At 36.5% G+C, this 72,089-nt stretch overlaps 5 protein-coding genes and 1 pseudogene across 5 annotated transcripts; 3 read left to right on the forward strand and 3 right to left on the reverse strand.

The window, feature by feature from the left end:
• The first annotated feature begins 7,787 nt into the window (after positions 1-7,787).
• Positions 7,788-10,732, forward strand: LOC130715311 (uncharacterized). Its single transcript, XM_057565392.1, has 2 exons — positions 7,788-8,072; positions 10,247-10,732. Exons 1-2 carry the CDS (start codon positions 8,064-8,066, stop codon positions 10,712-10,714), a joined length of 477 nt encoding a protein of 158 aa, XP_057421375.1. The 5' UTR covers positions 7,788-8,063; the 3' UTR covers positions 10,715-10,732.
• A 5,869-nt stretch (positions 10,733-16,601) lies between these two features.
• LOC130712387 (inactive poly [ADP-ribose] polymerase RCD1-like) lies at positions 16,602-19,440 on the forward strand. Its single transcript, XM_057562223.1, has 6 exons — positions 16,602-17,629; positions 17,709-17,962; positions 18,305-18,420; positions 18,853-18,996; positions 19,075-19,170; positions 19,405-19,440. The coding sequence occupies exons 1-6, from the start codon at positions 16,602-16,604 to the stop codon at positions 19,438-19,440; spliced, it is 1,674 nt and encodes a 557-aa protein (XP_057418206.1).
• A 5,095-nt stretch (positions 19,441-24,535) lies between these two features.
• On the forward strand, positions 24,536-28,087 carry LOC130714548 (zinc-finger homeodomain protein 6-like). Its single transcript, XM_057564455.1, has 2 exons — positions 24,536-26,510; positions 27,191-28,087. The coding sequence occupies exons 1-2, from the start codon at positions 25,660-25,662 to the stop codon at positions 27,402-27,404; spliced, it is 1,065 nt and encodes a 354-aa protein (XP_057420438.1). The 5' UTR covers positions 24,536-25,659; the 3' UTR covers positions 27,405-28,087.
• Positions 28,088-30,730: 2,643 nt separating this feature from the next.
• On the reverse strand, positions 30,731-31,474 carry LOC130712388 (uncharacterized). The gene has a single exon (XM_057562224.1). It carries the CDS (start codon positions 31,472-31,474, stop codon positions 30,731-30,733), a length of 744 nt encoding a protein of 247 aa, XP_057418207.1.
• A 2,700-nt stretch (positions 31,475-34,174) lies between these two features.
• LOC130713634 (uncharacterized) lies at positions 34,175-35,540 on the reverse strand. The gene is made up of 3 exons (XM_057563415.1): positions 35,268-35,540; positions 34,901-35,010; positions 34,175-34,652 (listed from the first exon to the last, which is right to left on the reverse strand). The coding sequence occupies exons 1-3, from the start codon at positions 35,417-35,419 to the stop codon at positions 34,486-34,488; spliced, it is 429 nt and encodes a 142-aa protein (XP_057419398.1). The 5' UTR covers positions 35,420-35,540; the 3' UTR covers positions 34,175-34,485.
• Positions 35,541-61,575: 26,035 nt separating this feature from the next.
• LOC130714323 (transcription factor RADIALIS-like) lies at positions 61,576-62,373 on the reverse strand (annotated as a pseudogene).
• Positions 62,374-72,089: the final 9,716 nt, after the last annotated feature.

Genomic DNA, 72,089 nt, shown 5'->3' on the forward strand with positions numbered 1-72,089 from the left:
TACAAGGATTTAGCTTTAGACACAGAAGGCTCATTTCTAATTGGTTTAGAATAGCCAATGCCATGCATTCCATTTCTGCTTACGCCATAGATCATTGAAGCCATTAAGCTTCTATCTACGCTTTTAGCCAGGAATCTTTGAAAAGATTTTTCATACTTAGATTCATGCTTACTATCAGAGGCATCGCAGGCAATAACTTCTTCTAACTTAGCAATTTGATTCTTAAGCACAGAGTTAGAATTAACTAAAGCATGGTTATCATTTTTCAAATCAGATATGATTTTCTCATGTTCAGAAGGAGTTTTAGAAACAGCAGATAAGTTCTTTTTCAGCTTCTTATGCTTAGACAACAAGGAGTTATACTTATCCATGATATCAGACAAAGCATGTTTCAGTTCAGAGGTAGAGAAGGAAGCGAATACCTCATTTTCATCGTCAGAGTCTGGATCTCCTTCTGATTCTGAGTCAGAGTCAACAGCTTCCTTTGACTCTGCTCCTTTGTCTTTGACAATGGCCATGAGTCCTTGGACTTCACCATCAGAGTCAACATTCTCTGACTCTGATTCATCGAATGTCACCATCAGACTCTTCTTGGTCTTGAAGTGCTTCTTTGGCTTCTTGTCTTTCTTCAACTTTGGACAATCACTTTTGTAGTGCCCAGATTCTTTGCACTCAAAGCATGTGACTTCCCTGATTGAAGACTTCTTCTGGCCTGAGGACTCATACTTGCCTTTTGCCTTTCCAGAGCCTTTGAGCTTGCTCTGCCTGTGCTTCCAGATGCGGCTGAGTCTCTTGGAGATCAGAGTCAGCTCATCTTCACCAGAATCTTCTGATGCTTCTTCAGATTCTTCTTCCTCAGCTTGAAGAGCCTTTGACTTCTCAACCTTAGCCTTTTCAGATTTGGATTTCAAGGCTATGGACTTTTTCCTCAGATCTTGCATCTCTGAGCGTTTCAGCTCATGGCATTTCAAAATGCTGATGAGTTCTTCTAAACTCATATTCTCAACGTCTCTTGTGAGCTCTATTGAAGTCACCAAAGGCATCCAACTTTCAGGAAGACACCTGATGACCCTTATGACATGATCTTTTGTTGTGTAGCTCTTGTTGAGAGGACGTATGCCAGCTACAAGCAGTTGAAATCTGGAGAACATTTCTTCAATGGACTCATTTGGCTCCATGATGAAGGATTCATACTTTTGGATCAAAGACAATGCCTTTGATTCTTTGACTTTCTTGTTTCCTTCATGAGACATCTTCAGAGAATCAAAAATGCCTTTAGCAAACTCACGATCTGTAATCTTCTGGTAGTCCTCATAGGAAATAGCACTTAGAAGAATTGCTCTTGCTTTGTGATGTTGTGAATACAGCTTCTTTTGATCTGCAGTCATCTCTGACCTTGGGATCTTCTTGCCATCTGCATCAACTGGACGCTCATAGCCATCCACAATAATATCCCAGAGATCTGCATCGAAACCCAGAAAGAAACTTTCCAGTCTATCTTTCCAATATTCGAACCTTTGACCATCGAACATAGGAGGCTTTGCGTTGTAACCATCTCTTTGAGTTTCACTGGTGGTGGCAGCCATTGTTTTTCACACCGGCCCGGATCACTGAACACTGTTAGGTGTGGTAATCAGAACTTGCGCTCTGATACCAATTGAAGGTATGAAAAACGGTAGAAAGGGGGGGTTTGAATAACGTTTTCAGTACAAAACTACCACCTTAAAGATTTTGACAAATCTTTCGAGAACTTAAGTGCTAAAGATAAGAGATAGAAAAGCACACAAGGATTTTATCCTGGTTCACTTGATAAATCACTCAAGCTACTCCAGTCCACCCGTTAAGGTGATTTCTTCCTTCTTAGAATGAAGGCAATCCACTAATCAGATAAGAGTTACAACTGCACTTGAAACCTACAAGTGACTAACAATTACACTGACTTAGCTCACACTAAGATTCACTCTCTTAGTCTTCTCTAGGATCCGATCAACCTTGATCTCCTAAAGGAACTACCACTAAGATTCACTCTCTTAGTCTTCTTAAGGATACTGACCTACCCGGTCCCTTAAGGAAAATCAAACAACTGTTTGAGGTTGGTGTTTACAAAGGTTTGCTTCTAAATAAGCTGAGTGTAAACTAAATAAATTACAAGATGAAAGAAAGCTTAGAATATTTTTGAATATGTCTTGCGCGTGTGTATTGCTTCTTGCTAGTTTGTTCTCTAGCCGCTTCTTTCAATCTTCAGCCTCTATATATACTCCAAGGATTAGGGTTGAGCGTTGCATGGGAAATGCTACCGTTGGAGGGCAGTTCTGGAAAATCCAGCTTCTGCTGTGGCTGAGAACGTTAGGTAGGTCGTCAGGAAGGTACACTTGCTTTTGTACTTGGATAGCGACTTGACCTTTTAACCTAGGAGACTTCTGATCAGAGGAATACTTCATATTGGAACTTGTGAAGCCGGTTGATCAGAGTCAGAGGGAAAGCACAGATCCTCTGACCATTGTATCTTCTGATTCTGAACTCAGAGGGAAGAACATGGCCTTCAGAGTTTCTTGCTTCTGGACTTCAGAGTTTCCACTATTCAGCTTCTGGATCTTCAGAGTCTTCTACACCATCAGAACATCTGAACCTTCAGTGTTTCTTGGCTATCAGAACTTCTGGATCTTCAGAGCTTCTAGCGACTGAGTCCACATCAGAGTTTGTATAGCTTCAGAACTTCTGAAGCTTTTCCACTGTTCATACTGAACATGGTGAATGCGAAAGCGTTGCTTGGGTCACTCTTTATACACAGTGCTTCTGATTTGAGTGAGATTGAGTTGAGGTCAGAGCCTGTAAATAGCACACTCAGAAAAACACGTTAGAGTACCACAATTGTTCATATCAAAAGGTTAACTTGTAATCATCAAAACATAGAGTTGTACTACTAGATCAAAACTTGATCTTACAATATATTGGGTTATATTGATTGATTATATTGTTGAGGTTGTTGATATTTGATTTGATGTCATATTGTTGAGGTTATTGTTATCTGATTTCAATCTTTGTTATTATTTTACTGATACCTGATTAAATCTATGATGTTGATAGTTGATTTAAATCCATATTGTTGGCGTTGTTGATATATGATTTATTTTCATGTTGTTAGATATATGTTGTCATCTATATTGAGATTAAGTTGCTAGCTTATGTTCCATGTTATGCACTTAAATTTGAATAGCATGCTTTTCTCTTTTATACGTGGTAATTGCATAGAGTTAACCCTTTCTATTTGCTATTTGTTGTTTGGGCGCTTAACGCTATTAGGCGATGGAGGACTGTCGATGAAACTTGACCCTTGTACGAGTCAGAGATGAGGACTTGAAGAATTTTGGAAGACTTGAAGAGTAGAGTCGGGTTTAAGGATAGAGCCCTGGGTTAGAAAGTTTACCGTTATTGATTTAAGCTTGCCTACTGATTTTATAGGAATTTATATTTGAGTTTTCGGGTAGTTTCCGGTGCTTTGCTTTCCTGCAGTTCTACGATGAGGAAATCGTAGGGAGTATGTCGGACTTAGGGCGTCATTGCATAACAGGTTCCTGTTGAATCTGGTACCGCTTGCTAGGTGTCGTAGGTGGTGTTTCTTCTGTTCTTACCTTCGGGTACTTGCCTTGTTTAAGGCTCGATGTAGTTAGATTTACAGTTGGGAGTATGCATGACATGTTTTGGAAATACATTTGAAAAGGAAAAAAATAATACTCGTGTTTATATATCTTTTTGGAAAACATTGCATATTTATTTTATCAGGTTACTATGGTGACCCCCGAAATTCGGGGCGTTACATTGTGGTATCAAAGCTTTGGTTGAGAAACCAGAGCTTGTTGGGAAATAAGTCTTCTATGCTAGGTTGTTTGAACTCTATAATTGATCGGCTGGGTGTTGATCGATTGACAGAGTGTTACATTATAAATCTATATGAATAATTGTTTATTTTGTCTACTAGATGTTTCTTTCTTGTTGTTGCTGCCATGAACACTAACCACTAACTTTTGACTTGGTGGTTATTACCCCCACCAAAATATTAACTGTAATTGTTGCTTGCCTGCTTTGTTAGATGATATCCCAGGTATAGACTTTATTTATTGATAGGGAAAGGGGTATGCATTAGGCACATTCCTTCGACTTTTGTTCGTGTCTGAAGGTTGTTCGTGAATGAATAACCTTATGCTAGTTAGTATTGGTTATATAGTTGACATATGTATATATATAGATATAGGTATCTATTATAGAACCTCGTGTCGGTCTGACGGAGTATCTGGTGTGGTCTTTGACTGTTCATGGGAACAGGAGACGTCCACAATTGAGCAAGATGCGAGGTCATAACAACATGAACCGGTTGGAAAACGTCGTTGCTAACTTGACTACCCTTATGGCACAGCAAGTTACCAACACTGCTGCACGGGAGGAAGCTGAAGCTCAACGTGCTGCTGCTACTGCTATTGTGACTGCTCAAAACCAAGCTGAAAAGGATGCTCGTCGTGTGCAGCGGGAGGAACGCGAGTTGGTTGCTGCTCAGATAAGATGTCTGAATGATTTCAAGCGTCAGGATCCACCGAAGTTCTCCGGAGGCTTTGATCTGGAGGAAGCGGACTTATGGCTCCAAGAGTTGGAGAAGATCTTTACCTTCTTGCATACGACTGCGGAGATGAGAGTGGATTATGCGACCTACCTGTTGACTGGTGAAGCTGAGTATTGGTGGCGTGGGGCTAGAGCTATGATGGAGGCTGACCATCAAGCTATCACTTGGGAGTGTTTCTGTGGAGCTTTTCTGGACAAGTACTTTCCTGCTAGTGCAAGAGCCGCCAGGGAGGCACAGTTTCTGAGACTTCGTCAAGGAGGCATGACCGTGGCGGAGTATGCTGCTATGTTGGAATCATTGGCGAAACACTTTCGCTACTTTCGAGGACAAGTGGAGGAAGGCTACATGTGTGAACGTTTTGTTCATGGGCTAAGCTATGAGCTACAGAGGGCGGTGCAACCGCTAGGGATCAACCACTACCAAGTACTGGTGGAAAAGACCAAGGGAATTGAGGCTATTGATAACCAAAGGGAAAAGTACCAAGGTCTGAATAAGTCTAAACAAGGAAGCGGAGGTCCAACCGGGGCTAACCAAGGCAGAAATGACAAAGACAAAAATTATCTGAAGAAGCCGTATGTTCGTCCTCAGGGTAAGGGGACAGTTTCTGGGTCCTTTTATCCTTTGGACAGGGATGCTGTCGCACCGAGACCTCTATCAGTGAGTTTGGAGGGTGTGACTTGTTTCAAGTGCAACAAAAAAGGGCATTCTGCTAATCACTGTCCTAAGGTTTCTGTGATGTGCTGGAATTGCAACGAGCCAGGCCATCTTGCAAGGGATTGCAGGATTCCTGAAGTTGAGGCTGCTGTGAATGTTACAAGGGGACAAGGAGGCCAAACTCAAAACCAGAATGTAGTGTGCTTCAAGTGTGGACGAGCTGGACACTGCGCCAAGACATGCGTAAGACATTGCTACAACTGCAGGAAGCCAGGGCATACAGCTAAAGACTGTGAGGAACAAAATATTGAGCCGACTGTGAGAAGACCGGGGAATCTCGTGTAACTGCTTCAGGGAGAGTGATGTGAATGATGGAGGAGGAGTTGTGAGTGCAGGGGAGCCAGGCCGAGGAGAGCATGATGTCGTCGGGATTCTAATTTTTTGGTTGACTTACGAACTGATGCGATAATCTTTTGGAGTTTCTATGTTTTGTTGTATGCTAACTACTTGGGTTGTTAAAGTCTCAGACTACAATCTTATCTTACTTAACTACTTGAAGTATCAAGCTATATTATAAGTTTCTGCAAATTTTCCTTTAGTGTTCATTATCGCGATATACTGTACTTATTCCGTAATTATTATTTCGATGTAGCAATAGCTTCACTGAAGGGGAAATGGAACTGTTTAGATCTAGAAGCTCGTCGTAGTGGGATAGGTTGGATTTAACCTCAGGTTATACGTTTGGTGATAGAAAGTTGGGAAGGTTTGACTCTGACTTAAAGGTTGTTAGCCTAGTTTGGGAGATAAGTTATGATTAAGTATTTGGCTTCTTGGTGGGTGTCTAGAATTTGGGCTTATGAGTTCTTGTTTGGTATGTGTAAGACTTGAAGTCTTATCAGGTTTAGATTAAGAGACTAAGATTTGGTTTGTTGTGAGGGTGACTCATTGGTCTTACCAGCTATGTTCTAAGTTTCCTTCTTCTAGATATTAAGTCTGATCAACTTAATATTGGGGAGTGGTATTCAGAATCTTAGCCTGTGGGGGACGATGAGCGTTGAGTGGAGCCTGTGTGGCATACTGTGCGGGCTTTGTGCTGTTGAGTGGAGCCTGTGTGGCATACTGTGTGGGCTTTGTGTCGTTGAGTGGAGCCTGTGTGGCATACTGTGTGGGCTTTGTGCCGTTAAGTGGAGCCTGTGTGGCATACTGTGTGGGCTTTGTGCCTTTGTGTGGAGCCTGTGTGGGCCTTGTGACGTTGTGTGGAGCCTGTGTGGCATACTATGTGGGCTTTGTGCCGTTGTGTGGAGCTTGTGTGGCATACTGTGTGGGCCTTGTGCCGTTGTGTGGAGCATGTGTGGCATACTGTGTGGGCTTCGTGCCGTGATGTTGTGGCATGTGTGGCATAGTGTGTGAGTTGAGAACTGATATTTAGGGTGAATAAGAAGACTAATGGGCGGTGTCCAGAGCTTCTCGTGGCCCAAACCAGCCATCACCTTTGCAATACCAACTAAGGTTTGGGAAGCCTTAGAATAACAGTAAGAAGAATCGTGCATCATGAAGCAACAACCAAAAGAATAGGGAAGGTGCAGTGGAGACCCTATCAAAGGGTTTCACAAAGATACAGGGCTCCGGATCGTACAGAGCTTCTTCATCAAGCGTACATTGATGTCTTCGACCATGGGAACCATATATCTACTTGGTGAGAGGTGAGTCTTTAGAGGAGCATCGTGCATCGTCGTGTCGGTAAGTGAGCGATCTTCGCTCCGTCTTTGCGAACCAGAAAGGGAAGAAGTCGGTTCAACGTCGTTTACGATGTTAATCTGAGTGGAGGAACGACGATGTCATCGTTACACCTGAAATGAAGAAGATTTGAGACTAGAGGTAGCAAGTCCATCACTACATCCCCACGCTTTAAAATGAATATTCAATAGTTTAGTAATATATAAACATCCAACTTGAGTAATATGTGATTGTCATTACTATTTCGCATGTTATGATTTCTTTAACCTTAATGTTTGGCATATTATGAATGTAAACAGAAAAATGGGTGGCCGGAAGAAAGGATTCAATCACTCCCAACCAATATACGAACATAAGTTATAGTTCAGTCAAAGTTTTAGCTGACACCAACTAACTATTATCTGATTTTGTACTTTGATAGATTCGTACACAGTGGTATTTGTAGGGATCCTGCAGTAAAAAAATATGAACATACACATAATTAGGGTTCTTGTAGAGTATATCTAGATTTACCAAGAAAACTTTAGCAGATGATGGAAAATCCATAAACAACAAAATCTCAACCTCAAAAGTTACGGCAAAAATGAAACGCAGATAGCGCTGTCGAAGAAGGCGAGTACAAATGGAGGATGCGCTAGGGAAAATGGAATAAATAACAACATATCGAGGCACATATATCACCACATTGCTTAAATAACATAATTAAGGCAAAGAAAAGGGACTTAGTTGCAAATGTCGAAAAATAATGAAAAATATACAACCTACTACGACCAGTAAATATTTTAGTGTTTCTCAGCGCCCTTTCAACAGTACCAGCTATTGAACATGTTAAATCCATGTTTGAGTATTTCAACAAGGAGCATTTGAGATGGAAGGTAGAGAGCTTCAGCCATCTTTTTCCTCCTCACGTTGCAGCAGAAATCCTGTCTATGCCACCTCCTGCTCATAACGTTGGGGTTGACTTGCCTATTTGGGATTTAACCAGTGATGGCGCCTTCTCCTCCAAGTCTGCATATGAAGCGATGAACTCAGCGATTATTGTGGGTTCGAACTTGGCATGAGATCTGTAAGGCCCAAATTCATTTTGTATCGTTTTTGAGAAAAATTGAATAAAAATGAGGTTTTTGGCCAAGTTTGAAAATTGACAGATTATGGCTGTCAACTTGTGTGAATTTTTAGAGGGTCTTAACGACCTCATTTGGGAAAACTTCCTTCATAAGAGTTGTAGCCCTTTAAGTTAAGAAAATTATAAAAGGGGAATCAGGTCATTCCGACCTCTGTAGCTCGAGATATTCGCATTTTAGTAAAGATGGTTCTGGCTGTACAGTACCAGCGAATTGTTTTATGTTAATTCCGAGTTTAATTGTGAAATTGCTAAGAGGGGCCTAGGTTTTAAGTGTGATCAGGCCTGATTAGTTGAGGGATTAGAGAAAAACAAACCCTAGCCCAAATTAGTGTTGGCCGTGGGTGATAGGGGGGGAGTAAAGGGAGGAGAAAACCCTTGTTTTCTTTTGCAATCAGAAATAGAAGTGCACCCCTACTCTATATTTCACGTAACAGCAGAGAGGGAAAGGAGAGAGCCGCCGCCCCTAGCCCTAGCCACCGCCGCACGCACGCAAGGGAAAGGAGAGGAGATCGCGAGAGCGAGAGAGGGACCGAGAGCAAGGAGGGAGAGAAAGTGAATTTGTACAGCAAGAAACCATCTCCATTCTCTTCTATTTTCAAGCCCTAAGATCAAGGTAAGGGCTGATCTCTAGGATATGGGTAGAGTTTAGGGAATTTCTATGTGAAAAGCTAAGATTTCATGTGTAAAGAGGTGGTTTTTGATGGGGTTTTCTATGGGGATTTATTTGTATGATGGGAGGGCCTTGTTCATGCACGTATATGATGCAATACCTCTGTTTTTTTTTTTAGTAGCTAAGTGATGCCATGATCCTTGATGTTTTCATGCTTAAAGTTGCTAAATGTGCCTTTTGTTGCCTAGGTTTTGTGTCGGTTATAAATTGTATGATAAGACTTGGACTTTTTATGGTATTTGTATGATGATATGTGTACTGGATCATGATAGATCAAAATTTTTTGGAAAACCCTAGAGCCTAAAAGCTCACGGCCGAACCCACCTTATATGGTTTCGGTGAATTTTTCTTGCCTTCTTTTGTCCATGAGATGGCTGGATAATTTTGCTACTGTTTTAGGTACTAAGTTTATGATAACATGAGTATGATATTGATGATGTTATGGATGCTATCCATGTACAAAATTTTATGATAAGAATTACTCTTAAAGTTGCTATTTTATCGCTATCTTTGCAAGTCTTTCGAACATGAAGTATGTAACATGATTAGATCTGAAATTGGTGTTGATTTGTCATGATGAATGCCTGCTGGACTTTGGCTTGGTTAATTGAAATGAAGAGAACAAATTGTTTTGGAAAACTTGGGCCGTCTTTGGCTCATGGCCGAACCCATGTTTGAGGGTTTCAGCGAAATTTTCTTGTGCTCCTCTTTGGGTTAGGTTATGTGTTTAGTTGCTGAAAATTTTACTGTAAGATTAAGGGTATGTGAACATGATGGGTGTGGATATCTTATATGGATTGTGATAGTATGTTTGGCTCTTATGTCTTGGCGAATTGTTGGCCGAAATTTAATTACGAAGGTCGCTCACCCAGCTGTAATTCCTTCTGCTGTTTATTTTATCTGTATCATTGAGTTTTGTTCAATGCATGAAATAAGACTCTAGGTTGACTATTAGAGCCCTAATAAAGAGAATTGTGACCTAATCGCTTGCAAGTAAAATGTGATGTAATTGGAACATAGGTCTAGTGATGACTATGGACCATGAGAACGATGGTACCGTTAGAGACAAACGGTTACTTGCACGCGAGGGTGTTTGTGGGTTGTACGGTGTGTCCCCACGTGATTTGGTTGACTGCGGTCACCTTGTGATCTTGTGGGTGTACGGTGTGTCCCCCACATGATCGAGGATTGTACGGTGTGTCCCCTCCAAGAATTGTTCATCTGCGGTTGATCGTGATTATGGCCATTGGTGTTGAGGTGGTTGTGTGAATGGTGAGGTCGTTAGCCTAACTGAACTTAGGTGATTGACTGAGATATAACCTAAAGATTATGCTTATTATACCTTGTTATTTATGAGAGTACATGTATATGTGAATGTTTTTATGAGAATATGAGATCTGACCCTGTTATTTGTTTATGTGTTTATTTGGGGGGGGGGGGGTAGATGGTGACCACCAAGGTATTAGAAACTATCGTGAGATGGGAGATCGTTCTGAGTAGGCCAGCGGAAGACCAGCTCTGGAAGACCGACGGTTCCGGAGTCCGGAGAGTCTACGTCGGCGATGTGGAGCTCTTAGGGAGGAACAGATCTGGAACGGTTGTGGAGAGGCAGACCCTTAGGGGTGGGGCAGTTGTGCTGCCACATTCCCCCGCTAGGTTTCATCAGACTGTAGTGGACGAGGAGGAAGAAGATCCTTCGGAGGACACTATAGTGGAGTCACGGTTGGTCGAGGAGGAGGAGGCAGTGGAGCCTTCACCACCAGAAGCCAAGTCGGGAGTCTGTGCGCAGCGTATACCTGGGCGTCCAAAGTGCTTTAGAGTGGGACCTCGGAAGACCGTGATAAAGCTGGAGCAGTCTAAGAAGAGAGCGCGTGGAGCGGGAGCTGATGTTCTGGAGCGGGATCTGGATTAGAGTATTCCTTTCTATGGGGCTGAGCATTCGTGTCGAACTATTTATCTATCTTATTTCATTTTCCTTCGATGTACTTTGATGTAGGGCTTTAGCCTAAGGTTTATTTATGTACTTTGAGATTATGATTTCTTTGATTACGAGTATTGTATTCAGAAATGCACGTCTTTTATTCCGCAAATTCGTTCATAAGTTTCAAGAGTTTTCGATAAAATGAATCTTTGTCATTAATGTTGGTTAATAATTGAACGACGAAAATTCCTAGTGAAAATACACGCGTTTGGTTTACTGTGTGACACTCGAGAAATCGGGGCGTTACAAGATCAGATATGGAAGGGGGATGGTCCTTTCAAAATCAATAATTTCACCTGGAGTTGCTTGAATGATGGTGTTTGGGTGAATGAGAGGCGATGGCGTTCGAACTTAACCTCTGACCCACGGTGCCCTCTCGTCTCGATGAAGCTGAGTCGCTCCTCTACCTCTTTCGTGACTGTGCAGCGGTGAAGCCTCTCTGGTTAAGGCTTGTTCTCCCCCAACATCACATCAGTTCTTCGATGATGCAGAATATAGATGATATGGCGTTGTAGAGATTAGGCAGTGGCGGTGCTCCAAACCTTTATTTTCTCTTATGGGCCATTTGGAAATCGAGGGCCAATAAGATTTTCCAGGGTGCGATATTTGATCTTCAATATATCTTAAATGCAGCTTTGAAGCTCCAATTGGACTATGAGCATAGTCGACGTGCCTTGCAAGCTTCTTCCATACCAGCAAACCGTGGCTACCAGATGATGGAGGTCCAATGGTGCCCTTCCTCTGATCTTTGGATAAAATGCAACACCGATGGGTTTGTTAGAATGCCAGGAAATGCAGCAGGCTGTGGCGGGGTTTGTCGTGATACTTTTGGTCAATGGCTAGTGGGTTTTAGAAGGAACATGGGTACGACGAGTGTGTTGTGGGCAGAGTTGTGGGCGATCCCCACCGTGCTCTCGTTGGCTTGGAACAGAGGTTATTCTAGGATTGTAATAAAGAGCGATTCAAGGGTGGTTGTGCTGCTAATTCATGAGGGGTGTGGTACTTCTCATCCCTACGCTTCCATGATAAATCAAATTTAGGATTGGATGGCTAAGGGTTGGGAGGTTCGTTGCGTTCAAACTTGGCGTAAGGCTAACCAGGTGGCAGATTGTTTGGCGAACCTTGCTCATGATCTAGATCTGGGTACTCATGTTTGAGAGACTCCACCCTCTAGGTGTTTGAATTTACTTGTTTGTGATGTAGCGGGTGTGTCTTTCCTGTGTGTTTCTGGCTTGTAGTTTCTTTTGGGCTAAGCCCTCCATTCAACAAAAAAAAAAAAGAAATTTTCCATTTATAATATCTTTTTAATTATAAATAAAATAATTTTCAGTTTAATAATGCACGTGTAATGCACAAAAAAGTGTCTTTTTAAATATTTGTTTTTATAATATGAGTTTTATATAAAGTATTACTTTTATATATAATTGAGATTATAAATTTAAAATAATAAATCAAATTTTAAAATAAGAATAAAATTGAAAAAATAAAAGTGTAAACATAATATAATAATTTTAAGTTATAATTTAAATAAAAGTATAAAACACATATTTAATTTACTAAATGCAGATCACATTACTTCCAATTCTGTAATTTAAATCCATACTCCATTCAAATTATTATATAGTTGTATTAGTTGGCTTCAAAAAATAGTTGTATTAGTTCAAATATATTTTATTTATTTATATTAATTTATATAAAATAGTTAAAATCATTATGAGTCATTTATAGGCTTGGAATCATAATGACAAAGACTTAGTTTTTACTAGATTAATTATTTCACTCCCCACCCCCTCAACTCTATTCTTATCCAAATCGTCTCCTACTTCTCAAACATATATTTCTTTTCCAAATTTAATATTTTTTCTTGAGAGATGTGTGCACCTTGAACGTAAGTTATTTTTTGAAATTCCAGAATTATGATGATTTTATAATAATAGTTTATTGCTACCATAAAAAAAAATAGTTTATTGCCACAGATATGAATTTTAAAATATTTTAGATTAATTTTTTTTTGGTAAAAATTAAGTTGATTCTTACATATTTAATGCTTGAAATTACGACAATTTTTTTTGTCTATAATCATAAGTCATGCTCAACCGCTTCCCCATTAGGAGGGCACTCCGCTCATAATACCATAAGGCTTTGAAAACTCTGGAGACAAATGCTGGGGCACGATTGGTTGATTTTTTGGAGGCCTCTTGTTAGTTGTGCTGACTCTCCTTTGTTGGTCTTTTGATAGTGATTGTCATGGGATATGGGGCTAGCTGTTTCTTTTTTCGTTTTAGGGATTTTTGTAAAAAGTTTGGTCTAGACATGTTTTGAGCGGTTTTGCTGCGTTGGCTTGTCTTAGCTGTTACATCCCTTTTTCTATTGGTCTATGTATTCTTGATTATCATATCATATATGCCATTTTGTTTTTGAGAAAAATTGTCTATAAATTTTTACTTTGAAATAAAAAAATTTACTCGAGCATCTCATAATGCATTTATTTTAAAAAATATTTATGACATAAAAAATGTTAACATAAATTTATAAATTTTAAATTATAATTATTAGACAAATATTTTTTTAAGTGTTAATTTCTTTTATATTAAATTTAGTAATTTAATTTGAATTTAAAATTTCTTAAATTTTAGTTTAACATATATTGTGTTATAATATATTTATTTTGGAATTTATTATATTTAAATTAAAATCAAGAATAAAATCAATAGAAACATTCATTTATGATCAAATAGCGAAAACACATTATAAAATTATTTATAAATTAACTTTAAATAAAAACCAAGTAATTTTTCATACATAAATATTATATTGGGAAAATTTAAAATGTTTTAAGTTTCTTATTTTATAAATTAATTAAATGCTCACAAGGAGGAAGGGTGTTTTGCCATACCAATTTGTTGTAGCATTATGGAGGAAAATGTGTGATGGTTAGTACCTTTTGGCAGAGTTTGTGTTATGGTACTGGTTCAAGCTTGGGGTGTTTGATTTATTTTCTTTGAGGATTTTTGGATTGTTTCAAAGGCACTTTACTTTAGAGATTGTTGTACTTTTTTTCTTTCACTAGATTTTTATCTTATTTGGTTTTTCTTAGTAAGGTTTTAATGAAGCACAGTCTATTTGCTTGGTCTTTCAAGGGGGTGTGATTTGATGGTTTATGGGCGGCTGTGTCTTACCTAGCTAGTGAGGGTGTTGTCCTCATGTTTCTTTTCCCATTCAATTAGTAATATCCTTTTGCTTTCAAAAATAATAATTTATTAAATGGTTAAATTAAATAGTTTCCAAGCATATTTATTTTTAACTTATTAAACTTTATTCATTTAAATACATAATTAATTTGTCTTAAAGTTTTTAATGATGTAACATATTAATCGATTTTGATACTTAAGTTATGCTTTAATGTAAAACAAATTATCCTTATCCAATTAATAATTTTTCGGTAAGTTTTTATTCATGTTACGTGAGAGGATTGTTCTCATGATATTTCTTATTTATCAATAAATCTTTTTTGTTCTCGAAAAAAAAAGTTTTTATTCATGTAGCATATTGATACACTTTTGCTTTCAAAGAAAAAACATCTTTAAAGGTAAGGCTAAATGGTGTTTAAAAGATTAAGGTTGAAATAATTCAATATTTTGACTATGAATATTTTTGGGTTGAATAATAAGTAACATATTAATAAAATTCTTTCTTATCAAAATTTGAATAAACGTTAAAAAATAAAAAATCTGCATATAATTTATTGAGTCATTTTCATAGAAATTGCTAAATTAAATTAAATATTTTGATTTTATAGAAGTAAAAATTATAAATGTTATATTCATAAATTTATGTACATCTATACTGCTCTACTAATGAGAATTATAATTTTCTAAATAGTCTCCTTTGACTAGGTAAGTTGAAAATTGAAATATTCTATATTCATACTAAATATATTGTTAAATTATCTATCCTTTTAAATTCACATAAATTTGAAATGCTTAGGGTAACAATACTATCTTAAATGGATATATATATATATATATATATATATATATATATATATACTAAATGTAAATTACTATAATATAATAAGATATTATCAGAGATTCATTGTATTCTAAAACCTCTACTAACAAATGATTAGTTCAGGTGATACATGTTTAATTTTTCTTAAGCAAGGTTCAAGTTGAGTCTTGTAATAAAAAGGACGTTGATGAGGTAGGCTAGCCTCACCAAAATATGAATTTTCTTGGCTCGACCAATACTAGCTTCTCATAGAGAATAATTGTATCATACCAAAAAGATTCCAAGACATCTATAATGTATAATTTATTAATCATGTAAGGAAAAATCACCTTCTTACAACCATCTTCCTTTTCAGTCTTATTGCTTCCTTATCCAGCTTATTTGTTGACTTCCCCCTTAAAGTTTTTGTGTATAAATAAGACCACCTACATTTTGATAATAGTTGTAAAAGAGAGAAGTGGTGCAAGTTTTGTCGAGGTTTATTCTTTGTTGTTTTATGTGTCTTGAGGATCAGGTATGACTTTGAAACTTTCTTAGTTTTTCAATTCCATTTTATTTGCATTCATAATTTGAGTGATTCATTGTCTTTAGCAAAATTTATAGTATGTTTCGTTTTTTTATTTTAGGCTTGAGTTCAACAGAATGAAGTCAATTTCTACTATCTTTTGTGTGCGAACTAATTTTTTTGTATTTTTTCGTGGCTGATTTTGCTATGGAAAAAGTGGTATTAATAGTAAGTGTGGGTTTTTTCTTCGGGCATTTCATATGATTTTTTGAAGGGTGTCTTTGGCTCTGGTCAGACACTACTGCACCTTGTTACTTCTATGGATAATAACTTTTACCATTTTTTACCCAATCAATCATAGGTTTTCATATCTATTGAAATAGAGCATATTTAATTTATCTTAGAATTTTTTGCTTTCTTATACCATTTTCTTACCATCATAGGGAGGAAAAATATTGGTGGATTCCATATATATATATATATTCCTACCTTTTTCCTCAGCTCAAACAAATGGAAGAACTTATATTTTCAATCATTTTCTGTCGACCTTATTTTTTTCCCTTTCTTTTTATAGTCAAACAAGCATTGTAAAGAAATATATAATATGTTTTTTATTGGTGCTATCCATCTTTTTATACCCTTCAAACTTATATTTTCTTAGGTTTTTGTTGTCTTTGGTCTCAGGAAGACCAAATGACATTAAATAGTTTAAATATTTAACGTTAATTGTATAAATTTTTCTTATAATGAAATGAAATCATTTTTATTGAATTTTTTTGTGTTTAATGCATTTAAATTTAAAGTTTACATTTGTACCGTAAAACAATTTAAAGTAAGCATATGACTTAGATTATATTGAGTACTCTTTTTATATTTTATAAGTTAGATATGATGTTCTCATGGGAGTGTAGTTCTCATGAAGGGTTCTCAATCAATAATATATACCTTTTTGCTGTAAAAAAAAGTTGGATATGACGTTTTTAAAATCATTTTCGAGATGATACTTTTGCAGTATTTCACATGTTGAAGTTTTTCAGATTACTTACTTTATGATGCAAGGAATTGTTTTATTAATTAACTAGTCATTATCTATTATTCCATCTTTATACATGATCCTATATATTATTCCAATGTTCTCACGATTTTTAAAATACAGGGGTGCCAAATATTCTTAATCTTATTGTCTTCAACACCGCTCCCACAATGTCTTTAAACCTGCTCAAGTTATAGGATTCTATTCGACTACTGCATCCGAGCTTTTGTATTTGAGTGTGTTCATAAATATTCATCTAGTATATCAAAATGGAAGCTAGAACTACACTAAAGCGGAATGAGACTACTCGATGTGGTGTACATATAAGGGGAGCTTCACAACAAGAGTTGTGTCAACAACATTTTTGTGCATCACCAACAATAAACTTTGTCAATAGAATGAGATTGGGTGATTACAAAAGAAAAATGAACATTCTTGGTTCTGGTAGTGGACAATCCTATCTTAGATTTTATTTGAACTATAAGAAGAGTGCAAGACCTGAACGTATGATGTTCTACAATCATGGGGAATGGGTGGACTATCCTAAAGACATTGTTGACTTGGTTAAGAAAGATTTTGAAATAAAAAATGCAGCCATTGGGATAAGGTTAAATGGTCGTGATCTTATGCTAGATTTTTTACATGCATGTCAGATGGACTTAAAAACTGGTTTCATACAACCCATTGCTTGGATTGATAAGGTCGGGGGATACTTTTTCCCTGAAGTTGATGTTGCTTCTGGTGAAGAATCTTACAACTTTGGCGAGCAGGAGGGTATGAAATTCCATGTTGAAATTAAAATGAACATGGTTGATGAATTCCAGTTGAGGGAATGTATCGGTGAGTCCAATGCTTTAGTTAAGGATGCTCAAGTTAAAGTTAGAAATATGATGAGCATAATGGATTGTGGATATATTGGTGAAGAAATTGCGAAAAATGAAGAGCTAGGTTTAAGTGCATACACTGGATATGTACATGGAAATTTGGTTTTGGATTCTATACGGGATTTGTTTTGTAATGGAATGAGTATTATTGGAAATAATGATTTTGAGATAGTTGAGATATATCGGTGCTCATGCGCATCAATGCAAGTGCAGTCGAAGCTATTCCTAACGCAAGCTGAAATTACAAAAGAGTTACATGGGGATGCTAATGTTCGATATGCTTGGCTTTCTTTTTCTAAAGGAGAATTATCTACAATGATGGAGCATGGACTTGGGCATTGTGAACTATTTACAACCAAATGCACATATGGAGTTGGTGTCCATCTTGCGGCTATTAGCTGCCCTTATGCCAGGTTAATTTTCTTGCGATCAAATGTAAAAAATAACATCTTTTACATGCTACTAATAAAATTCAAGATTTCGTATTTCCAGTGCACGTTATTGTGATATTGATGGAAATGGTGTTCGACACTTGATCCTTTGTCGTATAATAATGGGCAATATGGAGCTTCTTTGTCCTAGCATTGGCACCAGCAATGTTCAGTTTCAACCCAGCAGCTCTGAGTATGATAATGGGGTGGATGACATCCAATGCCCAAGATACTATACAATATGGAATATGAATATAAGCACTTATATATGTCCAGCATTCGTTGTTAGTTTCAAGGTCTCTAGAGGTGTTGAAGGTATTATACATGTTCTTTTAGTTTTTTTTTTGGTGTTTTCTCTTAATATATGTTTTCCTAGCTGAAACAAGTTGTACATTTTTTGGTATTATCTAATTAGCACTCAATGAATTGACTAAAGGTAAACCAACTAATATCTACGATTCATTGTTTCCATTCAGATGAAAAAGTTATAAAATATTATGGTATTAGGAAACAAATTTGTATCCATAAATTTTTATCTCCCAGTGGTTCGCATTATCTTACATTCAATAAATTAATCACTTAACTATGTTCAATGAAATAACCAACATTCATGTTTTTAAGAAACGATGTATAGTAATACATGATGCTTTTTTGTAGGCTACTTTTGTGGAACTGTTGACAAGAATAATGTTTCTAGGGACAATTCTTCAGGAGCCAATTCAGACAGCCATTGTTCTGGTGATCCGGTACAATCAGCCTCTTCAGCATATAATGTAAGTTTCATATGGGTTTTGCATTTTATGTTTTTCTTCTGTTTTTGTTTCTCTTGGTAAAAAAGATTACATTATTGTTCTATTCTAAAAATACAAAAGTGGTTAGCTTGAAATGCCTCTATTTTATGGAAGATTTGTGGGTGGAACCAACAAATATGCAATAAATTTTAAGGGATATGATCATGTTACCATTTGTTTTTGTGTTTGGGTATATCTAATTCTTATCTCTTTTAAGGAATATAGCTCTTTCAGACACCTTTATTTTATTAACTCATTTGGGTTTTCTTAGTGTTTTATGTGTGAGGACATATTCACGTGTCCATGTACATCTTTTAGGGGCTTTGTGCTTTATATTTTTTTTTTTTAAAATCCTATAATTTTATTTTTGATTCCTATATGAAGAATTTTTTATTTTATTTTTGGAAACCTTAGGAAATAGCAGGAAATGGAGTTGCTTGCACCCAAAAAATTCCGAAATCTCCATGGATGCCTTTACATATGCTTATTGCTGCTATCAATGACAAGGTTCCTCCCAATGATATGAGTCTTATCAAAGAAAATTTTGAACTATACAAGGTATTACTGGTAGCTCCAATTCTTATATGTATGTCTCCATTGCATAAACGTCTCTAATATCTTGTTGTTCAAGTTCAGGCCAAGCAGATTTCCCGTGATGATTTTGTGAAAGAGATGAGGTTGATAGTTGGAGACACTCTATTGAGAGATACAATAACAACTCTTCAATTCATGGTTCATAATATATTCTTCTTCTTTTTCTCATTTTACATAAATATTTAATTGGACTTTGAAGTTTGAATTATTGTGCTTGTGAATTGTCTTATGTTGTGGTTACATCTCGGGGAATAACATATTAAGTATAACCATCTACAATTTTCATTTATTAAAGAAATAAATTGAGAAATATTATGTTTAGTATTCTATTACGTGGTTATGCGTCTTAAATGTTTAATTATTTACTTGCAGATACCGTCAAATGGTGAATTGACAAACACAAACTAGAATGAAGGACGAGTCTGACTACCTATGAGAACCTGAATAGCTTTGCATTAGGAGAAAACCATTATCAACTTTTTGTTTGATAGTCAACATGAAGTGTATTATTTTTTGCTAATAAAAACTATTTTTTCTTTACCTATTATTATTTATTTCTACCTAGAATTGTGGTACATGGTTGCTACTAGAATTTCATTTGAATTTGTTTTGTATCCCGTGTGTTAGACACCATGTAATAAGATTTCTTTAGTGGGATATTCGCTATTGATTTTTATCACTTCAAAATGAGAGCACTTCGTATTAAACTTGCATATTGTCTATTGGAATAAGTGAACATAATTTAACTTTCTAATCGTAAAGTTCAGAGTTCGGGGTGTCATTTTTTGGTAAGCCAATGAATATATATAAAAAGGATTAAAAGGGTACTCAAACCCATAGAACAAATAAACCCTACTTTATACAAGGATTAATAACCAAGGAAGCAACAAAGAAAGAAAACAAACAAAATGTGATAGATTTAACAAAGCCAGAGGCTACCACCGCCCACACAACAATGAGGGAACAAAAGAACAAGGCTCCAACGAACTTGCCAGGGAAGCAAATTCTCACAAACAAGTTCCACACCTCCAAACATCCAGCAGGGCATTATGCGTAATAGAGTAGAGGGTGAAACAAAGCTTCACGGTAATAGACAAAACAGGGCAGCAATAGAGTGGCATCGAGTTCGGGGTGTCATGATAGGGAAGAAATGAATGGTAGGTAGTTGTTCTCCTTATGTCTAGTATGTTGTATGAGCTCAATGTCGTAAAATGAAGAATGCTGGTTCTCAGTGCTCCTGTCATGAAGGGTATAACACTCAGTATGTTAAGTATTTGGTGCTACTAAATTGATATTAGGGAATGCATGGTGTTATGGAGCTATTATGCAGCAATTGAGGAATTATTGACATCTTGGTCCAAATATATCTAGCAATTGAGCAGTTGAGGAAGTATTTGGATTAAATTGGTAGGAATTATTGAGGAATGGCTATACACATGGAATTTCACTTTCTGTGATCTTTTAAGTGGTAATCAAAGATATGTTGCATCTTCTTCAAGTGGAACAATGTACCGCTTTGGAGTTTTCTATTCCCATTTGGGTTTTTTTTTTCTTGTTTGTTACCATTTTGGTTTTTTGTTAATGTTTTATTTGCACACATACACTTTGTTTGAAAAAAATATATTTCATTTTCCTAGTCTTTCCTCTCCGATGGATTCATCTTTGACCTATCTCCTTCATCGTGTCTAGTCTTTTTCCTGCTGCATATATTATCTTTCACATCTTATGTTATGATTACTATGAATAATATGCTAATAAGTCTAATTGTTCATTATGTTCCAGGACTTAACCTGATTAATTATGTATCTCTAATTGTTAACTCAAGAGTTGAGGGTTGTTCTACCCTTTATAAACACTTGTTTAGTCATATCTCTGGCCAATGTGAGACTTTTAGCACACCCCCTTACGTTTAGGGCTGGACATCTGGAGCGTGGAATGAACAACAACAACGAGTGACTCAAATATGAGAGGTCTTCACAATAAACAAATGGATCTAGGATAAGCTCTGATACCATATTAGAATTAGGGAGACCTAACTCAACTCAAAAGCTTGTTCAAGAGTTGAGGGTTGCTCTACCCTTTATAAACACTTGTTTGGCCATATCTCTAGCAAATGTGAGACATCTAACACAAATGATAATTATTCATATTGCTGAAGAACTTCATACATATCATAGAATGTTCTTCTCACTACGATAGGGGAGAAGAAAAGTAGGGGACATTGTTGAAGAACTTTTTATTGAAGTTACTGATGGTCCCTTTGAGTTTCAAAGCTTCTAGCAATTTTTTTTCTTGGAGTTGTCATCACCAGAAAGGGGATATTGTTGGATCATGAAGGATCATTCTCTAGGTTTTTATGATTAACAGTCTAGTGATGGAAATTTGTTTTTAGTAGTTGTTGTGAACTATTTTACAGGAAACTCACTGAAGAAAAGATCAACATTCTGAAGCATCATCAAAAGACATCAAGTTGTTGATCTTTTGCCTTGCTAAAGGAAATCGAGATAGCTGATACTATGTAGCTTAATTAATGAAGACATGAAAGAGAAAACACTATATTTTTCTTCAAAAGAAATAAATTAGATAAAGAACTTTTCATAAATTGCGTTTGACCTAATTTCTCCTTTTACGGAGAAGGAGAAGAGAAACTAAAAAACTGGACCAAACAGTAAATTTATCCAATTTGAGGATGTGGTCAATTTGTACAGTTTTTTTCTTCGAAATTAAAATTATATATATATATATATATATATATATTTATTGATGACAATATAGTCAAATGATATTCAAACCCCCTCAAAAGGAATAAAAAAACCAATAACCCAACCCAAAAAAGATAAACCCAAAGCTAGGAATGCACTAGAGAGGAAAAGAAGCCTTAGACCCACTAGACAAATCCCAAAGCATACCCCACTACCCCATAAAAACCCCAAAGCCAAACAACACCCAAAACACACTCGAACCCTAAGAAGGTCTATACGCGCCATGATCTGAGATGCAATCTGGGAGAAGGCTTCAGAATTTGAGCAATCATACTTCATGCCCAATTGCTACAAATTTTATTTGAGAGAAATTATTATTTTAATTTCATTCTGGGCAGATAAGTAATTAAGTATAGACTTAAATACTCTAGAGGTCCTTGGAGTTGTGTGGCGTACGAAAATAAGTCCCTGGATTTTTTTTTCCCGATTCCAGATCTCTGGATTTTTTTTTAATCGAAATAGGTCTCTACCCGTGTTTCATGTTTATGTGACTTTTTTTTACACAATCACAATTTCCACGTGGATTTCTTCTTTTAATTTTAATTTTCTTTTAACTTTCCATCTTCCTCAATCCTCTTCTTCATACTTCCATAAACCTTCAACCTTCAACCTTCAACTTCTTCTGCTCCTCTCTCCACCTCACCACTACCACTCCCTTTTTCTTATTCTTCGGCTCCTCCATCACACCAACTCATCTTCTTATTCAGATCCAGAAAAGGTTGAAGTCAAGTTCTCCTTCAAACCCAAAAATACCCTTCTTCACCAACCTCAGATTTCAGAACCCAAGCCATGTTTCTGATGAAGAGAGAGAGCCCCAATTTTTCTTCAAAAAATTAATGACCCACCATGATTTTAATACAGAGTCCACTGATAACAATTTAGAGAAACCAAATCATGTTTATTAATCAATAAGAGGAGAAGATTGAAAGCAATTCATGAGAAAATGCCCACTCCAACAAAAAGTTGTGTGTTGATTCACGAAAAATAGATTTTGTTTTTATGCGTGTGATGGAGAAAACCAGCTTGAGTGGAGATTCAGAGATCTAGGTGTTGGAGATTTTGGGCCGGAGAGAGGTGTGGTGGTGACGGTGGTGGGTTCTGGGTTGGTGTTGGGTAGTGTTAATGGAACTTGGTGTTTGAGTGTGCTACAATTGATGATGTGAGGTTGAGGTAAGATTTCAGTGAGATGTGTTGATTTTATTGCAAGATGAAGGATCTAAGATTTTGTGTTGATTTTTTCCCTGCTGCCTGATGTGGATCTGTGTTCTTGGTGATGAAGGAGGAAGAAGGAGGAAAGGTTTTTTTTTCTCGGTTTTTGTAAATCATTAACACACTTGGCATAAAAATAAAAAATAAAAATTCATGTGGAAATTGTGATTGTATAAAAAATGAGCCACATAAACATGAAACACAGGTAAGGGCCTATTTCAATTAAAAAAAAAATTCCAGGGATCCGGAATCGGGAAAAAAAATTTCAAGAGCTTATTTTCGTACGCCACACAATTTCAAGGACCTCAAGAGTATATAAACCTTAAGTATATATATGGACTCAATTTATGCATGGTTTTTGTGAGAAAAGACTAATTGAAGAACGGTTGGTTACTTGGTTTATGCATCCCCTTCCTTCGGCCTAGGGATGGCGATAGGTTTCGGACCCATAGAGTACCTGTAAAAAATACCCACCATGGGTAGGGTAAAAACCCGCTAAATGGGTACGAGTATTACCTGCAAAAAGTAGTGGGTATGGGGCGGGTTGGGTACTATAGTATCCAACCCGCCTCATACCCGCATGCACTTAATAATAATAATAATATATTAGCAATATATTAAAAATTTAAGTTAAAGTATAAATTTCTAACTTACTTTTTTTAAAATATAGGTGAGTAAGTAAGTTATTAATAATCATTGCTAATTTGTTCTCACTTATTTTTAAAATAAGTAAATTGATACTCTACAATTTTAGGACTATATTAAAAATATAAAATCATAAATTTAAAGTTATAACTTCTCGCCTATTTCTTCCAAAAGAATTATACTTAGTTTAATAATTATACTTGCTAAGTATTTGAATGATCTTTTGTATTTTAATTAATGTTTTCTATTTAATAAATTTTGTTGTATTTTTGTTTTCAATTTAAATGGAAATAGTAAAAATTACATTTTGGTTAAATAATTGTGGGTAATGGACACGAGTACGGGCACATAGGTTCCCACAGGATCCGGGGACGGGCATTCAAATTGTTACCCACGCGGATATAAGTACGGATATGTGTAATTTTTGAAAACGCGGGTATAAGAATGAGTACTATCTGCCACATAATATGGTTTTGGAGAAGAAGCCGAATGATATAAAACCGTAGGCGTTATCCTTTGTATAGTGGACAAGGCAAAAGTCGCAGTCCCAGAAGAAAGTAACTAGAATAGGACAAGCAGGAGTTCACGCGTGAAAGAGAAATGTTGAAGCAAATGGCAAGAGTTGTAACTTGAAAGAAAGGAAGGTGGGGATGCAGATATTGCAGCGGTAGCAGGCGCATAAAGTCATTACGAGCACAAACAGCCTCGGGTAGAGAGAGGAGTTCGAATTGGAAAATGATTTATGGACATACATATAGTATAAATATGCAACAGACATCTAGAGTGAGAAAAAAAAAAGTAACTAGTAACATGTTATAGAAGAAAAAGATAGATAGAAAAAATGAGATGTTTGTTTGTATGATGTCAACACTATTCGAATGTGGAGTGGAAGTATCATCACTTATTATAATATCTATGTTTTGATCGGCCCCACCAATTGTTCTTTCTTCTCTAGCTTGCTTTATGCTGTTTTAGGACAGACATACATTTGAAGGGGTTTGCATATTGCACCAGGGTTTCAGAGTGGCTCAGGAAATGCAATAATTAGTAACTGGACCAGCGTGCTTGCAAGGCTGAGAGATCAGAAAGAGAAACCAACACCATGAACTCTTGTCGGTTGTTTTGCAAGACAAAACTTGCAGTCAGTGTAGTCATCACTCATCACTCACTTTGAGTAGTGCAAAACAACCCACTCCTCTAACCTCTTCCTTTCCTACTTAATTAAACAACACCCCTTCTTCTCAGTTCTCACCTCACACCCGTTTTCTGTTAAGTGTTAAGTTGTTAAGATTGATCAGTTTCCAGATGTTTTTCTTATTCAATGTCATGTGTTTCAGGTCTTCTAATTAATGTCTCTATTTCCTCTTTCTATTTATCTCTCTCCTTCCAGGTGCAACTAACCTTTAATTTCTTTCTTCTTCAAATCTAAAGTCCAATAGTGCTGCAAAGGGAAGTCCAAGTTTAGGTACCCCAGGGTCCCAGTTGAGATAGTCTCATCTAAGTTCAATCAATTCCCAAAAAAATTGTCCATTTTTCCATCTCTCTCTTCATATTTTACTCTTGTTCAAAAGAATTGTCCTATGTATTAGTGCTACAATATACGGTGCTACAATATACGGTATAATTGATTCTACTGTGAAAATCAATTCTTGAGAAAAAACTTCTATCAGTAGTTTCTAAGTGCTAAAATTGATTTTGAAAAAAGAGAAATTGATCGAAACATTTCTATGGATGTTAGCATTGACTAGTGAAAGTTGATTAGCTGAGTTTAGTGTAGCACCCAAAACGTCAATATCAGGAAAAGCACAGGTAAGAAAAAGTTGTTGGTGAGCTACCTTAATTAGGGGGGATGAATTAGGGTTATACAGGAAGATCCAAAACCATAATCAAACAAAAAACATGATGGTCTAAGCAAGCCTAGATTAGAAACAAAGATAAAAAAAGGGATGATGAGATCAATTTAGCTAGGTTTTAGCCCTCCACTTTGATTAATTAGAACTTAGATTTGATTATGGAAATGAGAGAGATGCCTTCCACTTTGATATATAATCTCCCCAACAGAGATTCCTCTTCTCCATCTCTACCTTCAAGTAGTGATCAGCCTTCTCAAACTCACACAATAATCTTCAATCATCCACCTAAACTTTCTCATAACCACCACCATCATATTTATACCCCTTCTTCTACTTCTCCTCCTCTTCCACCAAACTCAGTTCAACTTCAACAACAACCCACAAGAGATCCAGATCCAAGTTCTTCTTCTTCTCTATTAATTAGATACAGAGAATGCCTGAGGAACCATGCAGCGAGATTAGGGAGTCATGTCACAGATGGATGTGGCGAGTTCATGCCAAATGGAGAACAAGGAACCCCAGAATCATTGATCTGTGCTGCTTGCGAGTGCCACCGCAATTTTCACAGAAAAGAGGCTCAAGGAGAACCTCAACAAGTTTCCAACTATCATCACAACAAAAGCAATGGTCAGAACAGGATTCACCCTTCTTCTCTGCATCATAAACATGGATTTTCTTCGTCACCAGGGTTGATGATGGGCTTTGGGGGAGGCAGTGGAGGCCCTGCAGCTGAATCCTCAAGTGAAGATCTCAACATGTTTCACCAGTCCAATGATGGAGGCCAATTATCAGTGCAGCCACCACTATCATCAAAGAAGAGGTTCAGAACTAAGTTCACCCAGCAACAAAAGGACAGGATGATGGAGTTTGCTGAGAAACTGGGGTGGAAGATCCAGAAGCAAGATGAAGAGGAAGTGAAGCAATTCTGCTCTCATGTTGGTGTAAAAAGACAGGCTTTCAAGGTTTGGATGCACAATAGCAAGCAAGCAATGAAGAAGAAGCAAATCATGTAAGCCTAGAGTGCTAGCTCTTCCAAAATTTATATCATCATCTTCATACATCTCATATTTTGTGTCACAACACATGCTATCACTTTTTTCTTTTTCTCTTCATTTCTCAAACTTATTATTTGGAGTAGCTACACCTCATAAGATTTCATGATTTATAAAGATAGCCTGATTTTAATTGAACACTAGAACATTTTGGACACACCTGTGATTGCTACGGAAAATGTTACAATGCAATATGCATATCCTTAGCATGTGAAAATTAATGCAGATAGGAATAGCTAGCTTGATGCATTATTTGAAAGAATTGAAGCTATTATATGTATTCTCATTCTCATTTATATTAATTACATGATTTGACCATTCAATTTTAATTAATCGGGAATCTTCTATATATGTTGTGTGCTCTTTGATAATCAAACACAAGCAGGCAATGAAAATATATGCACCAATTGAACTCTCACCTCTTCTCTAGGTAGACAGAAACTTCCCTAAAGGGGAAAGACTCCAAAAGTAGAAAGAATAAATTAGAAAACATATGAATGATTGCTAAGAATATGAATAATGCAAATCACGACAACCCTCTTTTAAGCTTATTATAAGCAAGTTTATGCTAGCAGTGAGAGTACTTATCATTTCAAGTTTATTTCAATAATCATGGAAGCCTCGGTTTGTGAACCAGCTCACTTTCTTGCAAATCGAAGTTGAAGAAAATAGGATCCCCCACACACCCAATCACACAATTTTGTCCTCTAATGGGTTACCGACAGATGAATTACCAGACAGCTTCCGCTCTTTTAGGGACTAGCCTTTCTGAAGTACTGATTGAGTGTGGTCTACCATCAAGATATAATCAAAAGAAACAAAGGCTGGATAAAAGAGATGAACATGGATGACGGAGGGAGATTTCACGCATTCTATATGTGGGGAAAGGGTAGCTCAGCTAAGGAAAATGAAAGGAGTTGCAGAGTATCATGGTTCAAACTATGACGAATGAACTAATTTACTAACAATTAACAACTAACATTTGCTTATAAAAAAAAGCATTCTATATATTTAAATTAGCTTTGTGTTTTGTTATATGTTCAATACCAATTCTGTCCATGTTATGAGATGGTTGGTAATGTGAGAAGGTAAGAAGGTAAGATAATTGGGTGATTTCTCATTCATTTGAAATAGGTATAAATACCAAAACAATACAATCAAAGTCAACTAGCTAATTATGCACAACATAATTACAGGGATCTAATTGCTTAATTACAGGAAAGGAATATATGCATATCCTACTCTATCACACCCCCGCAGTCGAAGCGGGAGGTTCACTAACGCTGAGACTGGTACGAAAATTATCAAAGAGAACTCGAGGGAGACCTTTGGTGAAGATATCAGCAATCTGGTGACGAGAAGGAACATGAAGGATGCGTGCTTTACCACGAGCGACCTTCTCTCGAACAAAGTGAATGTCCATCTCAATGTGTTTAGTGCGCTGATGCTGGACAGGATTGCCAGATAGGTGGATGGCACTAACATTATCATAGTAGACCAAAGTAGCCTGAGAGAGAGGAAAGTGAAGCTCCAAAAGTAGGTTGCGTAGCCAACATGATTCAGAAACCACATTAGCAACGCCTCGGTACTCAGCCTCAGCACTGGACCGGGAAAGCGTGGGTTGTCTCTTGGACGACCAAGAAATGAGGTTGTCGCCGAGGAACACACAGTAGCCAGAAGTAGAGCGACGAGTGTCGGGACATCCACCCCAATCTGCGTCAGTGTAGGAAATAAGCTTCTCGATAGGAGAAGGATAGAGATGCAAACCAAACTGTAAAGTGCCCTGAACATAACGCAGGATGCGCTTCAGCGCAAGCATATGCTCTGTGCGGGGGGCATGCATGTGAAGACACACCTGCTGAACAGCATAAGAGATGTCAGGACGGGTGAATGTGAGATACTGCAAAGCCCCAACAAGACTCCGATATAAAGTAGGATCATCACACAGAGTACCAACAGAAGTACTGAGTTTCTGCTTGGTGTCAACTGGAGTGGCAGAAGGATTGCATGATGCCATACCGGCTCGAGCAATAATGTCACGTGCATATGTACTCTGACTGAGAAAAAGTCCACCTGCATGTCTGGTGACAGCAATGCCCAGAAAATAGCTCAACGGTCCCAGATCCTTCATAGCAAACTCGGAGGCAAGAAGGGCCATGATAGATTTGCGAAGGTCATGAGAGGAGCTGATGAGGATGATGTCATCAACATAGAGTAGGAGGTAAGCCATGTCAGAGCCTCGTCTGTAGATGAAAAGAGAGTGATCAGAGGTGCTATGCTGAAAACCAATGGTGGAGACATAGTCGGCAAACCGCTGGTACCAAGCGCGAGGCGCTTGCTTCAACCCATAAAGGGATTTCCGCAGGCGACACACATAATCAGGATGAGTACGGTCACGGAAACCTAATGGCTGATGCATGTAGACTGTCTCATGCAAATCACCATGGAGGAAAGCATTCTGAACATCTAGCTGGTGAATGGGCCAAGATCTAGAGAGGGCAATGGTGAGTACTGTGCGAATGGTCGCTGGTTTCACCACATGACTGAAGGTCTCATCACAATCAACACCTGCAATCCGTGACCTGTCATCACCTACAAGACGAGCTTTATAACGCTCAAAACAACCATTAGCTTTCGTCTTATGACGAAAAATCCACATGCAGCGAATGATATTAACATCACTAGGACGAGGAACCAAATCCCAAGTTTTATTTCTAATTAAAGCATCAAATTCAGACTGCATTGCGGATTTCCAATTTGGGTCTGAAAGAGCTAGCGTCGGGTTTTTGGGAAGAGGTGAGATAGTGGGATCATCAATGGTTACAGAAAGGTTGTAATTTGTTAATGGTAGTGGAAGGAACCAAAGGATAACAAAGACAACCGAACACGCGTAGATGTGTGTAAGACGGGTCACGGCGATACAGAAGTTGAGTGGGAGAGAGATTGGACAAAGATTTCCGGGGAATGATATTAAGTAGATAGGTAGCCATTTGAAGGGCATGATGCCAAAATGACGGAGGAACAGACGCATGAGCGAGAAGAGTGCGAATCATGTTGTTGATGGTGCGTATTTTGCGCTCCGCCTTGCCATTTTGAGAGGATGTATGGGGGCAGGAGAAGCGAAAAATAAGACCATGAGCAGCACAATGAGCATGAAAAGAGTTATTGTCAAATTCTCGCCCATTATCACATTGAAGACATTTGACATTTTGGGAGAAGTGCGTGCGGATGTGATTCGACAGAGAAGTGAACATTTCAAAAACTTGAGATTTATTACTTAAGGGAAACGTCCACAAGAAATCCGTAAAATCATCTAAGAATAATACATAATACTGATGACCGGCGGAAGATAAAACAGGCGAAGTCCATAAATCACTGTGTAAAATGTCAAAAGGCATCACAGTAACATTATTAGAAGAAACAAATGGCAACCGAACATGTTTACCAAACACACAAGACTCACAAACGGTGCTAGAGTTCAAATGCTCATAACTAATGAATTTATTACTACTAAGAGACTGCAAGGCAGAAGAACTAGGATGACCAAGACGATTGTGCTAGAGACTCTAAGCTAGACCAGCAAATGGAAAGGACGGAGTAACTGAGTATAGGTTGCCAGGACTATTACATCTCATGAGTGGAATCCCCGTCTGAAAATCATTAACCGAAAAACCATATGGGTCAAAACAAACAGAAACATTGTTATCAGTAGTGAGTTGTCGCACAGAAATCAAGTTTTTAACAATTTATGGTGTGTGCAAGACATGGGATAGGGTCAAAGGCTTCTGTTTATGGGAGGTGGGGAGGGTGGTGTGTCCATAACCCTGAATTGGAATACCCTGTCCGCTACCAACATACAATTTCTGATTAAGATGACTTAAATTAGAATAAGACGTGAGATTACCTAGCGATGCTGCTACATGAGATGATGCTCCAGTGTCCATGTACCAGGTGCTGTCCGGAGGAGCAAGTGTCATGGTGTGCATGGCAGTGGCAATGTCAGTGGGCATGGGTGAGGTCGAAGCAGCATAAGCCTGAGGACGTGGGCCCAAGATGCCGAGTTGTCGAGGAGGGGCAGAAGGACGAGTCCACTAAGAGGCAGGGTATGGGCACGGAGGCAAGGCACGACCCATGGAGGCGGGGCCCATCCCCAATGCTGGTATGGAAAGTACTGCGGCTAAGGTGGCATCGGAGGAGATGAGCCCTGAGAGGTGCCACTGCGGGATCCGCCACCGTTGCCACGATTCCCACCACGACCTTTAGAGTTGTGGGATCGAGAACGATTGGAGGACTTACGATCAGAGCTCTGAGAAGAGGCATTAGAAGGACACGGATGAGTAGCAACATAGGCAGCAAGAGGCTCAGCAGGTTTCATCTTAGCCATACCAGCTTCCTCCAAGGTAAGCATAGAGCGAGCCTGATGAAACGAGGGGAGCGGATTGCTCTGGCGAATCAAAGTGGCAACACCCTTGTAAGCATCAGTGAGACCGGAGATGAGCTGCAATACCAGACGATGATTGTTCACAGGAGCCCCAACATCACGGAGCTGGTCAGAAAGCGTCTTCAGACGCTGACAGTAGGCGACAACGGTCGGAAAAGCCTCCATGCGAATAGTAGAGAACTCCTGCTCCAGGGTGACAGCACGGGCGTTCTGATTATCGTGAAAGAGATCCGCCAAACGCGTCCAAGCGGTGAAAGCAGTGGAGTCAGGCTCCATGATGGTAGTCATTAGGTCATCAGAAATGGTGGAGTAAATCCACTGAAGGACCGTGGCATCCAAAGTGGCCCACTGCTCATAAGTGGGGTCAGTGACGGGCGGAGGAGGCTTGTCTGCAACAGGGACAATGTGATGTAGAACCCGATGGGAACGGGCATGAATGCGGAAAAGCTCCGCCCAAGTGCCATAGCGGTCTGTCTCCATGGCAAGCATAATATGAATGTTATTCCTAATGTTCGAAACAACAAGCGTCGGGTGAAACTCAAGCTTGGCCGGTGGGGCAGGAGGAGCCACTGTAGGGACCACCGTAGGAGTGGTGGCGGTCACGGGGTGCTCTCCGATGAGATTGGAGAAGACATGGTGGTGAAGGGTTGGGCCAAGAGTGGAGGAAAAAAAAAAGAGTTTTTTTTTTGTTTCTGGGTGGTCTGGGCGAACCGGAATCAGAAAACGGGTTCGGTTGAACCGAGTGAGCAAGGACTGGTCTGCACGAACCAGCTAAAGAAAAGGGCACGTGGCTTGGCACGTGCTTGTCTTCACGGGCAGACAAGAAAAGAAGCACGGGTCAGAACTTCTTCACGGGTCAAGGCAACCTGGAAGGAAAAACAGCGAACGGCGAGGTAAAGGAGAGGAGCGGCACGGCGCTGTGGAGGGTGCTACCGGAGGGTGGCGGCGCGACAGTCAGAAGAAGGAGCGGCGACCGTGGATCCGGGGCGTGGCGGCTGGGCACGTGAGTGGGCAGACGCAGAAATAGAGTGCGGCGTGGCTGTTGCGGAACAGCGGGGCAGCGTTTGTTGAACGGCAAGGACGAGCGGGGTAACAATGGAGAGAGAGAGAGAGCACGCAGAGGTGCTGGGCCGGCGGCTGCAGGAGCGACCCAAGGGAGAGGAGGCCGGCGGCTGAAGTGAAAAGCGGAAGCAAGAAAGGATCACAAATTAGGTCGTAATACCATGTAAGAAGGTAAGAAGGTAAGATAATTGGGTGATTTCTCATTCATCTGAAATGAGTATAAATACCAAAACAATACAATCAAAGTCAACTAGCTAATTATGCACAACATAATTACAGGGATCTAATTGCTTAATTACATGAAAGGAATATATGCATATCCTACTCTATCAGGTAAGTTAACTCATCTAGTAGCTTCTTCCGAGGTCAGAATTAATTTTGGAGCTAGAACCAAATCAGTTTCATAGGAAATGAAATCGTCGTCAATAAACTCCAAAGCTTTGAAGTACTTGTAGAACATTACATTAGATGCACTTCCTAGATCTATAAATACTCGTTGAACTTCAACATTTGCAATGGTGGCTAGCTAATATCATCATCGGATCATCATGGTCAGTTATTATTCCTTCAAAATCTTCATTGCAACAAGTGATATTGGATCGGCCAAGATACCTTCTATATTCACATATTTAGCACCTCTTGCTCGGAATTCCTCCATGCTTTCCTCATTTAATCTTCCCAGTGTATTAGAGGTCTTTGGTAGTCCCTTGCTAGAGAGCTCGTCCCGTCCTTCAATAAAATGGGAAGGAAGAGAACTGAACCAACGCAATGCACCTTTCCTCAAGGTCAATGAGCCGTGGCTCTAGCAAACAAAACATGAGTAAAGTATCCAAGTTTTTCCAAGATACAATTCTATCTTTGTTGGCTTCTTGAATCCCTGGGAATATCCACCAGCATAATCTCTTATGAAAACAGGTTCTTGATCTTGGCCAAAATTATAGCGGTTTGACGTATAAGATTCGTTATGGGTTACGATTCTCACATAACTATGTTGAACCTCTTCTTGTTTCTTCCGAATATTTGTTCGCAAGTGGCGAACAAATTTCTCAATAAGATGACTAGCTAGCAATATTGGAGTTCTCCTCTCTTTGCGTGCGTGAAACATGTGCATACTTATCCAAGTCCTCAATGCAACGTTCTGGTCGCTAAATCAAACCCTCTTGAATTGGAACATGGTCTCCAATTTCTTCTTCTTCGTGAGAAGGAAATTTCCTATGTTTTGATTGTAGCATTCTAAGAACTTATTATTTTGTTGGAGTAGAATCTCTTTGACAGGGTTGTCAATGTCCTTGTGTGTTGTTAGATTCTTGGGTTTTTGTGGTTTAGGTGGTTGAGGGGTTTGTGATGTTGTCTTGGCTGCTCCTTTTTTTTTTTTTTTTTTCTCTTTTTCGTTGGTTGGCTTTGGGTTGTTTAGGCTAGGTTGTTTTTGAAGCTTTTACGCTTCCGATCTCTTTGTAGATTGTGACATCTCGTTAATTATCAATAAATTCTTTTTTGCTTTAAAAAAAAAATCCACGACAATGGAAGTACATTAAAAAAAACGCTATGACGCTCAAGTTAACTTAAGAGTAGAGAATATACCAAATTCTACAAGAACAATACACGAAAAAATGATTTGTCTAAATAGCTTACACTACAATGAAACAATATTTATAGTGTTCGTCTGATCAATTGTGAGGGTGGTTAACCATTTGAGAAACTTTAACTTTGATTAAGTTAGTTTGATCATAGTTCTAACAACTTAACTTTATAATTAGCCAGTTAGTATTTAGAAGAATTTAAACCATGCTCTGTATTGATTCTAACTCGATCTTTAGTCATCCTGACCTACCAACTTGACTAATATTGGTCATGTAGTCACCAGTGTATTAGTAGGCTATGTGGTTGTTTGTACCAACAAAACACTCCTCTTTTTTATTATATTGTTAAATATTCTATTTTGCAGAATATTATTTGATAAAGCTATTATTATTTTATATAACAATATCTTCCTTCTATGATTCTTGAATTGTTTTAATCTAAAATAAATGTCTTAAGACATTTAAATTCCATTCCTTTTTTTTGTTTAAGTGATAAAAGTTAGGGATCGTATGAATTAGGTGAAAGAGGTCTAGAAAATGGTGCAATTTATCTTTTCGATATACCAAAAAAAATTTCATTCCTTTTTATCATATAATGCTTGAAAAATAACTAATTTTTCAAGAGTAGTGGGACAAAATACATCAATGTACCCCTCTCCCTAGAAAAGAAAATGAAAAACAAAAACATATTCGTTATACCGATGCTGATATAACTCTCGATATAGCTGAGGCTTTGCCAGGAACACAAAGCTCTCTATCCCTATATCTTCCACCTATCATGGTATTTTATTCACAATCTAACTAAATGTCCCTAGTAGCCTCCACAGAACTTTGCAACCTTCTACTTAGTTAAGTCACTGTTTTCTTTGCTGACTGGTATGCACTCTCCACTTTATCTTTAGCGTCCTCATAAGCCACTTCTGCTTTGTCTTTAATGTCGTAAGCCTTGTCTTTTCCATATGAAAATGCTTGTTGTGCGGCTTCAGAAGATGGCTGTGGAGCTGAGGCAAAAGGTCCTGATGTATAGACAGAAAGCAACGGACTCAAGTTCAATAACACTTCAATAAAGAATATTTTTTTTATAAGCAATCTTCAATAAAGAATATGAGAGGACAAATTTCAACACGCTAATCGCAATTGATTTTTTTTTTTTTGAAAAATCAACACATTAAAATGTGATTATTTTTTTTTAAAATAAATCAATCATAAAAAGTATATTGAATTGTTAGCATTTTTCATGCAAGAAATGTCAATGAAGAAATACCAGGTGCGGGTGCTTCCACCGGAGCACCAAGTCCGGTACCAAATCCAGTTTGTAAATTCTCGGTGGTTCGAGGCAATACTGGTTCATCGTTCCTGTAGGGCCCGAAAACACTGACAATAAAATTCGATCAGTTAAACAATTGTTCACGTAACAAAAAAGGATTAATTGAATTCTCTATTGAGTCGTTTGACTAAATCAAACGATTCATGTATTTCATTAAGATCGGACAAATATTCTAAATTCACCTAAATAAGAAATGTGAGCTTTTCAACTACATTAGACGACGACTCATGTATTTCATTAAGTTTGGACAGCAGAAATAAACTTAAATTTCAGTAAATAAAAGAGAAGAGAAGATGATGCTTACTGGGAAAACTTATCATAAGCCCAGGAAGCAAAAGAGGGAGGAGAATCCGATTTTTGGGAGGGAGAAGGCGAAGTGGCGGGGGAATCTGGTCTGCAAATTCCAACGCACACGGCGAGGCACAGCACAACCAGAACAATCTTTGCGTTTCCCATCTTATATATTCTTCTTGTTTTTTTTTTTCTCTTGTCTTTTTCTTTTTTTGTAATTTTCTCTTTGTATATACAGCTCTTTTTTTATGTTTTTTTATTCTCTCCCTTTTATTTGATGAGAAACAATGTTGCATGGGGAGTATATATACAGTGAGAAACGTTGACATGGATGGTGTTGCGGAGTAAACGGATCACAAAGCAATATTGATGGTTGTAACGGGTTTTTCTCCTCCTTGTGGGAGATCTTAGTCCTTCTTGACCATGAAAGTAATTTAGTGCTTGAAATGGTTTCTAGGCTTCCTCATCGAGGTGGAAAGTTTTGCGTGCTGTGCTCTTGCAATGAACGCTGCTATTAGGGTACTAAAATTCGGTGGTTAAGAATATCAATTGATTTAACCATAAAATTTTGAGTAAAAACCCAATTTTAATTCATGTTTAGGAAGCTGTCAAATATCTTCTAAATACATGACTTTCGCGAGGGTTTAAATTTGTGGGAATCTAACTTATTTATTGCGAGTCCGACATCTTACCCTTGCATTTTGTGTTAAGTAATATGCATATATTATTAAAAATTGTTACTTAAGTTAAATATGTGGATTGAATGGAAGATTTGTTTTCTCAATCTTTGTGTTTTTATAATAAATATAAAACTATGCACTATTAAACACAAAAGAACTTGTGGCCTAATGATATACAATTCTTTTTGGAACTACAAGGTCCAAGGTTCAAACCATAGTGGAGACAAAATTTGTTTCAAAAATAATTTTTTCTAAAAATCATTGACCGACCGGTTTTCCCGGTTCTTGACCGGTTCAACGGTCCAACGTCCGGTTCAATGACCCTGACCGAACTGGCCACCTATACGGTTCCTAATTGAACCGGTTCGACCGACCATTTCGGTTCGGTTTTCTTAACACTGAGTTGCTAGCATCTCTTTGAGTAATAACCCAGTTTTAGTTCATGCACTTTTTATTTTTATTTTTGTTTGGAAATCGTGGTAGTTCCTTTCAAGATATGACTTTCTTGAATTTTGAACTTGTGCCTTTCCACTTAGGGGGATCTGATTTACTTAAAACTTGTTAAGATCTAACTTGCCAACCACTAGGAGATAGCTTTGTTAATATCCTTTATCAATTTAATCATTTAAAAACAATTTTTATTCATCAAATCATTGAGAGCGTGTACAATAATGCCAATATTCTTCCATAAATGAGATAGCATGAATCTCTTTACCTCCGGTGGTGATGCACAACCACACACATATATTTAGGTGATTGACTTTTTTTAGAGATTAATCTCATGAGTCAACTCAACTCTGACGAACTAGAATAACTATATATATATATATATATATATATATATATATATAGCTTGTTTCTGTAAGTACTCTGAGTTTTCATATTTTCATATTTGCAAAATGTTTTTTATCTTCCGCACCTTCTGGTATCAGAGCCTTTTCCCGTGAGGGAAGGGTTCTGGAATCAGTAGTTAATTTTTGTTGGATCAATCTTTTGTTTTTCTGCAACTTTATTTCTTCTTACTGTTTTCGTTAATCACTTTGTTTATCCTCAAGTTCTTAAGACTTAGTGTGAGGTATCCCTGGAGTCTAGTGGTCCCGACAGTAAAGCCTGAGAGGTAGTGAGACCGTTGGTTTAGCTAGATTGGGAAGAAACACTATTATTAAGATACTTAAGTATATAACATGGCTAGATTAATCAAAACCCTAAGTGAAATGAGTTTAGGAAAGAACAAGCAGATCATGATTCCATCAACATCCAACTCTGGTTCTAGTAACCAAGATCAAGAACTCTCTAGGGTAGCCCAACAAGAGTTAGAAATAGCTTCAATAGAAAGAGCACTTCAAAATTGGTCAATCCCTATAGTCAAAAAGAAAGAAATTTATAAGCAACATACTTTATTCAATAGATCAGATGATTCTATTTTTACGATAGAATGTTGTCAACATAGTTCTGATCATACAAGTACTATAAAATTATTAAATGAAGATGTTTTAGATCAACACATCAAAGATGGTTTTAATTTCATTCATGTAGGTTTAATACAAGTAGCCGCCAAGCCTAACTTTCGTTTAGGTATCAATTCCCCAATAATAGAAATGTTAAGAGATATGAGGCTATTAAAGCCACAAGATTCATTAATTGCGGTCTTAGAGTCAAATCTTCATGATGGTCCTGTCTTCTTTAACTGCTATCCAAATTATGCTATGAATCTTCAAAATAGTTGGACAAAAAATGCCATACAATTAGATTTATTAGCAAATAATGATATATTTGAAGAAGAAAGTGATCCTTTCTCAATAATATACAGAGTATATTATAAAGTTTCAAAAATCAATTATAATTTTAAAGCTTTAAGATCATCCCCAAAACAAGAAACCATTATGTTAGAAGCAAATCTTAAGAGATCTTTAGTACAAGTTCCAAAGAAACTTACTCATGAAGAAGTTATGAGCAATGTTCCAGAGGAATGGGTATTCAAGAATTCTCTACCCCAACCAAAGGTTCATAATACTCAAGTAAGAGAATTGTTTCAAGAAGGAGTAAATCTCACTTTAAGAATGAATAGGTCAAATTCATTTAGTATTAGAACTCCTCAACAGTTATACCGAGTAGATCTTCCAAGATCTTCTGTATCATCAAAACTTAAAGGAATAGATACAACATCGAGTCCTAGCATAGCAACCCCTATATATCAAGATGAAGAATCTAGTAACTATTCTCCAACACCATCTCAAATCAACATGTTAAGTAGAGTAAAATCTAGTTTTGAAATAAATAAAGATTTCATTAGGAAATATTTTATGGCTGAATACAATAAAGATAAAAGATTATGGTACTTCAAGAATTTTAGTAAGCTAGAAACTGAAAATCTTAGAACCTTATATTATGAAGAGATGGAAGTTTCTGAAACAAACATCTATTTCTTTGATTGATTCGAAAATTATTGTATTAAAAACAACCTTAATTATCCTTTTTGGAAAAACGTCAATCCAATAACAAAAATAGATACTATCTGGAAAACTCCTGACAATAATACCATTACTTCAGAATACCCTCCACAAACTGGAGTCAAAATAGCAATAAAAGATGGTCAAGAAATCGAAGCATCTCCTTATAAGGTAGAAGCTAACAAAGTCCATCAGCAATTAAATTTTGCTAATACTATGTTAACAGTTATGTCAAAACAATTAGGAAGAATAGAGGTTCAAAAACCTGAACCATCTACATCCAAAAAATCCTCTTCATCATTTACTCTAGGAAACCCTTTACAGACTCCTATTTTCAAAATTCCTCAATACACCAAGGAAGAATTTAATTCCTTTAATCTCTCAGGGAGTGTAGAAAAATTGAAAGAAAAGTTAAATAAGCTTTCAATAAATCATTTAGATAAAGATTTAAATATCAATAAAATTAGAAAGTTTGGTCCAGATAACAACACAAGAGCCTACTATCCAAGACCTTCTTATTCTGACATGAGATTTGAAGAAAGAAGAGAATTCGTTCAAAATACCTTTAGTGGAACTAGCCTCGATGAATGGAATATCGATGGCTTTAGTGAACAAAATATACTAGACATTACTCACCAAATGATCATGGCCGCCACGGCCTATAAAGTTCATAACAACACAGATAGAAATGCAGCATTAATGATTACTCATGGCTTCACTGGTCAGTTACGTGGCTGGTGGGACAACATCATGACCCCTGAAGATAAATCAACCATATTAGAAAAGAAAAAAGAAAATGGAGAAGAAGATGCTGTAGCAACATTAATATATACTATTATACTTCATTTTATAGGAGATCCCAGCATATTTAGAGAAAGAGCTTCAAGCCAGCTCTCTAACCTCTATTGTCCTACCATGTCTGACTACAGATGGTATAAGGACACCTTCTTCTCAAAAGTGACCCTAAGAGAAGATGGCAACAACGCCTTCTGGAAGGAGCGCTTTATTGCCGGATTACCTAGATTGATGCAATCAAAAGTATTAGATAATTTATCACTTTTCAATCAAGGGAATCCAATAAACTTTGGTTCACTATCATTTGGACAACTCCATAATACTATAGTACACACAGGAATACAAGTTTGTACTGACTTCAAACTTCAAAACAAAATGCAAAAAGATATGCAAATCTCAAGAAAAGAAGTAGGTAGCTTTTGTGAACAATATGGAGTAGAACCTTTACAAGCTCCTAGTTCAAAAGCTAGAAGGATTAATAGATCCAAGACCAAGCCTCAGGGCTATAAAAAGAGAAAACCATTCCAAAAGAAACCATATGAACAAAATCCTTCTACTCAACAACCTACAAACAAAAAAAATGTAAATCCTAAAAAGAAAAATGTCTGCTGGAAATGTGGAAAGCCAGGACATTATGCAAACAAATGTAAAACTCAACAAAAAATAAATGAATTAGATTTAGACCAAAAACTCAAAGATAGTCTAATCAGTGTTCTCATTAATAGTGAAGACCCTCACTACTCTTCAGAATATGAATATGAAGGAGATGAAGACCAAGATATAAATCTGGTCGAATACTCATCAGACTCTCATTCTTCTTCAGAAGAAGAAAGAGAATGTGTCAAAGATAGTTCAGGATTCTGTGATTGTGCAGGATGCTTAGGACAAAATATCAATATGCTAACACAAGATCAAACTATGAGTTTGATCTCTATAATAGACAAAATGGAAGATTCTCCGTTGAGAGATGAATTCTTACAACAACTAAATCTTTTAGTCAAAAAGGAAGAAACTTTGAAGAAAGATATAAGTCCTCCAATAAATAGTATGAATGAAATCTTTAACAGATTTCGACCTAAGCCAACGATAACTTTATCAGATCTTCAAGAAGAAGTGAAAATATTGAAAGAAGAAATTAATCAACTAAAGCAAAATGATCTTAGCTTAGAATTTAGATTAATAGAACTAGCTGGGATAAAGATTATTGAATCTCAAGAAACTTTAGCTAGTGCTTCAGGAATAAAACAAATTCCTGATAAAAAGAATGAAGATAATAATAGTCAAGAACCAAATGAAAATTACCTTAATCTTCTTAATTTAGTTATAACTCATAAATGGCATTCTGAGATAACCTTAGTCATTAATGATTTTCGGATCAATATAGTAGCCTTAATAGATAGTGGCGCAGATATCAATTGCATTCAAGAAGGGTTAATCCCTACTCAGTTTTATGAAAAAACTAAGGAGGGAGTCAATAGTGCAAATGGATCCAAAATGAACATTCAATACAAACTATCAAATGCCAAGATTTGTAAAAACCAAATCTGTTTTAAATCTTCATTTGTACTAGTCAAAAACATGACAGAAAAGGTCATTTTAGGAACTCTGTTCATCTGCCTTTTATACCCTATCGATAAAATAGATGAAAAAGGAATAGTCACACAAGTCTTAGGAAAGACTATTACTTTTCCATTTATAAAACCTCCCCAGGTAAAAGAATTAAATTTATAAAAAGAAATCTCCACCTCCAAAATAAATATGATCTCCAGGAAAAAGAATCATATTAATTCTTTACAAAAAGAAATAAAATATTACAAAATAGAGGAACAACTCAAGAGATCTAATATTCAAAAGATTATTAAGAATTTTCAAAATCAGATAGAAAAGGATCTATGTGATTTAAATCCCATGGCCTTTCATCATAGAAAGGTACATACCATAGCCTTACCATATATAGATGAATTTAATGAAAAAGATATTCCTACAAAAGCCCGACCTATTCAAATGAATGAACAATATTTAAAATATTGTAGAGAAGAAATAGGAGAATATCTCAATAAGGGCCTGATTCGTCACTCCAAATCTCCTTGGAGTTGCATAGGGTTTTATGTCCTGAACGCTTCTGAGTTAGAAAGAGGAGCTCTTAGACTAGTCATTAACTACAAACCCTTAAACAAAGTATTAAAATGGATAAGATATCCATTACCCAATAAAACAGATCTCATTAAAAGATTACATAAAGGAACAATATTCTCAAAATTTGATATGAAGTCAGGGTATTATCAAATTTCGGTGAGGGAGGAGGATAGATATAAAACCGCCTTCGTCGTCCCTTTTGGTCATTATGAATGGAATGTTATGCCACAAGGTTTGAAAAATGCGCCTAGTGAATATCAAAACATCATGAATGATATATTTTATCCATACATGGATTTCACCATTGTATATCTAGATGATGTCTTAGTATTCTCAAAAGGTATAGATCAGCATGTTCAACATTTAGAAAAGTTTATAGAAATCATTAAGAAAAATGGATTAGTAGTTTCAGCAAAAAAGATGAAAATCTTTGAAACCAAAACCAGATTTTTAGGTTATGAAATTTATCAAGGGCAAATTACCCCAATACAAAGATCTTTAGAATTTGCAAAAAAATTTCCAGACGAATTAAAAGAGAAAACTCAATTACAGAGATTTCTGGGTTGTGTTAATTATGTAGCAGACTTTATCCCCAACATAAGAATAGTTTGTGCCCCTTTGTTCAAAAGACTTAGAAAAAACTCTCCGCCATGGTCTGAGGAAATGAGCCATAGTGTTAGAGAAGTTAAGAAATTAGTTCAAAGTTTACCTTGTTTAGGAATACCAGATCCAGATGTCTCATTAATTATAGAGACAGATGCATCAGACTTAGGATATGGTGGGATACTTAAGCAGGTAAAACCCCAATCTTCAAAAGAGCAAATTGTTAGGTACCATTCAGGTATTTGGCATCCAGCTCAACAGAAATATTCCACAGTCAAAAAAGAGATTCTTTCAATAGTTCTATGTGTTCAAAAATTTCAAGATGATGTTTTTAATAAAAGATTTTTGATAAAAACTGATTGCAAAGCAGCACCTTCAGTTTTACAAAAGGATGTTCAAAACCTAGTTTCAAAACACATTTTTGCTAGATGGCAATCTTTACTTTCTTGCTTTGATTTTGAAATAACTCATATCAAAGGAGATAGTAACTCCCTTCCAGATTTTCTAACAAGAGAATTTTTACAGGGTAAACATGAGTGAAAAGCCCAAGTCAAAAGATCAATACTGACCCCCACTGGGTTCCTCTTCAACATCCAAAGACAAAGCACTTGCAATAACTCCTCTCAAGAGTGCTGGGTCATCCGCACCAGCCACCCCTTCAAAATCCTCTCAAAGACTTACTACCTCACAAATTGTCAAAACACCTCCTCAAAATCAAAAAGCTCCATTAGTCCCACTGGCTAATAAATATACTGTATTAACTCAATCCTCTTCAAAATCCCCTGTCAAACCAGAGTCAACAGAATATTTTGAAAAACCAGAAGGCTTGTCCTCTCTCATTATAGAAAAAGAGTATTTCCATTTATATCCAAAAGAGATAGCTACCCAATTACTTCCTCCCAACTTTCAATATGTCCCAGGACATCCCAAAAAGACCCGACTTTTTTATGAGTTTATCCTTGTTGATTCTGACTCAATAGAGGTTACTCATAACCCTGACAAACAAGGTGAGATAGCCTTTTCAAAAATCAAAATCATCAAAGTTCTTTCAGCACAAGATTGGAATGCCCCCCTTCATTACTTCAAAAACTTTTCTAGGCAGTTTGACCCCCTAGTTATAATTACTATGACTACACAGATGCTTGGTATAACGCCCTGTATCTTAAACCCTTTCAACATTCTTGGTTTATATGGTTTCAAAAAGGGATTTCCCTGAAATTCCCACAATGGTTCAAAGTCTGGTTCTATCAAGTAGGTCTGGATGAATCGATTTTCCCTGAAGAAGTTAAGCCTTTATTCAAGTATTTTGTTCAAAGGACCAACTTCGCTATGGATGAACAGCTCCTTGTGTTCGCAGCTTCTCAAGCCATCTCATGGATATTAACTTGGGACTGGAGATCTGTCCAAGTCTTTGATGATATCGAATTATACCAACTTTATCGAATCTTCAGGATAAAGTGGTGGACAAAGTTCAATATTTCATTAATACAACAAACCAAAATTGAAGCATGGATAAAAACCTATCAGCTTACTCAAAAGAGCAAGAAGCAATTATCCACTTCACCGGCTCCCTGTCTCTCTCAAGAAGCCTCATTTCTTCAAGAAAAATCAAAAATCATGGCTGAACTAGCCTCTGCCAGCTCTCCAGTGGAATTTCAAAAAAGATTAGACATGATATCAGGAAGTCAGAAATCCGATTCATCAGCTGAAGACACCTCATCAGTCAAAATGGAAAATCATCTTCAAGAAAATGAGGATGACTGTTTTGGAATCAGTTATCATTCATTCACCTAATTGGCCCCGGGTTTCCATTACAAAAGGACAAAAAGATCAACATCAAGACTCCTCATTATGGCAGACAGAGAATCTGCTGCTTTTATCATAATCTACTGCTTTTATTACGTAACCTTAGTTGCTTTTGTAAACCATAGTTACTTTCTTAAAAGTAATCATGGTCAGAATAACCTTAGTTGCTTTCAAAAAACCAGAGTTACTTTTACAAGTAATCATGGTTAGTTTAATGTGTATAAATAGGCATCATAGAGCTGAAGATAAGGCATCGGGTTTTCACCTACCTTTCTCTCTCTCTCTCTCTCTCTCTCTCTCTCTTTCCCCTAAGTATGCTTGTAATTTCTGAAGTTCCTCTTTGAATAAAAGCTTGTTTCTGTAAGTACTCTGAGTTTTCATATTTTCATATTTGCAAAATGTTTTTTATCTTCCGCACCTTCTGGAAAGAGAGATTCCTGGCAGGCCTTCCTAAATCTTTTGGCGACAAAGTTCGGGAAAAATTTAGAAGCCAAAATCCTAGGGGAGAAATCCCATATCAAACTCTTAGCTATGGTCAGCTCATAGCTATTATTCAAAGAGTTGCCCTTAAAATCTGTCAAGATGACAAAATCCAAAAGCAACTCACCAAGGAGAAATATCAAGATCGCAGAGATTTGGGTACCTTATGCGAACAATTTGATATTCAAGGTTGTCCCAAGAAACCTAAACCCAGAAAGCAAGATCCTCCTAAACAACAATGGAAAAGGAGGTCTAGCAGGAATGATCATAGGAAACCCAAACCTAGATCAAAACCCCATTCCTCGCAAGCTCCAAAAAACCCTCCTGAGAATCGACCCTCTCAAGGAAAAGATGTCACCTGCTATAATTGTGGCAAGCCAGGCCATATTAGCAGGTACTGCAGACTCAAAAGAAGAATCTCTGAGCTTCACCTTGAACCTGAAATTGAAGACAAGATCAATAATCTTCTCATTCAAACTTCTGATGAAGAAGAATCCAATCCTTCGGACTCCGAGGTCTCCGAAGACCTAAATCAAATCCAGAATGATGATTCTCAATCATCATCCTCTGTCAATACCTTGACCATTAACACCTTGACTAATGAGCAAGATCTTCTCTTTAGGGCCATCAATTCTATCCCTGATCCTGAAGAAAAGAAAATCTACTTGGAACGCCTCAGATCCACTCTTGAAGATAGGCCTCCCAGAAGTCCTATTACCACCAATAAGTTCAATCTTAGGGATACCTTCAAGCGTCTTGAAAAAACTGCTGTCAAGCCTATCACTATTCAAGACCTCCAATCTGAAGTTAGTACCCTTAAAATTGAGGTTAAGAGCCTCAAACAAATCCAAAAGAGTCAGCAGCTTATCTTAGATAGACTGACTAGGAATTATGAAGAAGACAGTTCTTCTTCTGTCCCTGATTCCAATCCTGCTCCTAATGACAATTGCGGTGACTTTCTGGAAATTATCAACCATGTCACCATCCAGAAATTCTACATCCACATCAAAATCCTTATAGGAGATTTTATCTTGGAAACTCCAGCTCTCTTTGACACTGGGGCTGATTCCAGTTGTATTTCTGAGGGGCTCATTCCCACCAGATATTTTGAAAAAAACAACTGAGAAACTCAGTGCTGCTGAAGGTTCTAGGTTAATAATCAAGTATAAGATCCCCTCGGCTATTATCAAAAATGGTAGTCTTGAGATTGAAACCCCTTTCCTGCTTGTCAGAAATCTTAGTCAAAAGGTCATCATAGGGACTCCCTTCATAAAGAAGCTCTTCCCCTATGATACTGACGTTAATGGCATCACTGTCCAGCATCTCGGACAGCCGATTCTGTTCAAATTCTCTGAACCTCCCTTTGATAAGACCCTGAATGTCATATCTTACAAGGAGAAGCAAATCAACTTCCTCAAGGAAGAAATCTCTTACAAGAACATTGAAGTTCAATTACAACAGCCTTCAGTCAAATCGAGGATTGAGAATATCTTGGGAAATATTCAATCCAGCATCTGTTCTTGTAAGAGTTCTTGGTCCTGTGCAGCCTTCTATGTCAACAAACAAGCTGAGATAGAACGGGGAACCCCTAGGCTGGTCATCAACTACAAACCTCTCAATCAAGCCCTTTGTTGGATTAGATATCCTATTCCCAATAAGAAAGATCTTCTAGCCAGACTGCATGATGCTAAGATCTTTTCAAAATTCGACATGAAATCTGGATTTTGGCAAATCCAATTACAAGAAAAGGATAGGTATAAAACTGCTTTTACTGTCCCTTTTGGACAGTATGAGTGGAACGTTATGCCTTTTGGGCTAAAGAACGCCCCATCTGAATTTCAAAGGATTATGAACGAAATCTTCAATCCCTATTCCAAATTCACTATTGTCTATATTGATGATGTGCTGATCTTCTCTCAAACCATAGATCAACACTTCAAACACCTCAATACTTTCATCTCTGTAATCAAAAGGAATGGTCTGGCTGTATCCAAAACAAAAGTCAGTTTATTCCAAACCAAAATCAGATTCCTTGGTCACAACATTCACCAAGGGACTATCATTCCTATCAATAGAGCCATCGAGTTCACCGACAAATTTCCTGATCAAATCATAGACAAAACCCAATTGCAAAGATTCTTGGGATGTCTCAATTATGTTGCGGACTTCTGTCCTCAACTCAGCACCATAATCAAACCCCTTCATGATAGACTCAAGAAGGATCCTCCACCCTGGTCTGATATTCATACCAACGTGGTCAAACAAATCAAACTGCGTGTCAAAAATCTTCCTTGTCTTTATCTCCCTAATCCTCAAGCTTTCAAGATTATTGAAACTGATGCCTCTGACATTGGCTTTGGTGGTATTTTGAAACAAAAAATTCTTGATAAAGAACAAATTATTGCTTTTACTTCAAAACATTGGAACCCTGCTCAGCAGAATTATTCTACTGTCAAAAAAGAAGTTTTAGCAATCGTTTTGTCTATTTCAAAATTTCAATCTGATTTAATTAATCAAAAATTATTGGTCCGTGTAGACTGCAAGTCTGCCAAAGAGATTTTACAAAAGGATGTCAAAAACTTAGCTTCAAAACATATCTTCGCCAGATGGCAAGCTATTTTAAGTGTTTTTGACTTTGAAATTGAATATATAAAAGGATCTTCAAATTCTCTCCCTGATTTCCTCACTCGTGAATATTTGCAGGGAAGATCATAAGATGTCCTCCAGAGGAGGATCCTCCTCCTCACGAGGAAAAGGAAGAAACAGAGAAAAAAGCAAAGGTATTATAATCTCTGACTCTTTAAACTTATCTAGGCCCACTGCCCATCAATCTGGACCCACTGTCCAAAAATCTGAGCCCACTGCTCAAAACCAATCTCCCCAACCAAAACAAACCAAAGCAGATTATGCTTTATCAATTCCAACTCTCCTTGCCTTCAAACAAGCAGGTCTGGATAATGTTCCTCAGGGACTCATCAGTTTACCAAATAAATCCTGGGCCAGCATAACAGAAGAAGATGATGACCAGGACCTCCAATCCCTCCAAACCATCATCAATAAAACCAAAAGCTTAGCAACCCATTGCGGGAAAAAACCCGTTGTTGTGGCCCAATCTAACCCAAGTTTAGGTTACTTAACCAAAACAAATATGAAATTCCAAATCCTCATATATATATATATATATATATATAATATATATATATATATATATATATATATATATAGCGCAAAAACTCGCTCACAACCGGTCAAAAGGGAAGGACCTTTCCCTCTAGGGGTAGTAGAGGTCGAAGACCAAGAAGCGAGATAATTATCAGCTAAAAAGAAACCTGGTTAATATTGAGTCATTCATACTCTATTTGGGTGGGTGCACACAATCAACTGAAACTTAAAATTTTGACTCGTGATTAATCCATAGATATTGATAGAAATTAGATAAACACTCAAAACAAGTACATGTTCGAGCATCATTGACCAACTCCTTATCAATCAAGACCATAAATATGATTAAGTCGTTGCCTACTTGAAGTTCAATACCAATATTTACAATTTTAATTTCGGTAATGTATAATCTTTCTTTTTTGGCTTAAAGGGTCCAAAGACCCCTGAAATTACAAAGGGAATCAAATCCAGGACCTAGAAATTTTTTGCATCAAATTGGGTCCCTAGAAATTTTTTTTTAATTCAATTAAGGCCAAAGTGTGCCAGAGCTCAATTTTGTCCTAGTCATCTTTACCACGTGGCTTTTTTTAATTAGAAAAATTAATTAAAAAAAATTAATTCCAAATCATTTATTTAAATAGAAAAAAAACATAATAAAATCCCTAATCTAATAATAACCTAAACAAAAACTAATTTAAATAAAATCCCTAATCTAATTAATCTCTAACCTAAACTAAACCCTAAATTTAAGATCATCTTTTTTTTTCCTCTCCAAATGGCAGCCACCATGCAAAGAATGAAGTGTCACCGCCACCACTCTCTTCTCGGTTCCGACATGCTCTGGCCTCTGTCCGCAGCAAGTCCACCACCATTGGGGTCTTGGTGAGTTCCACAACAAAACCCATGCTTCGGATCCTCGTTTCGTCGCCATCGACCGCCACAATCGCCGCTTTCAAGGGCGTTTTTCTGCCAAATCCGGCCACCAATGGGAAAACGAGTTGGACCACGATGATCCTTGCCACAAGGAGAACAAAAGCCCTCAATCAATTTCTGTTTTGGACTAACTTTACCGTTGTGCACCACCGTGCCGTCGCCACGCCGTTAACTCTCTCGCTGCCAAACAACCATTGCCTCTCCATGGAATCACGACTGCTCATTCTTCTTAGGTTATTGGGTCCTGTTTGGATCTGGGTGATTCCCATTATGCTGGTCATTGTGCATCTGAGCAAGCGCAGCAACGACAGGGCTCTTCTAGCCCACTGCATTTCAAGTGAAGCCTGCAGAGCAGAAACAACCCGCAGGTGAGTAGAATTATAATGCAAGTGGGTCATAAATTATGACCATGGGATTTTGAAGTGGAAAATGGTGCCTTCTCGATGTTGTGCGTGTTGAGAAAACATGAAAGAAAGATTATGGCCAACAAAGATGATTTGGATTCAACAAATTTTGATGGGAAAATAGAGCAGACCTTTGATGTGCTTGAATTGTGTGCAGAGACTCATGTTGTGCGTGTTGAGAATATGTACCTTGTTTTCACACACTTTTGATTTAGGATTTGAGCATCAATGTGGCTGGGTAAATTGGGTGTATTGTGGGTGCTTCTTGCTGGTTTTGGGTAATCTAATATCTGGGGTTGTTTTTTTTTTTGGAAGTCATCTGGGGTTGCTTCCTCTGTTTTTTTCTTTTCTTGTTTTCTCGTGTTGGTGGTGCTGTGGTGGTGAAGAATGGCAGTGGGGGGGGAGAAGATGTTGGGGTTAAGAAAAGAAGAAGAAGAGGCTGAAGATTAGTGAAGAAGATGAAGACCATTTTATTTGGGTTTTGTTCTTGAGATGGAGATTGAAGAAGAGTGATGAAGATTATGTGTTTAGTTTGAATTTAGTTCAGGGATTTATTTAGATTAGAGATTTTATTAAGTTTTTTAATTTTTTTCTGCTTATATAATTGAGTTGGATTTTAAATTAATTTTTCATTAATTTTTCTAATAAAAAAGCCACGTGGTAAAGGTGACTAGGACAAAATTGAGATGTGGCAACATTTGACCTTAATTGAATTAAAATTTTTTTTTAGGGACCCAATTTGATGAAATAAAGGTCCTGGATTTGATTCCCTTTGTAATCTCAAGGGCCTTTGGACCCTTTAAGCCTTCTTTTTTTTATGTTTCAAAAAACTCCATTTCATTTTTACATTACAAAGCCTTTTGAGATCATGGCTGCCCTTGGGAAACGTCGTATAGTCGTTAGTAAGTAGGTTATAGTCTTGTCGTTGGGCTATAGATTGAACATGATGTTCCTTAATTAAGTCATCCCGTCCGCCTCTATGGTGTTTGCTGGGTTGTAAGACCTTAGAGCTAGATAAGATGTTATTGTGTCTTAATGGGTTGTTTAGAACTATTGTTGTGGGCCAAAAATGCCCCATATATAATTTAAGCATAACGTAAGCAACTCATGAAGATTTTACTCCATTGTTAACTTTTTTTTTGTTGGGTCGCACAAGAGAAAGAATGAATTGTTTATGCGAATAGAGTATGAATTGTATTTTAATCACAAAATATCCTAAGCAATTATTTCTTTTGGAAGAAACGCTTGCTTATTTTTAAGCAACTAACTTTCCACATAAGCAGGCTTCAATGGAAAAATTAAGCTGACAACTAAACAATGGATTAAACAACTTGTATTGTGAATGCTCTAAAATGTAAACTATTCAATTTCTTGTTTCTTCACTTGTCTATAACCCTTACCTAAAAAAAATTTAATTACACTTTTCGTCCCTGATCTATCCTATTTGTGCGACTTGGATCCCCAATTTTTAAAACGAGAAATTTGAGTTTCAGGTATTTGTGATGTTTTAGCAATTTTGGTCATTTCGTCAGTGTTGGAGTGTGGGTGTGGGTTTGTGGTGCGGTGGTTGAATTGTGGTCGTGCTATGGTGGTGGTGAGAGGAAGGAAGAAGATGGCAAAGGTTGGAACTTGGAATTGAAGAAGAGGTTGAGAATTCTTTCGGTGTATGCTTAACTATTATGTTCAAATTTATGTGGATGCTTTGCTGCCTGGAGTTCCAGTTCATTTAATGAGATGTAATAAGTGATTTTATAAAAAATAAAAGAGTTAAGAAGAGAAAGTAGGTAGAATTGGAATGGAAGGAAATATTGGATGTGAATCATTAAATTCCTTAAAGAAAAACACTGAAAAGTTTTTATAGCCAGAGTGATGAGTTGATTACTTGCTGAGTGGAAGTTTTTGGCATTGATACTTTATTTAATAATAACTTGCGCCGTTTTTATATAATATATTTAACATTTGAATTTGACTTTACGATCCCTTGTCATAGTCTATCTGGTCTGAAGTGATATATTCCGTATGTAATGAGTTTTGTGACGTGTACCAAAAGAACAAGAAGGAAAAGAATCCTACAGTGGATGGAGATAGGTCATATATATATGCAAGTTGTGACAGGAAAAAGACTAGTAACTAATTCTTCATCAATTGACAACAAATTGCTTTAAATACAAGATTAATTTGACAATACATCGACCATTGAGGTTAAACAAACTTTAATTTAGTATACAAAGAAATCAAAGGAAACAGGATGCTAGTGCAGTTAGACTGGTTTATATGTAACTTGCTGGTGGAGAATGGAGAAACACCATTGACTATTTATTTAAGATATGGCAATGGAGATACTCAAGCTTATTGGAAAGTGGATCTTCATGAACCTGCGATGTAAAGAAAAGAGGAATGTTATAAGTCTGCTGCAGAAATGGTTATGTATACAAAGAACTTGATGCCAAAATTTTCAAAAGCAAAATAAAGTGATGAAATGGAAGGCTACTAAAGTTAATTGCACAGATCATAGAACAAGCTACAAGACACTCACTTAGATTTTAGATAGAAAAGCAGGGTTCAAGTTCTTTTATCGCTTGTCTTTTTCTCAAAGCACATGGCAATTTGTTTGAACTAGCTAGCAAATGTAGGGCCAATAGACAGGATAGAAGTTTTCTACAACTTTCTATTCGATGGACCCCCACAGCATGTAGTACTTTAAGTACATGGCAATCATAGTGCAAACACTAATTGAGATTTTATTAAGGTAAACTTCTTGCAGATAGTCAGTCACATCACATGTAAACATTACATACATGACATTAAAAATGCTAGATTTTCTGCATATATAATGCAAATTTAACAGCATAATAACTAAGGTTGTTATGGTTATGGATTGTTTTTGTATGACAAAGAAACTGCAGAAATAATCAAAATGCAAGAACATATAAATACACGATCGGGTATTATAAGGGACATGCAAACTGACTTTACAGCTACGATACACTGAGATTCAGTCATTGTCGTTTCGAGTCGTAAAAATAAATAAAGAATAGACTGGTACCTCTGTGCTGTTGTTTGGCAATCAATGACTTAGGAGTTGGAGTTTGTTCTGTAACGAGGAAATGGGACTTGTCCATGCTCAATGCGTTGCACATCTTCTTTGAGGATCTCATAGTGCCTTTTCACCTCCTCAACTGATCTTCCCACAATGTTTGCAACATTCTGCCACCTGTCAGGGGTTTCCCTATCATATAAAGCCAGTGCCTGCTCAAACATTTTGTTCTGCCTTGGTGTCCATGATGATCCCATTTCGTTACACAAAAAAATGATTATTTGAGTCAAGGAAGATGAGAGAATTGGAATGGTTATTTTAGTCACAAAATTCAAGATGGGTTCTGACTTCTGAATCAAGTGAAGGTATGGGGAAGAGGTGTGAACAAGTGAGTTCCTTATATATAAGTAGGAGGAAAAGTGCAATTGTGGGGTTATGTTAAGCCTGTTGGTGGAGGAATATAAGGACTCTAAAGATAGCGTGACTCGTTCCATTATGAACCACAAGTGAAGCAGGACAATGGCTAGCAAGTTGAAGAGGAGAATCCAGATCAAAAAGATCACAAAAGACTTTATACGTTTAGCCAAAGATATTCTTCTTGCTCATATATGTTTCATTCATATCTTTGTCAAGTGGAGTTTCATCCTTTCTATTTACAAGTTGGAGAATTATAACTTCTATAAGGAGGTTGATATTTTTTCAACACATTCTCTGTTTAATTTGTTCTGAAACTCATATGGTTCTAAATAAAAAATCATGCGAGCCTACTCAATTTAATTCCACATGATAATAGAGTGTATTATTGTAGCTATTGCTTGCTGAAAATTTGTGAGGCCAGTAAATAAAACAATGCAACTTTTACAGAATTTGGGCGTTTTGTACTGAAGAAGTGTGCCAGCAGATCAAAATTATAGATGATCAATATCAGTCTATGAGAAAACACGTCTATTTGTTAGCTTAGGCTTTTAGGATAATTTGTACGTGATATAGTACGAGAGTCTATTCTAAATTTATTCTTTGGTCACCGGATCACCATAAAAATATCCCATGATAGACAGGGATATGAGCATGATCATTACCTCTACACTTAGGCTTGAGGAGGGGGTTAATTAAATCTCACATTGATTACAGATATGACTAATTAATTGTTTATATGTTAAAAGACAAATAGACAATCCTTGATCAGTTAGCTTTTAGTGGTAATCTTGTTATATCAGTACAACTACAAACCACTGATTGTGTCCCAATTCTTTCCTTTTCAACTAAACTATAGCAGAGTTGTTTGTATTAATTGTGCTTATTTACAATATCAATTTTAGGAGCGATTTTGTTTTTTTGTTCGACAGAAGCAAACTAAAATGGGGAGGGAATACATCTTTTAATGGACATGTGTTCCACTGGGCTACTTTTATATCTTTGAAGATTGTGGACCAGTAATTGAATTTGTCGAGTTCTGCCTCTTTTCATACTTGCATCAATTATCAGGACATTCTATGCTTTTTCTTTGGGGATGGCATCCAGGACACTATATGTACGAATGTATCGCATATAATTTGCCTTTGATTCTTCCACTAACTTATTTTCCAACACTATAAGTTTTTATTCACAGTTAAATTGCACCTCCACCCATAAAGATAAAAGAAAGAAATGACAGAAATTAAGGCTATGTTTGGCATGTCATTTCAGCTAGCTTATAGCTTATTTGACTAGCTTAAAGCTTATTTGATTAGCTTAAAAGCTCTATAAAAGTGTTTAGTGAAGGAGCTAATTTCAGTAGCTTAAAGCTTTAAGCTATAAGCTATCTCAGGTAGCTTAAAGCTTATAGCTTATTAAATATATTCTCATTTTTATCCTTATTATTTTATTAAAATTCCACCTTTAGCCTTATATGTTTTTTACTAAATCTATTTACTTATGATCAGTTATCACATTTGTCTCATATGCACACCGTTCCCACACACAAACAATTACTACTTTGGAATAAAACAAATAATTTTATATTACAAATTAATAATTATTTGTTTTATTCTATTTAATTTAATAAAAATATTCAAAATTAAATAAGTAAAAATTATATTATATTTTTAAGATGATAAATAACTTGAGTGAAATTAAAATATGTATAATAATTTTAATATTAATATCATATAATTTTAATGTGAAGATAAAATAATGTTAGATATAAAAAAAATTATACAAGTATGTCCTTTTATGTCATTTTACAATTTCAGCTTGTTCAACTTTTCAGCTTTCAGCTTGTTCCAATTACGTAACTTTTCAGCTAGCTTATCAGTTAGGCGTGTCAAACATAGCCTAAAGATATGACTCGTGATTTGATAGAAAAATATAAAAGAGATACAAAGAGAAAATGAGCAGAAATAATAAGATGAATGGAAAAAAAATTAATTTTTTTAGTGAATGATGGATTTAAATTAAGAAGAAACAATATTCCAGAAATAAGAGGCATAAGGCCCGTAGGAGGCGCCTTGAAAATAACAAAAACCGGAAACCACAAGGCCAAATTAGCCATAAAATCAGCAATACGTCTAACCCACAAAAAATAAACGAAGTAAAATCCATAGACAATGATCACAGAACAAATGGATCAGCGGTAGAAACGTTGATGCAAGCATGAAAAGAAAGTTAAATGTAAATGAATCAAAACCTTTTTACAATTAATAACTCATATATCCTTTTCCGGCAGAACTGAATATCTAATGGATTAATTAATTGTAACTTGGTTGATTACATTTAATTCGTTAGCATCCTCACTATAGAGGTGAGTGATGGTGAAGTAAAACGACCAAAGACGAAACAATATCACTCAAATATATATTCAACTGGGCCACGCATTGAATTTTGATAACCAGATGATTTTAATTTTGTTACAATTTGGCTCTTTTAAAATAAGTTGAGTATATGCTGTGTAGAGATTCATAGCTATTATTCCATGAAGAGAATAAAATTGATGATTTTGAAAGGATTTCTTTGGTTGATACGACGGGTGATAGAAGCTCTTACCAAACAACTTGACTGCAGGATGCTTTCCTTTGATGACATGAGTGGGCCTTTATCATGCATTCAAGTTTTTATGGTAAGGGAGTATCAAATTTTAGTAAGGTTTTTTGTAATGTGGAAGGGGTATTTCGTTACACTACTTTTCTTTTTTTATGTGGAAGGGTCTCTGTCTTCTCATATCGATCGATCAATTTCACTATTAACAGCAAAAAAATTGAGGAAGAAATTAGAATTAGAGTTAGAAGGTAGTGTTTGAGGAGTATCCCTTAATGTGTATTTAAACACAAGAGTGTAACAAATGAAAGGAATCACGTGAATATATGATAAAAGTATATTGACATGTAATCAATACAATCTAATAATATATATGTAACAAAAAATCTAATAATATATATATATATATATATATATATATATATATATATTACTTCATTCAATTAGGAGTTTCTGGTCCTTTGGGTACCGGTCTCTACGGGGGAAAGGAGCCATACATGACTAATATGGCTCGGGATACGGTAGTGATGTCACTAGTCATACGCATAGACACAATCAGTATTGGGCTTGCATTTTAAATATACACGTAAAGAATAAATGCACTATTGCAAAAATAATATATAGACAAGTCTTAGTCTTAGTTATCGTACTGAAGAAACTGTCAGAAATATAATATAAAACTATTCATGTTACTCTTACCCAACAACTTAAATTTTTGGGTTAATTAGTTGTTAATAAGGTATGAATACTTAATTCTATTGGAAGCAAATATTAGTTTTTTTTTGCTTAATACATCAGAAGACCCCTATAATTGTAAAGGGAATCAAATTCTGGGCCTAGAAAATTTTCGCATTAAATTGGGTCCCTAAGAAAATTTTTTTAATTCAATTAAGGCCAAATGTTGCCAGATCTCAATTTTGTCCTAGTCATCAATTATACGTGGCTTTTATAATTATTTTTTAATTAAAAAATCATACAACTTTATTTTTTTAATTCCAACTCATTTATTTAAGTAGAAAAAAATTAAAAAACTTAAAAAATCCCTAATTTAAATAAAATCCCTTAACTAAATAATTACCTAAATAATAACATAATCTAATAATTTAATAATAACAAAAAACATCAAATTAAATCATTCCTCTTCTGCACCTATCACGAAAGAGAAGAAACCATATCACAAGTAGAACAACAGCGGCAGTATCAATCAAGAAGAAGAAGAATTCATTTTCCCCCAGATTAAATCATTCCTCTTCTGCACCTATTCTTTATCTTCTTCTGTTTATAAAAAAAACTCATTCTTCTTCTTCTTCCCCACCCCCACCCACCCAACAAACCCAGACAACCAGAACCCCACCGCCCCACAACCCCGCCGCACCCAACCCCACCTCACTCAAAACCACACCACCCCTAATCCACATGCAAATTTGAACTCAGCCTTACCAACCTAGATCCGGCCCAGATCAAAGCATATCCGGACAAATTGATGCAAGGAGACAGAAAAGGTGCAGCAAGGAGAGCTTGGGTTTGACAATGGCAGCAAGAAAGGGTTGGGTGTGGTGGTTGGGGTGGGTTTCGGTTTTGTTGGTTGCAAGAAGATGACATTTGGGGTGGGTAGATGGTGGTGGTGCGTGAGTTTGGAGGTGTTGAGGTGAGTTGGGGTTTTGTTTCTGGATTCTGGATTTTTAGTGTGGTTATGGATTTTCAATGGTGGAGAGGGAAGAGGTGAGGAAGGTTGCAGGAGCGTTCTGTTTTATTTTTAGATTTAGATTTCTATTTACATTAGAGATTTTATTAACTTTTTATTTTTTATTTATGCTTTAATATATGAGTTGAAATTAAAAAAATTTAAGTTTTAGAATTTTTTCAATTAAAAAATTTTAAAATGCCACGTGGAAAAGCTGAGTAGGCTAAAATTGAAGTCACTTCAGCATCAGACACACTTTGTCCTTAATTAAATTAAAAAAAAAATCTTAGGAAACCAATTTGATTCGAAAATTTTCTAGGCCCTGAAACTGATTCCCTTTACAAATTCAGGGTCCTTATGATGTATTAAGCCTTTTTTTTTCAAATTAAATATTATTTGGTTCTCAACATGTAAGAATTAAAATAAAGCAAATTAATAAGAGAAGAAACCAGAAATGAGAAACCTTAAGGTTACAGCGGTGATGAATTTTGATATCCCCAATTATACTTTAGATAAAATCATATCATTGCCAATTATAGCTCCCAAGTTATTGGAGACAATCGTTAACCAGTTGACAGTCCTACCCAAAATACTACCTAGTAGCAATTATTGGTATACATGATAGAATGAATAAGCATGAAGCGCTGAAAAACTGCCGAAGATTAGACAAATTGAAAATATTAGAAATCTTAATCTTGACACCCCTCCTACATGGGCGAGCTAAAAGTGACTTTCATCCACTCGATTCTCACTTCTGTAAATTAACACTCTCTTTTGGAGGTGAGTTAAATACTACCTGTATATTCCGAGTGACAAGTTCGAAATACATAACAAACATAGAGAGAATACCAATCAGTAATGAAAACTAAATATATAAAACAATAAATTGAGGTTCATATGATCAACTACATCATAATCTTAAAGGAAGGTGTTTAACCAAACACCACCAAACACCATATGTATGAAGAGAACGAAATAAATTATAGGCTTAAATACTCTAGAGGTCCCTAAAATTATATGGTGTATGAAAATAAGTCCCTGGAAAATAATTTTCCGATTTGGGATCCCTGGAATTTTTTTTAATCAAATTGAGTCCCTACCCATGTTTCAGGCTTATGTGGCTCAATTTTTACACAATCAGCATTTCCACGTGGATTTCTTTTTTATTTATAATGCTTAGGTGAAATTTTTAATTAATATTTTTATTACATGAGTGTAATTAATAAATAATACTAAACTATTAATTAAAAAATTTCCTTATTATATCTTTAAATTATTAATTAAATATCATAAATCCTAATTAAACTACTTTAAAACAAATTAAACTTTTCATCTTCATCTTCATCTTCATCAAACTTCCAGAAATACATTTCTTCATCTTCATCAAAGACTTCATCAAATTTCTTTATCATCTTCTCATTCATACTCTTCCACCATCATCACTTGTTAACATACCCAGAACCTCAACTCCAACCTCTTTCTTCACTTATCTGTGCTAGCTCTGTCCATCAATAAAAAGTTGGAGGAACAAATTCGAGCAACACAATTTGTAACATAATTCTAAATAATGCACATGTGAGTAACAGGTGAAGCTTCAAACTTTGAGAAACACTTCAAATTGATCACCCAAAAAATGAAAATGAATACAACTTCATCCTTTAACCCCAAAACCCATAAACTAAAAAAAAATGTAATGGGAAGCTCCAAAGCAATTACAGTGGGGAAACGACATAGAAGGAAAACGGTGGTGGAATTGTTGATGGATGAATGGTATGGAACCCTCCTCCTCTGTACTGAAACAAAGTGAGACCAGACTCAGATGCATGCACTTGGGTAACACCTAATTACTCAAAACTCAGATCTGAAAACTCAGAAACTAAATTCACCTCAAAGAGATCGGTGGTGCTGGGTTTGAAGAGAAAAGGGGGGATTTGGAGTAGCAGGTCGATTTAGGGTCCCTTGGGTTTGCTGGGGTTGGGAAAGAAGAAGAAGCTGTAAGATCAAGTTTTGATCTAGTAGTACAACTCTATGTTTTGATGATTACAAGTTAACGTTTTAGTATGAACAATTGTGGTACTCTAACGTGTTTTCTGAGTGTGCTCTTAACAGGCTCTGACCTTGACATAATCCCACACAAATCAGAAGCACTTTGCTTAAAGAGTGACCCTAGCAACGCTTTCGCAATATCTATGTTCAATCTGAACAGTAGAAATGCTTCAGAAGATCTGAAGTCAACCAAGCTCTGATGTGGACTCAAATCACTTGAAGTTCTGAAGATCCAGACGTTCTGATAACCCAGACACTCAGAAGGTTCAGAAGCTCTAATGGTTTAGAAGACTCTGAAGATCCAAAAGCTGAAAAGTGAAGACTTTGAAGTCCAGAAGCAAACTGGCTCTGAAGACCAAGTACTTCTCCTCTGAGTTCAGAATCAGAAGGTACAACGGTCAGAGGATCCATGCTTCCCTCTGACTCTGATCAACAAGCTTCACAAGTTCCAACACAAAGCATTTCTCTGATCAGAAGTCTACAAGGTTAAAGGTCAAGTCACTATCCAAAGTACAAAAGCAAATGTACTATCCTAACGACCTAACCTAACATTCTCAGCCACAGCAGAAGCTGGAAATCCCAGATCTGCCCTCCAACGGTAGCATTCCCATGCAATGTTCAAACCCTAATCCTTGGAGTATATATAGAGGCTGAAGACTAAAAGATGCGGTTGGAAGAAACTCATACGCGCAAGCTATATTCAAATCTTCTAAGCATTCTTTCTTCGTTGAATTCATTGTGTTTACTACAAGCTTTTCAGAAGCAATTTCTTTGTAAACAATATTTCTTAAACAGTTGTTTAGGTTACCTTTAGGAGATCAAGGTTGATCGGATCCTAAAGAAGACTAAGAGAGTGAATCTTAGTGTGAGCTAAGTCAGTGTATTGTTAGTCACTTGTAGGTTTCAAGTGCAGTTGTAACAATTCTCTGATTAGTGGATTGCCTTCATTCTAAGAAGGAAGAAATCACCTTCACGGGTGGACTGGACTAGCTTGAGTGATTTATCAAGTGAACCAGGATAAAATCCTTGTGTGCTTTTCTCATCTCTTATCTTAAGCACTTTACTTGTGTATCGAAAGATTTGTTAAAATCTTAAGGTGAAAGTTTTATTCTGAAAACGCTATTCAAACCCCCCCCCCCTTTCAACCGTTTTTCATACCTTCAGAAGCTTCTAGAGAACGAGAAGAAAAACCCAAAACCAAGAAGGAGGAGGAGGAGGAGGAGGAGGAGGAGGTGGGGGTTGGCTGGGAGGAAGAAGAAGAAGGTTGGTGGCTAGAGTTATGGAGGAAGAAGATGATGGTTTTCTAACTCCCTGCTGAGAAAGAAGAACCAGAAGGAAATTGGATTGAGTAATTAAGTCCCTGAGTTGTAATTAAAATAATTATTTAATTATTGTCTGACATGGAAAATAAAAAAAAACCACGTGGAAATGCTGATTGTGTAAAAATTGAGCCATATAAGCCTGAAACACGGGTAGGGACCCTTTTAGATTAAAAAAAATTTCCAGGGATCCCAAATCGGAAAAATATTTTTCAAGGACTTATTTTCATACGCCATACAATTTCAGGGACCTCCAGAGTATTTAAGCCTAAATTATAAATCATAATCATGGTTAACATTCCAGATAAAGGGGAAGAGATAAACCAATATAGGAGACATTCTCTGCCTTCGATCTACCTCTGAGGTGTTCCTCCTCTTCTTGTTCCTCTGCTTCCACCACGCTCAAAAGGTCTTCCCAAAAAAAGAGTAGAATCAAATTATTTGACTTAGGAGCTTCCTTTGAAGAGCTCCATGACATGTTTCTCTCATGGAGCCTATCTCAAGCGTGTAGAGCTGCATTACTCATGAGAATAAGATGCATCTTCTTTTTGGCAGCTCTACTCATAAGAACTCTAGCGTTAAGGCGCATTTCTTTTAGCATTATTAAGATGGGGTGACCTTCTGAGAAGTTTTCTCGGAAAGCATGTAACTGAGGAAAAAGCGCGCTGAAAAACTCGTTCATCAAAACAGGATATTACAGTATATAATGTGTCATATCTGTTGGGATCAAACGGATGTTACCACACTTTTCAAAATATAAAGTGAACAAAAAGTTTCCGTTATGGATGGAGATGAAAAAAGTCCATTGACATTCAACTGCTATCAAGACACACTTAGGAGTACCGATGCCTCAGCTTGATATTGTTTCCGTTTAACTAGCAAGCATTATATATGCAGGTTTTGGTGCGGTATGTTGACTCTGTAGTCTTGGAGAAATTACATGTCTTTTATGGGTTACTTTATTGTAGGAATGATCGTAATAGACCTTTACCAAAGGAAGAATAGGAATTGAATTGTAATGTGTCGTGGGCCTGGGAGCTTAGAGTTAGTTAGGAGGCTGTTAGAAATAGTCTTCATCCGTCACCCCCTTCAGCCTTTGCTGTTGCTGCGTGTTTGGAATCGTCAGAAGTTTCCCTCATCGCCTTGTTCTCAGAGTTGTGAAATGTCCCCTTTTGTTGCCGCTGAAGCCACGCCGCAGGCTTCCTTTTCGTTGGCACACTACAAATCCGGCAGAGTCAGGTGCTGTAGGTTTGGGAGCGCTGGCTAAATTGTTGTTTAATATTTTCTCCCCTCATAAGTCATATGGCGCTTTGTTAATTTGGGGTTTGAGGGGCTTTTGTTTGTCTCAAGGGTTTTTACATCATGTTTAATGCTTGTTGTTTCAGCTGAGTAAGCATGCTTGCTCTTTATTTTCTTATGATTATGTGCATTGTGGTAGCTCATAGAGATTCATTCTCGCATGTTATAAGTGCCGTTTGGCAACATTTTGAGTTTTATTCCATACACCTTTGTCCAAAAAAAAAAAAGAAATAGTCTGTGTAATAGGAGCAAGTTAGTTAGAGGGGAATCTGTAGTTGATTAGTTCTTCCTATATTAGTGGAGCAGTTAGAAGATCCATTCTGGAATTGGATCAGACTGGGAGGTATTCTACATTTCATTCTTTCAATAAGAGAGTATAAGATCCAGTTTCTATCAAGTTTGTATAGTTCTGTACCAAGTTTTGGAAACAACACATCAAGAATAGTAGTAGTTGATACTTGATAGTATTTGGACAAATAACTAATTCTTCAATAATAATGGTCTATAGACAATTTTGATTCCTAAATACATCAACTTAACACATCTTTTATGAGTGAATAACGGAAGTAAAACAGGCTAGAAGCCTAGAAGGCTATAGCAATAACAGGATAGCTTGCAGTTGGACATTTTAACAGTTCACTGCTGCAGGTACTTCCATTTATTTGCTTAACTACTGTGCATAAGATTAAAATTAAACATCATGAGTCTTCCATTTTGTTCGATTCTGGATCAAGAATCTGCCAATCATAAAAGGAGTAATTAAGTCAGTGAAATGGTGTTGCATATATTCCAAAAGTTCTAAATGCTGAGAAATTTACTACACTTTGGAGAGGCTTGAAGAAAAAATGCAGCCAAAGACTTCAGTTATACTAGAAATTAGAGAGGGTACCTGTGCTGTTTGGCACCAATGAGTCCATGACTTTAGTTATCAATTAGAATTGTTTGTTCTGTAGGGGAATGCAACTTGACCATTCTCAATGCGCCTGATATCTTCTTTGAGAATCTCATAGTGCCTTTTGACCTCCTCTACTGATTTTCCCACCATGTTGGCAACATTCTGCCACCTATCTGGTGTTTACCTATCATATATGGCCAGGGCTCTTTCAAATTGCTTGTTTTCCCTTGCTGTCCAAGATGGTGCCATCTCAACACAAGAAGGTGTGCTTAAGAGCTGCCTTAGGTTATGATAATGTTAACGGGAGCGAAGGATGGTCTACGAAAGATTCTAAGAAAAATAAAAGTCGCAAGTAAGAAGAGGTACAAACTGATTGCTTTAGTCAAGGAATGCTATGGGAAAACCATAACCAATGTAGTCCCTTATAAGTAGGAGGAAAAGTGTTGGTAGGGGTTATTGGTTAAGCCTGTTGGAAGAATATATCTTCTATAAGGACAGAAGATAAAGTGACTTGTTCTTCATTCCCTCAGGAAAACCATATATGATTCAGGAAAGTGGACAACAGTTGGAAGAGGGGAATCAAGATCAAGGACATGCCTTTTATTGCTTATACCAAATATACTCCTCCTTTTTGCAATTGGCAAGTTGGACTTTGCTTTTTAGATACTAGTCATCGGATTACAATGTGATTATAACATGCAATGGTCCAACCAGCTGATAATTTGCTTCTCTTCGATTCTCTAAGGATGGCATTATGGATATTACTATTTTTGCCATGTTTAAATGCTGCAACTAACAAAATAAAGAGAAAGATTTGCAGCACTATGGTTAGTTCTTCGGTGAAAACTTTAAGTTTTCCTTTCAATGGAGTTTACAGCTATAAAACTTTTTCCCATATCAAGGACCATGTCTCCTATAAACACAAGCTATTAGATGAAGGATATGGCTTGCTTTATTACATCTCTAATTTGCTAATTTTTACCGTGTGCTGAAAACTAATGATAAATGTATACATCCCAACTTTGAGTTCATGTCTACTTTCTTGGTATTAGGCATACTTATTGAATACATCCAAACTTCCATGATGCATGCTTTTAGTGGATAATACAATGCTGGTTGAAGAGTATAAAAGAGGGGATAAATGAAACCTCTAAAAACTTGAACTATGGATTGATGCTTTGCAATCAGAGCATTTTTTTCTAAGAGTAACACAACGTGTAATGAGTGAAAGTTCAATGAAGTTAGCATTGCTTTGGAGGTAAAATTTGGGGATTACATTTAAAAAAGTTGCACGGTTAAGGTAAAATTGAATCATGGACTTGAGCAGAAAATAATTATCTGCATTTCATTGATTAGAGAATGAATTTATGCAAGGGAGTTTGTACAAAAGTTTGATGTGATAGCAGAATAACTAAATGGAGTTGTCTAACAACTCAGTTAGAAACAAACTTAACTGATTACCCTAAAGTCCTAAACAGAAACTGCCTAACTAATTCTAGCAACCTCTAGCTAGCTTAATTTAGCAACTTCTAATGCTAGTATCCTTTCAACCACTGAGTTCTGTTGTTCTAACTAAAGCTGATGTTTCCTTTCTACCACTGAGTGCTGTTGTGGTCTATAGGGACAACTAAATTGATGTAGTGTGCCTTGTTCTTGAAGAAAACTAGTCAAAGCCAACTCAGGTGCATTGTCAGTTCTCAATTTTTTAATAGAAGCTCCAAACTGAGTTTTCACTAGGGTGAAGAACACTTAAATGCAGTGAGCAGCATCTGACTTTGTGTTTAGTAGATAATCCAGGTAAATCTACTACAATAATCCACAACAGTAAGAAAAAACCTCATGCCATTATGTGTAGGAAGATGGTAAGGACCTCATATGTCACAATGGATCAAATCAAAAGGAGAAGCTGACATGTTATCGTTAGAAGAGAAAAAAGTCTTCTCAGTTTAGACAAAGGACAAGCATCCCAGCAAATAGCAATAAGTTGTTTATTTGAACATGCAATAGATTTGCATTTTTATTTGAATTGAAAACTTACTAACTGCATTTGTGATAGAAGAATTAACAATAGTTTGTACTAGTAATGAAACTGAAGAATTCTGATCATCAGCAGAAGTAGGCTTGAAGAAATAGAGACCTTGGATCATATTACCCATGCCAATCATCTTGGGTTGTAGGTGATCTTGAATGACAAAGCGTTAATAAGTAAAAACAATTGACAAGGAAGAGTTCGTGAGCAAACAACTCACAGAAATAATATTCACAGTGAAAGAGGGAATATAAAATACTTGTGTAAAAAGAAATTGGAAGGTAACCAAGTATTATAAGGAAAGAGAACAAATTTACTTGTTAATCAATTCTGTATAGAATAAGAACAAATCATGACAACTAGCAATATGAGAAGTAGCTCCTGAATTTTGTTAGAATATAATATAAAATCATTAAAGTGACTCTTACCCAATAGCTTAAGCTTTTGGGATAAGTGGTTGTTTAACATGGTATCAAAGCCTCTATGACCGAGAGGTCTAGAGTTCGATCCTTGTGCATTTATCCACAGCTTAAACTTTTGGGATAAATGGTTGTTTAACAAATCTAAATCGAGGAATGTGAAACCAATGAAGAGGAGGCGGAGGTGGCTGGGGTTGGAGTGGGGGTTTAAGGTTGGTGGTTGGTCGACAACAATGGTGAGTGGAGGAGAAGGAAGAGCAAGAATGGGGAAGGTGAAGGACCAAAATTGATGAATTAAATTTTGAGGGATCAAAACTGATATGAAAAGTCTATGTTGACTACTTGCAGCTAACTAAACCTACCACCTGGGCGGATGACTGCGTAAAAAACTAAAAACCTAGCAATGTGATCACCATGACATTACTTATCCTTATTTCAAATAAAAAAATTATTTCATGGACTAAAAGCAATGGAAAAATTTCTAGGGCCAATTTAGATGCAACCATATATGCCACGTACTTAAACATATTTAACCATTTTTAAAAAATACAAATCATGGTGTTTAACTAACACAAAATAAATAAACAAAAAATAAGAGTGTTTTATTTTTCTTTTTGATCAACAGGCGCAAACTTAGAGCATGTTTGGTTTGTCTATTTTTTATTTTGGTTTTAAAAAAATTAAAGCTGAAAACGTATTTGATAGATATTTAAAAAATGTTTAGTTGTTTCAAAAATATGATCAAACCCGAAAACAAAATAAAAATCATTTTATTTTCACTAAAAATGAAAACGAGATGTCGCCATCACTGCCACTGTCACCACCACCGTCATCGTCACTGTCACCACCTTCATCACCGCCATCGCCGCTGCCACAATCGATGCCACCACCACGGCAAATGTTTTCTCTGTCATTATTTCCATCTAATCATTTTCTATATAAAAGTTTACAAACATAAATGACTAGTCCTAAAACCATTTCTTAACAGATTTGTTTGCATTTTACAAAATGAAAACCAAACTAATAAACCGTGATTGGAAAATCTGTTCCAAACCCTTAACATGTGAAAGCTAGCAAGGAGTTGGCCCAATACAATTTGTTGTCTTCTTTAAATGAGTTTTGTTGTGATTGTGAAGTAGATATAACATATAGCATCCCATCATTCACTATTTATTTGGCTGAGATTGTTCATTAATTAAGATAATATTCTTAGACCAAGAAGAAAATTATGTTCTCGATCATCTCATTCACTGTTTTGTGTGAGTGCTGAAAAAGAAAAGGTTTGGGATGGTGACCATTGGACGTAGGCGTACATCAGACTCACTAAATTTGGGTAAGAATTTGCAATGTGTGGTTCATTTTCTTGCGTAATATTGTCCAAATTTGGAATCCTAATCAGTTATCATCATCACTTTAGTTCACACCTAGAAAGCAATATCCAATTAGTGTGACATGATCTTCATTCTACTCCACGAATTACGTAAATGAAAATTTAAGGAAAAAAAAAAAAGAATTCACCTTGACCCCTGAATAAGCAAAACAAAAAAAATATTCGAAGAATAAGCCATCTATTAAAGTTTATCATTATTCGTGCTAAGTACTCAGGAGTTAGGACATGCGATCCTTGAGTTGAATATTTGTGCACAAGAATATATGGAGAAAATATTCTACCGGACCTGGATATGCTAGGAAGAACTAGATTGTAATTAAAAGGCTTTTTTTAAAACAAAAAAAATTAAGTTTGTGATATATATCTTATGACAAAATTACAAGTTATTTTAGGCTAGATTTTTAGGGGTTTTCTAGTAAAGTACAAAGAGTGGTGCTAGATGACATGACACTCAATTCAACAAATATCTCAAATACCTATAACAACATACACAATTCAATTTTAATTTGTAATAATAATTCTCAATCGTAAGAAAGGTTTGGTGGATCAACTGGTTGGACCAACACGCCCTTGCGGGAAGTGAAAAATGAAAAATTTAAAGAAAACATGGAAAATAGAGCAAAAATTGTGGTGCTAAATAAGAGCAAGAGCACGACCATGTTGGATGCTAGAACAACCATGGTTGTTCCACAAAGGAGTAATTGTGCTGCATCTTAGCACAACGAAGAATGCTTCACATATCACGCCCACACATGATTGCAACACACCCGTGCATGTGCTATAGAGCACAGTCGTGCTACATCTACTACATATAATTAGCATGTTGAAGGATTTACTGTTTTTCACTGTTCATTTCAGAATGCCTTTTTTTTTTGGCGCAACTAACATTGGCACATCAGTTCACACATCAGTTCAGTTGACCACCCATAAATCTTCCCTCAGCAAACGTGTGAGATTAGGTAGAGTGGTAGAGTAGTACACACATCAGTTCACCACCCACTTCCTGAAAGTATTTATTGCTTCACTTTCTTTTGTACCCACAGAGAGACAATAGCGGTTCGGCGTGATGGTGGGGAAAAGGGCTTGGGTTCCGTTCGACGGTGGATGGTGCTGTGGCCTTGAGGTCGCCGGTGGTAAAGATGGGACTTTAGGTTTGTTGTAACTAGGGTGGTTGATGGTGTTGGGCTCAGGCTAAAACTTGGTTTTGCTGAGTCATGGGGAAAAATGATTTTTCCTTTTGTTTCTTTGATTTTCTTCTTTCAATTGATCAACATTTCATTTTGTCTACTAAAAGTTGAAAGGGATTGCCTGATCATCTGTGTAATTTTCGTCTTCCTTTCTGCTGCAACCGGTAAGGATAAACACTCCAAAGAATTGGTAAAAGCTTTGTCTTTCCTTTTGCTTTTATTCTCATTTTCTTTTTATTTTCCATACAATTTGTTAGGTCTGGGACTTCACTTCGAAGTGCTGTCGTTGAATGCTACATTTTGGAAGGAGCAACCTGCATTTTCGTGTGTATCCACTATCCAGGTTTTCTATTTTTATTGAGATTTTGTTTTTTGATATAGCCAAATGGCATAGTTTAATTATTTTACTCTTCATTTGTATTTTAGATACTTTTCATTGCAAAGGTAATCTTTGGGTCACAATTGACAACCATGTGTCTTTCAAGCTTCTGCCTCATTAGGCATATACAATTTGCTTCATCTTCTTATGTTCATTTCCTTACATGTTTTTAATGAAACTTTTTCTCCATGAAATGCAGAAATACAACATAGCTAGATATAAACCAGAGTAATCTGAAGCTACAAATGATATGCACTTTATATACTTTATGTATGGATCAAATTTAGTATTAGTACGAACTTGGAATGAAGAGATCCTTTGTGTGTCTACAAGAATAAGAAAGCAGTTTTTAAAGAGGTCAGGAGTGGCTACATGAAATTTACTTACAATTTAAAACTTTTTAGTTATTGTTATGAAGATATATTATGTAGTAATCGTGAAAAATTGAATATGTTGTGGATAGAAGTTAATAGGGATCACCATTGGGCGTATGGGGATTGTGGGTCTTTTGAATGAAGGGACTGAGTGGGCTCAATCAATACAGGATATTTGGTGGTTGTGGAATGGGATTGAGCTTTCGATGTGAGGAGTGGCAAGTCATTATGAGAGCTTAAGATCTTATATGTTTTTCGGTGTCTACATAATTGCGCTTTACTGATCTTTGTTTTCCTAAGTCCGCAAAGCTGAAGGGTCTGTCCCACAAACTCGGTTGCGCTAGGAAATGCAGCTTAATAAATCTTCTTCAGGTCTGTTTCTCCCTTCTTTTTAGCTTCCTTCATTTGATTCTACATTTTTCCTTTCTTTATCCATTCATGCATTTCTAACTATTTTTCTTTCTTTCTTTCTTCTTCAATGATTTTTGCTTCTCTCATATTCGCAGCTGAAGGTTCTCTCATTGTTGGCTTTGCTATGAGACGCAGTTCCACAGAAATAATGATTTGAGGTGCGTTTTTCCCTTTCTTCATTCGTTTCTCCCTTTCTCCATCTGTTCCTGTAATTCTCCCTTTCTCAATCAGTTCTAAATTGTTACTTTTGTAATTTTTACGAGATAAAGGATTGTCTATACTTGATTACATGTTGTTAAAATTATGATTAAGTTTTATTTTATTTTTCTTAATGAAAGAATGAAAATTATGAGAAAGGGGGATACATGCTTCAAAGTCTTAATTTTGATAAACACCCTCACCACTAACACTTCTTTTTTCTTTCAATTTGCTAGATTTTTTTATTTGTTTTCATTTCAAATTCATTGAGGCTTTGGAACCAGTTATTTGATGTTCTTTCATTTTAATTTACAAGCCTTCTTTCTATTTTTGAATTGGTAACATCTTCAACTTTGATTTCAATTGACATATATATTGCAATCAGGGGTAGGAAATTCTGGTTTGGTTTTATGCTGAACTTGATTAGATTTGTAACTTCAGTTCTTTTCCTTGCTTTTCAGGTTCTTTTACTACTTTGTATTTTTTCTGTCTGGGAATTTACTCTTGCAAAAAAGTTTGTGATAGACTTGTGTTGTCGACATGAAAGTTGATCCTTTTTTAATTTCTTATCAACTACATCATCTTGGTTAATATATAACTGTTTATAAAGAGGTGGATAGTTTACCAGAGCTGGCCTTTTTATCCATTTACTCCCTTCAAGCTCAGTGTAGTGACCACTCAATGAGATCATTCACAAATTCCATCCTCACGGAGCATAGTGCAGCAGATTGTATCATGTTTATCTAATTTCGATTCTTCATAAGCAGAAGATTTTTGCAACTCAACTGTCCAGTTTCCATTTCCTTTCTCTGATGGGATGTACGTTGTGGGAATTTCAATTTCTATAGCTCCAGATGCTTACCTAGAGCATTTGAAAGAGGAACTTAACACGGTGGAGGTGGAAACCACCCATGTAGAAAACGATATTGAGCCTCTCGCTACAACACACAAAGTTGTTTGGTATGAGTTTAATTTTGAGTTTTGGTTTTCTGATACTCTATTTTCTTTTTTGTCAGGCAAAACACGGTTTAGCTGTAGATACGTGGGGGACTGGTGTTCCGACGCATTTAGGTGGGGCTATCTACATCCCTGAGTGTGCTTTCATTTCATATGATCAAATTTTTCTCCTTTCATGGAATGGGATTTGAGTGCAGAAGAAGTTTTCGGTGTCAGATGGTAGGTATGAATAGTAAGAGTATTTTTGTCCATCCTACTTTCAGTAGTTCAGTTATTTCTTCTCTTATTCTGTTACACTTCATGATTCCTTAGCATTTTGTAGATATTCACACCATCTCCTTCCAAACTCTGCCTTGGTTAGCTTTGCATAATTTGACTTATTTCTTCTCATATTCTGTTTCACTTCATGATTCCTTAGCATTAATATTCACACCATCTCCTTCCAAACTCTGCCTTGGTTAACTTTGCATTATTTGACTTGGGAATGGGAGTTGGGTTGATTGTGGTAGTTGATTTCTTTCTTGGTTTTTATACTTTTAGCATCATCTATCACCACGTGCAATAGATATCCCACATAGTAACTTCTAATTTGATTTTGGTTGTCTTAATATTTTGATTGAAGCATACTAAGAGAACCCAAATAGAGCAAACTAGACATAGAACATGAGAAAGAACTTTTGGAGGTAATTCTGGTGATCCTATCTGAAGTTGTTGTTTAAATAGATAAGTTAAAAAATTACATCTGAATGTTGTACATTTCTATATGTCCATATATGAAACTTTTTTCAGGGTGATTATTTATCATTGCATTCCATTGATCCAACTTCCATTTTCTACATTTCTTCTTAGGAAAACAAAATATTAGTGAAGAAAATCCAATTCAATTTAATTTTTCCTTTTCTTAATTTCCTCACAGGAAAACAAAATAATGTTGTTTATCCTTTTTCTTCTTAACTCAATTTTTTTATCCTTCAAACTATATTAAATATGACGTTGTTGTGTGAAAAGGGCCTGCCATTAATTGCTGATATTTAAGTGGAATTTGATCCTTCTTTTAAATTTTCTTGGTGGAGTTGGATTTTTTAAGTATAAATGTGTTTAGCATTTATGTGATCTGTCGACTTGATAGGGTCAAGAGGATGCAGAAGCCTCTTGTCAGTAAAATCTATGTCAGACGCAATAAGGGGAATTAGCTTAGTGTTCAATAATTAGCTTAGCGCTTAATAAACCTTGTGATTAGGGAGACTATAAATAGGAACCCATGGTTCATAGTCAGTTAGCTTTTTGCATATTGTTGGGTTGTTGTAACTGAATCAGGGATTCAGTTAGGTAGTTAGAGAGCTTCAACTGAATTGGGATTCAGTTAAGCTTCTCTGTTTCTGTTATCTTCTTCATTCTTCTACAATCAAGTTTCATATTCAGAAATTGTTCCAAATTGTTCCAGATCTGCATTTTTCTCTGAGTATTTCTGCTATCTTTGTTAGCTTTTGATTTGCCAGTGCTATCACGACTCCTCGATAAGCAATGAGTGAAGGAAGGCACTCACCTGCACTTTGTATTAGCTTTAGCAACAACTTGCTCCTTCCAACTTTAGTTATGTTACAGGATAAGAAGGGAAGATGAGTGATTGAGAAGCTGGAAGATGCTCTGAGGGTGCGAGAGATGTGAGGTTGATAATGGGTCAGATCAATTTTTTGCAGAAGAATGTTGATGAGGCTCTGTAAATGTATGAGTGTCTAACAGAAAATGACCATGGTGATTCTAGGCCTTATTTTTGTAGGGGCATGATTTATAGCTTGCTTGATTAGAATGATGAGTCTAAGGTGCAGTTTGTAAAGTACAGGGAGTTGTCACCCATGAAGTTTGAGGTTGTTGGTTACTTGAGGAGCTCTCTGTCGAGGATCAAAGTTTTTGGTACGTATAAATGAGAGCTGAAAATGATAATAATGGTGACAATGAGGTCTTTTTGGCAATTGGAATTAAATAGGGATTGATGATTTTTTATTCAATTACATCACAAGTTGATTCTTAGCTGCAATGTTAGGAAAAGGTTAATCTATTTCCTGAGCTTTTGATATTGAGACAGAAAAGAGGATGACATCTATTGCAGCTTTATTTGTGAAGAGTTTTTTTAGAAGTGTCAACTTTAAGGTAATAAAACAAGTTATTTTAATTTTATGGTGATGTGTTTTATTATCTAGCTAGATTATCAATATGTTAAATATGTTCTCATTAATTTGTGTTTATTGTTTTTTATTGTATCACAGTTATGAGGAAAGAATATTTTGTTATACATTGATATTTTAGGAGCATTTATCCTCTTTTAGGTTTTTATCAATTTCAGTTTTATGGCTCTGTTACTATGTTCCTTGGGTCGAAATTCCTGCTCAAGGGCTGCCGATTTTATTGGTTGCTTTAATGGTGTGAAGCTATGAATAAAGAAAATTCATTCATTCTCTTATATCAGAATATAGTTCTTTTCAATGCGGAGTATAAATGAAAGTGATTTTCTTCTCCCATTTCTCATCTCCCTAATTTGTTAATTTCAGTTTTGCTTTACACTTTCTTATTGTCTCTTCTTCTCTTTGGTTCTAGCTCTTGCATCGAGGCTTGCTCAGTGGCGTGCGTGGTTTGGAATGTGAAACTCCCACCTGAAGATTTTCTTTTCCTTCACTATGTCACCACCAACCTATCTCTCAAAAAGTAATATTCCATGACTTTTATGGAAGTTATTTTGTTATATGGATTTG

The sequence above is a fragment of the Lotus japonicus genome, chromosome 4, assembly GCF_012489685.1.
Source record: "Lotus japonicus ecotype B-129 chromosome 4, LjGifu_v1.2".
Classification (NCBI taxonomy): Eukaryota; Viridiplantae; Streptophyta; class Magnoliopsida; order Fabales; family Fabaceae; genus Lotus; species Lotus japonicus.

What these genes read in the sequence shown, in the direction of transcription:
- LOC130712387 (XM_057562223.1), top strand. Translation starts at nt 16,602, where the DNA reads ATGGAAGCTAGAACTACACTAAAGCGGAATGAGACTACTCGATGTGGT. An exon ending in GGTCTCTAGAGGTGTTGAAG is followed by an intron (nt 17,963 to 18,304) that starts GTATTATACATG and finishes GCTTTTTTGTAG; the next exon opens with GCTACTTTTGTGGAACTGTT. An exon ending in AAAATTTTGAACTATACAAG is followed by an intron (nt 18,997 to 19,074) that starts GTATTACTGGTA and finishes GTTCAAGTTCAG; the next exon opens with GCCAAGCAGATTTCCCGTGA.
- LOC130714548 (XM_057564455.1), top strand. Translation starts at nt 25,660, where the DNA reads ATGGAAATGAGAGAGATGCCTTCCACTTTGATATATAATCTCCCCAAC. An exon ending in ATGAAGAAGAAGCAAATCAT is followed by an intron (nt 26,511 to 27,190) that starts GTAAGCCTAGAG and finishes TTTGTGAACCAG; the next exon opens with CTCACTTTCTTGCAAATCGA.
- LOC130712388 (XM_057562224.1), bottom strand. Translation starts at nt 31,474, where the DNA reads ATGGAGACAGACCGCTATGGCACTTGGGCGGAGCTTTTCCGCATTCAT.
- LOC130713634 (XM_057563415.1), bottom strand. Translation starts at nt 35,419, where the DNA reads ATGGGAAACGCAAAGATTGTTCTGGTTGTGCTGTGCCTCGCCGTGTGC. An exon ending in GCTTATGATAAGTTTTCCCA is followed by an intron (nt 35,011 to 35,267) that starts GTAAGCATCATC and finishes TTTTATTGTCAG; the next exon opens with TGTTTTCGGGCCCTACAGGA. An exon ending in GGTGGAAGCACCCGCACCTG is followed by an intron (nt 34,653 to 34,900) that starts GTATTTCTTCAT and finishes TCTATACATCAG; the next exon opens with GACCTTTTGCCTCAGCTCCA.